Source organism: Oreochromis niloticus, linkage group LG1 (genome assembly GCF_001858045.2).
Source record: "Oreochromis niloticus isolate F11D_XX linkage group LG1, O_niloticus_UMD_NMBU, whole genome shotgun sequence".
Taxonomy (NCBI): domain Eukaryota; kingdom Metazoa; phylum Chordata; class Actinopteri; order Cichliformes; family Cichlidae; genus Oreochromis; species Oreochromis niloticus.
The window spans coordinates 39547641-39619729 of record NC_031965.2 but is presented as its reverse complement, the minus strand read 5'-3'; the positions used below and the strand labels follow the sequence as shown (position 1 = coordinate 39619729).

General features: G+C 45.1%; 1 long non-coding RNA gene across 2 annotated transcripts; it reads left to right on the top strand.

Annotated features, from left to right (window-relative positions):
* Positions 1-16181: 16181 nt before the first annotated feature.
* On the top strand, positions 16182-27155 carry LOC112847304 (uncharacterized). 2 transcript variants are annotated; one of them, XR_003220776.1, is made up of 4 exons: positions 16182-16583; positions 21368-21449; positions 23060-23256; positions 25424-27155. It is a non-coding gene; the product is annotated as an uncharacterized LOC112847304 (long non-coding RNA). The 2 variants fall into 2 exon arrangements; XR_003220777.1 differs by lacking the exon at positions 21368-21449.
* Positions 27156-72089: the final 44934 nt, after the last annotated feature.

Below are 72089 nucleotides of genomic sequence, written 5' to 3'. Positions count from 1 at the left end.
TTCCTGTTGAAATAAAGATGCAGGCGCTGAGATTTTTCTCTCACCTGCAGATTCATATTTTATTTCTACAGCATCCGTGCTCATGTCTGTAACTTTGGTTTTATGGAAACATCATTCCGAGTTCATAGGAAAACCATTTGAGGATTTTGACAAGTCAGAGGACCTTCCTCGCTCTGATGTGACAGTGAGCCGTCTCGCTTTACCCAACATCCAAACAGCTACTAAATACTGAACGACAACTCGTGTAACTGAGAGGAAACCAGTTATTATGCTTATTTCTAATTAGTTTTTATTTTTTGTGTCATTCGGACTTTGGAAAATAAACTGAATTAAAAACTAAGAGTGGAGTTTTGTGTTTCAGTTTAGTTTTAGTCTTTTTAATGATCGTTTTAAGGAGGACTGGAAAATGAGTGTTACACTAAAAACACAGACCCTTTAGAAAGCAGAGTCTCGATAACACATCCATGAAAGCCTCGGCAGGCTAACAGACACTGAGAATATTGTCGCTATTTTTTATTTTAGTTTAGTTCAAAAAATAGTTTCAAACATTTGAAAGGCTCGGTTTTATTTTATTTGAGTTAAATGTTGGCACGAGTACAACTGGGTAAAAAGGCCACGCAGAGTAATCCAATGATTATCTCCCCACATCCTGTCGTCCTCCCCTCTCCCCCAACCGGTCGCGGCAGATGGCCCCGCCCCTCCCACAGCTGCGTTCTCCTGGAGGTTTCTTCCTGTTAAAAGGGAGTTTTTCCTTCGTACTGTCACCAAGTGCTTCCCAAGTTTATTACTCTTAACTAAAATGCTAAAATTACATGAGAAAAATAATTTTAGTTGACTATTATAAAATGACTTTGTGAGCTGAAAGAAAATAAAAGTATAATTTCAGTGTTTGTTGATTTGGTAAAAAATGTTAGCACGACCTGCCCAATGACGCTTTGATGGACGTGTTATCTACAACACTGCGAGTCCCTGCTTTCAAAACATTAAGTGTTTTAACATTTTATTCATTTTCCTGAATGTTGCCTTCGATTATATTGTTCTGTACAGTAATAATTTTAAAACACTAAAACTAAGCCTGAAATTAACCCCTAACAAACTGAAACTGAACACTTTCAAACAATAAAAACTAAATGAAACTTAAAAATAAAAAGTGAAAATGAAATAAAAATAAGACTAATTAGAAAATGACTGCTGCTTGTTCTGTATTACCTTTCAGTATGAAGCACCACGAGGTGACTGTTGCTGTGCGCCTCCTGATCCTCTCCCCAGTTTACTGTGTCCAAAGTGTCTAGTTACTCCCTCTGTAGTTACTTCCTGTTTAGTTACTTCCTGTGTAGTTGTTTTGATAGTGATGTGTCCTCACGCCTGGTTTTTAGATCACTTCCCAGGCCTTGTCAGATTTAGCTCAGCTGTGTGTGGTTCCCAGGTGTCTCCCCTTTCCCTCGTCTCCTCTTGTGTATTTATTCCCTCGGTTTGTCGTAGTTCCTTGTCTCATCCTGTTTTCTGTGCATGCTTGTTTTCACTTTCAGTAAAATCATGTTTCTGTCTGATCCCTGCCTGCCTGCAGTTCTTTGGGGTTCTGGCAAGTCACTAAACCAGACAGACACATTATTCCCAAACTGGAAACGGTTTTTGATCTCACTGGACATCCTGTTATATACTGTTGAATATTGTCTGAGCTTTATCCTACACCTATTCAAACACGTAGATTATGTGATACAAAGAGTTATTACTTTTTTTTCCAGTTTATAATGTATTTGTGTTCTTGTTGTATTTATATGGTTGAAGTAAACCGATCAATAAAGGTTAAATTAAAAACTAGAGACACGCTGACAGCTGTTAACCACTGACGCTATGCTAGCAGATCACTGCTGTTTGTGTATGTGACGTCTTTGTGCAGATCAGTGTGCACGTCTGTATGTGTGGCCTTTACACACTGTAAGGCTACTGTCACACGATGAGACATATAAGATGCAGCTGTTTAGTTGACGCATCAGTTTACGTGCGTCGTCTTGGACATGCGTTTGTACTTGTGTGAGGCATCCTTGTGACAAAAATGTTTTCATGTACACTGGACCACAATGACCTGCTTTTTAACCTGAGAAGATGCAGAAAATGAAAGTTTATGAATGAAACTTTGAACATGAAAGGTTAACAGTCGGCGCTCCACGGGCCTCCGAAGGACGACAGTGCGCCCGGCTGACGTGAGAGCCGCGACGTCACATGTCAAAGGGCGTCTATGGTTAACGCAGTAAAAACGACAAATTGCCTTGCAGAAGTCAAACTCCCCTCTCTGCTCAGCGTTTGTCACCCCTTTTCATCGAGGCATTAACTATTGAAGACAACTGCCAACAAAAGTGATGATGCCAAAAAAAAAGAGGAGGAAAAAAATAAAGACACAGCTAAAAAAGTGCTGCTACTGTAAAACGCAGGTATTGTTTAAAGATAAAGAAAACAAGCAGGAAGAAGTAGTGTGAGCGTGGAGCCGGTGGCAAAGAGAGGAGTGACAATGCTGCCGCTAAACAGCTTTGGCAGGAGATGACAGGAAGCGAGTGAAAGAAATAAACAGCGAACACACTTTGTTTCTGCTTCTTAAAAATATCCTGTCCCGTTTTAAATCCTGACACTCGTGGATAAGAGGGGTAGCTTTTCACCCAGCTCTGAGGCGACTCTGTTCTCCCCCCACAGCTATTACTACCACTACAATGTGAAGCCCGGGGCCCCTATGGATTTGCTTTCTATGTAGTGCCAGCTCTCACTAAAGAAGAAGCCCACATGGAATAACTAATCCCTTTCAAACGGGTCGCGGCCGGCGCGGACATGACTTTGCAATGTGTGAGCAGCGCATGGAGGAGGAGGAGGAGGAGGATGAAGTCATATGTTCAAAGTTTGGTTTCAAAACACTCGGCCCTCTCTCGGCGCGTCTCCCTTTGATCCCCGCTGCCAACTATAATAATCAGCTTCTCCTCCGAGTATTTATCAGATAGAACGCAGACAAGATTACATCGAGGAGAGCAAATATGTGTCCCTATTATCCTGCCAAGGAAGGACTCACAAGACTGACGGCAGCAGAGGTGACGGAGCGAGCGTCGGAGAGGAAGAGAGGGCTGTCGTCAAGCCGAGACGAGCGGCAAAACGACAACTCATTATCCCGAAACCGAAAACATCCCGAGCACGCTCAGAACGGCGCAGAAAGCTCGCGCTCACATTTGTACACCACTTGTGTTTGCGTGCTCCGTCTCCGTCGCTTCGCTTTACTTATTTATGGGACTTTACAAGTTCCTTGGCGGAGATGCAGAGCGCTGCAGTTTATGTCTAATTTAGTAAATATCCTTTCGCCAGTCACGCCTGTCAGCCATTGTTTTTCCCCTCTTTCCTCTGTTCTCCCATCTCCGGCTGACACGCCGAGATCCAGCGCAGATCCGCCGACTCCCTCTGATTCGCGCCCTTTTGTTGTTTGTGGGCGTCGCTGTGAAAGTTTAACTTCTGAACTGTGGGCCAGGTAACTAGTGCACGGTGCCAGGCTAGCTGTGTGAAGAAGTGTCAAGCCCTCATTGTCATTTAATGCAGAAGGGGGATAATAGCCTGCCAAACAGGCAGGCAGGCTGCAGTCTCCTTTGCGGTACCCTTCGTTAGCGATCACAGCGAGGCAACCAGAAAGTATGAACCAGAGCCAGAAAGATGAAATATATTTTGAATGTTTTATGGAAAAACAATCTGACACAAAGTAATATTCATCTCCTATGAATCCAATATTCTTTTAGGAATGATATTAGATGGTATCTATTATATCTTCCATTGTGTTCCCATCTGCCCTTTTCAGGATCTAAATTATGTGCATTAGTACGTAAATGGGCTAATGCCTGTCTGTATTTAGCTGGCTACATGCCGTGAATATATTCTCTGCTTCAAGAAGTAATTGGTAATTACAGTGGTCATTTAGGCAATCACTGTCTCCCTGAGATTCATGTCATTCTTAAAAATAACTAGCTCTTAACCTTTGACAGAATTCTACAGAAACTGTTCATCATCGCCCCCGCTTTGATTAATTTCCACACACACACACACACGCACGCAGACAATGGGCACAAATATGCTCTGAAACAAAGACGGACACACACCTACGGCATGCACCGCACACACACACCAGGCCATCTTCATCTGACGAGAAAAGAGGAGAAAGCAGAATATCCCACCTCCGACACCATTAGTTCCATTTCATAAACACTAAGACTACACATATACACAGGTCATTTAGCTGCTCTGCACACATCCTCCCTCCCCGCATCCATCCATCCATCCACCCGGGCTCTCTCACCGTCCTCGCAGCACAGCAGAATGACAGAGGATGTAAAGGTTAAAGCAGTCATCTGAACATGTATCTATGTATATACGTCTCTCTCTTTAACGTCAATCAGGCCAATCAGGACAAAAGTATACGAGTTAAATATGATTCTTTGGATTTTCCCCTGCAAGTCTGACATTACATTCTCCGATCTCACGTATACGTGATTTAATAATCACCACATTGTGTGAGAGTCGCCACAAAAGGCAGACTTTAAAAAAGCACAACAGGACTTATTTTAAAGCTAATTATGGTCTCTGAATAGCTTTGGACACGGAGCCTCCATGTTTGCGTTTTGCTGATTTTTGGCTGGAGGCTAAGCTGTCAGCTAATGCTAGCCAGCGCGGTCATCAGTGGGAGCATCACACAGCCTCAGCATGGAGGTTATGGTTAGAGTCCATCTAATGACTTTCTGTTCAGAGGGAGTTTTTCCTTCCCGCTGTCGCCAAGCGCTTGCGTCAGATTTCGGGGGGTTTCTCTCTTTTATGCAGGGTAACAATATAAACCGACTGCTGTTGTGATTAAGAGTTTATTTCCACACGACTAACACGAAAACTGTTTGTCTCGGTGCTGTAAGTGGACCTCGGATAATTAAAAAATCAAAAAAAGAAATGCCAAAATAAACTTTTCCTGCCTGTTTATTTGGCACAAAGAGATGAAGTAAATTGTAAAAAGGATGCGTGCAGATCGACGGCGCCGTCACACGCATGAAATGAAGCGCAGCTTTTTGAAGTGGATGGAGCAGCAGATTTTTATCAGTGGAAAGCGTTCCTCCTCTGCTCTGTTTCTCTCTCAGTTTAAACCAGTCATCTCCATGCATAATGACCCTCCACAGACAGTAGCAGTGGGTGGTGTAAAGCTGGTATTGTATGTGAGAGATCATCAGGTTGGAGATATTAGCATGGAAATACTGATGCCCTCCATTACGGCGTTCTCCTCGCAACTCTTTTGCATCTTCACGGGCGTCTGTATGCAGAGAAATGTGCTGTTGTTTACCGTCACCCAGCAGCATATCAGCAATTTTAAAGTAATAAGCAGGCACGGGGTGTGTTTCATAAATCCTCCATATCCAAAGTAGTGCTTTTATGAATCTTTAATGTGAGAGCCAGTGACCTCCGTCTTTACAGAAGGAAAAGCCACGCGGAAATAAAAGCTTTTATCATGTGTACGGGAGACGATTTAGAAGTGCTCTGACGGCTTTTAAGATCAGTTTATTAGTGCACATTTTAGTTCTTAATCAAACGGTGGCTTCGATGCTTGGAGGTGTCACATATTGAACAGATGAAGGCTGAGTTCGTATGGATGAACTGAAAGGTTTTTGCATAGGATGCTTTAGTTTTTCCCCTTACAGCACTTTTAACGTTGCATTGGTCACTCTAACGTCGCATGAATGTAAAGTTTAATGTTGGAAACAGCAGATTAGCTCCGCCCTACCTTCCCCTCCACACGTGTAAGACGAGGATAAAGGCGACTGATGGAAGGTTAAAAGTGCAAACGTGATGCGTAGTTTCAGGTTTGAATGTAAATGTGGGACCTTACGTACGGTGATTTTATCTGCTTCGATATTAATGCTGTTGTTCAAACGCTCGAGGAGAATTTAGATTTCTTTTTTCTAAACGTCGTTAATTCTGAGGTTTCCCTGTGGGTGACGGGTCCACGGCTTTCTTCACGTCACCGAGAGCCTTTAAACCCCACCCATGTCATACATGAACAGATGAAGTTAGCATTTTATATTTCTATGACTTCTTTGCTGTGAATGTTGTCACTGACTTTCTTTTATCTGTGCTTCTTTTCCTCTTTCATCCTCATAATAGCAAAGTGATTCTTAAATATTTCTACTCTACACAACGTGTCTCATTCACCTGTTCACACACACACACAAGCACTTTTCTTTCCCTGTAAGCGCCCTCTAGCTAACATTCACACTCTGGTTGATGCATCAGGGACAACGTGGAGTATCTTGCCCAAAGATACTTTGGCACGCAGAGTGGAGCAGCCAGGGATCGAACCACCAACCTCCTGATTAGCAGATGACCTGCTCTACCTCTTGAGTGGAGCAGTCCGTCTCCCAGATGACCTTCCGTGAGGCCACGCCCCCTGCAGTCACCGCTCCTTCGCTTCCCTGGAAAGACTCGCAGGTAACAGACGCTGCTGAATGAAAACGGGAATGTGGATTATAAAGAAGCTCGGAGGAGGCAGGAGAAGAAGTTCTTTAGTACGCTGAACCCTTAAATGTGATTTGCACACCTCGTAATTCTTCCCTCCTGCAGCCACTCAGACTGAGAAATTAAATGAAGTCAAAGAAGAGTTCCTGTGTTTTTTAATGAGCCTGACTCTGGTGCAGCTGTGAATAATTCCAGGTTCGGGTCTCCTCTGATCTGCTGTCAGGTCTCCACACGTCGCTTATGTTCGCTTTCATAAATGAGTCGCATTTCATTTGTTGTGCAACCTCTGTGGATATTTTGGTGATAAATCTGGCGCTCTAGTCCTACCGCCGTCACCCTCCTCGTGCAGTTACCTGTGTGGTCCCAAAGCTCACCAGCAGCAAACTGCAGGAGCTCCCCAACAGGACCGGCGCCGTGGTGGCCAAAGTTTCCTCCTCATCCAGACTTTAGCTGCACGGAGCTCCAGTAAGCAGCAGACCTCACGTGATTCAGGGAATCTGTTTGTGACAAACGTTTGTGCACGATATGCCTGTTCATCTCCCTCCATACAGCTCATGTTCACTGAACGCAAAACTCAATGCAACAATTTCAGTGTATTTATTTAGACAGCTCAATGACGATTACGTCAGCGTTTTCGCTTGCCGATGGCGTCTGATGTCACCACAAATTCCAGCAGGTTCAGAGGTCGTGTTAGTCCTGTGCAAGCAGCTTGATTGTGTTAGTGTGGATATTTTCACTGGGAGACTGATGATGCTTTCCTGAAAACACTGCATCCAGATCAACAAAATCCACTTCCTGGGACTTGACAGAGGTTACGTTTCACAGGATGCAGTCTCTGGATTAACGGCGGCCTTCCACGCTTCATACGTCGTGTGATTTAAGAACAAACCGCTGTAGGATCTCTACATTCTACAAAGATTTGACGAGAAGATTTTCAGCTGACGGATGAGAGCATGAGGAGAAGGTGAAGATGAAGAAGCTGCTGTTTTTCCACCATCCAGCCTCTCGGCCTTAATGTTGTCTGGGAAGTTTTTCAGGCTCTCAATCAGCACAGTCATAAAAATAATCTCAGAGCACGAGATGTCCGCAGTTAATGTTAATATCATGTAAATAAGGAGTTAATGTGCGTTCGTGTGAGCGCTCATTTTGACTTCGCACTCGGATGTGACTCGAGGCCATTTCGCCGCGGCCATCGGACGCCATACCGCCGATGCAGAGGAAGCAAAGTGGATTTGCAGTGATGGATGTGACAGGAGAGCGCAGCGATCGTGTTTTAGCAGAAAGGGGGGAAAAGTCTGCTCGCCATTGGGCTCGAGTTTAACGATTTAACACATTTTAGAGCCCAGCAGAGTGAAGACTTTAAAGTTTTTGCATCATTTTCTGACGTTGTCGGTCCAAACTTTAACCTGGACCTGCCTCCCTGAGCGCATCCGGTGGCCGAGGAAAGACGAGGGTGGATGCTGCACCGTCGTCCTGTGCGGCGAAGAGCTGATGCTTTGCGGGAGACGTTCAGAGTTAAATCTCCACTCAGCACAAAAGGTGGAGCTGCTCGCTCGCCCAACCCTGAATCCCCTCTAGAGGAAAAAAATCATCACTGATGGATATAATTTTAGAGGAAAAATGAGTCAAAGAGGCAGAGAGAGGATATAAAAGCAGATTATATTTAAGCAGTAATCAGGACAGTGAAGAGCTTGGGAGATTTTAATATGTTTAAATGTTCTTAATTGGGCTCAGAGTGGAGTGGGGCCCCCTGAAAGCATCCACCCAAAACAGTGCTCTAAAGGTAAAAGCAGATTGCCTTTTATTGAATTGTAATGAGAAGTGGGAAATTGGATGTTAATTCTGTCCCCGGAGTGAGAGTGCTCCCTGCGCTCGGCGCGAGGTGAAGCCGGAACGGGGTCGTGCCGTTCCAGTTGTGTTGCATCTCCTTCGGTTATTTAAGGTGAGGTGGAGTTGGGGGGGGATCCGTGCACGTCCGTGCACACGATTTGATCCTGGCAGATAACGTGCGCGTGTGCTGTCTATAGGTGGCGTCACCTCACGGAGGCCTTGTAGGATTTAGACCCCAGAATATCTGCTCCAAGCACACTCCAAACACACTCTAAGCCGTGTTTCGCCGCAACTCCGGATATCATCGAGATTTCACACTGGGAAGGGAAATATTAGTGTGACAAACATATCTGCCAATGCAAACTCGCATCGAAAAAAAGGCATAGCGGCGACGCGGCTCAAAAGCAGCATTTCCATGCACCCTGTCCTTTTGAATTATAAAATCAGCTTGGCAAAAGAAGCGGCACCATAAAAATTCAGCTGTGGTTTTCTTTCAGCCAAAGCGCTTTTCTTTTGTAGGGAGGGGGGGAGAAAAAAAGGAGGGAGAAAAGCCTAGGTCTTAGCTGAGAGAGCAAGAGTGTGGGGAGAAGCATGGGTCCATCTGGCAGGGGGAGAGGCAGCTTTGGGGAGATTGGGCCCGAGACACGCTGCTACAGAAGGGTCCTTCTCCACGACACCTGCAGAATACCTCCGAGCCCGCCTGCTCGCATTGTTCTACACAAAGTACGGGCATATGCTGCCACCACCTCGCCCCAACCTGCGAGCGCGGGTAGGCCGCTCAGATTACGTGCACGGTCTGGCGGCGGCGTCCCGTCGACCGACGCAAGTGTGCGGAAACGTCTGAAGCGACAGAAGGAGCAGAGAGAGAGAGAGACGTCTCTTTTATTTACCCCCATGCCTCAGTGCTCCTCGTTAAGAAGAGGGAGGACACGGGGGCCTTATCGCCCAATTTGCTGCCCGTGTCTCTGCGCTTCTCAATTGATTTCTCTGACAAAGTCCGGAATCATTTTTCAACTCTCCTTCATCCCCTCCTTCTCCCTTCCCTTCCCTGTCTGTCTCTTTCTTTATCTCTTCCTCTCTCTCGTATATCAGGGCGCACTCAGCCTCTCATCGATGTTTGAAAAGGGTGCTCGAGCCCCTCAGCTGTGCCGACGCTTCACAAAGCACGCGAAGATGTCCGTGAGACGAGCACGCAGAGTACATAAAATATCCATCGTATGTGTTAAATATAGACTATTTCGCAGATGTTTTATGAAAATGAGAATTAGGACATGCTTGAAGCACACTGATGATAAATCCTCTCTAAGCTTTAATTAGGAACGTTGTGAAAAAACGGGAGAAAAAAACAGCCGGTCTACCGGCACGTACAACTTTTAAAGTGTATTAAATGCTGCAATCATATTTAAAAACGTTATAATCTCTCTATATAATTAGAATTTTATGCGTAATTGAGAGTGCGAGTCACAGGTCAAGGTGAGTGTTAATTCTCACACAAAACCTCATCTGCAACACAATGACAACACCAGCACAGTGAGATTAATGAAAAGCGCTAAAAAATATAGTATATTATTAGGCTTAAGATGTTCCCTGCAAAACAGGACAGCTCAAACCAAATCTTCTTAGAGCTTGGTTTCCTTTTCAGGCATTTGTTCTCGTGTTCACCCCTCAGCCGATGACCCCGGCAGCCTTTGTTTGAACAGCTCAGACGACGTGACGGAAAAACACCAGAACCAGTAAACCAGCTCTTCAGAGACTGCACGCCGACATGTTAGCCTTCGTATGTGTTCCACAGGAGCAGTTTAAATGTTCTCGGTCAGAGCTCGTCCTTTAATCACGTCAGGATATTTTGCTTTTCTCACATCGTCTCGTTCCATAAATGACCTCTAACCCTGATCTGACCTCTGACCTTTAGCAAAATGAAACTATTTGAATTTTGGTTGTTTCCTGCAGATGAACTCTCCCATCATCAGTGTGCAGGGCATAATTTGGATGTGGTTGCAGGGTCTGAAGAGTAACTTAATTGGAGGAGCGGGACCACGCCTCCAAACACGCCCCTTCAGGGTCTTATCCATATACGACCCCCCTCTGTTGCCCCACCCTCTGTCCCCTTTTCTTTCACTTCTCATCGGTACATGGGGATCTGGGGAGGCGCCACCTGTCCCCCAAACCGCAGCTCAGTTCACGTTTAAGCCATTTGCCTTTATCTACTGAAAAATGCCGTCAAACCTAAAAGGAGGACGTGGGCGTGGCTATCTCTATTTTTGTGATGTCCAGCAGGGGGCGACTGCGCCAGCCTGATTGGATTAAAGTCTATGAGAAAATGAGTCAGCTGAGCTCACTGAACTATGTAATGATGGGTTATTGGTCTCAGTCGTTCAAAATTTACCTGGAGTCACAGAGGAGCATTAAGTGGGTTCTTCTGCTTCCTGTTACCGTACAAGTAAAATGAATTTCCCAAACCAGTGGGTGAAGTGGTGTTGGTTCTGTCCATCTTTTATTTACAGTCTGTGGTTGGACAGTAAGCGAATGAGCTCTAATATTCAGTGACAGAATTCCTCTCTTCACTCCCAGCGGCTTTCACTCAGATGGTGGAGCCTGGCTGTACTAGAGGCTTTTTCCTGGTAAAAGTGAGTTCTTCCTTCCTACTGTCGCCAAGTGCTTGCTCATAGGGGGTCGTCTGATTGTTGGGGGTTTCTCTGTATTATTTTAGCTCTTTACCTGACAGTATAAAGCACCTCGAGATTGTGTCTGCTGCTATATAAATAACGTTGAGCTGAAGTGAACATTTCCCAGGATCGCCCTGCTGAAGCTGCATATATAACAGCGATGTCCACACGAGGATTTCAGCGCTCCACTGGAATGAGGGCATTGTCAGTGTTACATATACCTAGATTCAAGTATATACTTGAGTGTACAGTTGGTGTGGAGAGCTGTCTGAGGGAGCCCATGTTCTTCTGTATGCTTGTGTGCTTCACTGCAGGATAAGATGCAGGTTTGTGTGGCAGCCTGGCTATCAGGTGATCACTTGACAAGGGTCAAGTTGTCGGGCTTACTCCATGAAGAGGCGAGAGGCCGCGGCTAACAAGGCCGCTCGGGGTTACGGTGGCTTTGAGTGCAGCGAGCCATTAGAGGGTCGTCGCTCACGTCGGCTCTAGTGTGAAATGATATGCGCGGAGAGATAGCGAGAGGTAATCTTACCATTATCACAGGGTCATCTGAGGAAGCATTGATCTGGAGGATTCTCGTTAACACAGTAACACTCGTGCTCGTTGGTGCTTCCACTGTGTGACTAAGAGAGGCTTTCACATGTTTAAGACGCAGCAGAAACACGAGTGGAAAGGCCTCGCACGCCTGCTCATCATTAGTCGGAGGGAGAGATGCATCGCCCTGCAGAACCATTTGGTTTAGGTTGGAAACGTGACCGTTTCAAGAGTCAGATTATCGGCAGCGGCCCCTGCGAGCCGCCGCCGCCGCTCTGCCGGCCTCTGCGCTGGGTTTCCACTGATACTGATGGCCCCCATTGATCTGAGGACAGCTCATCCCGCCCGCCCCCTTTCCCCCCTCACATCATGCATGGCGAGATAAAGGCTCGCCAGGCATGAAAAGTTGCAAGCCAAAAGTTTGAGCTGAAGAAAAGAGAAGAAGAAAAGAGGAGAAATTGAGGAAGTTTAAGCTGTGGAGCCCTTCCCCTGAAGGCAAGCTGGCCTGCCATCTGTGCAGGCTCTCTAGCCATAGCCACCACCCCTGGAAGAGAGAGAGGAGAAGGCAGCAGGGTAGAGGCAGCCAGGGAAGGAGGGAGGGAGCGAAGGATGGAGGAAAAGAGGGAAAACAGACTGGGAACATGAGCGAGGAAGGACTGGGTGAGAAACTGAGGATGCAATAAATGGGCAGAGGAAAAAAAAGAGCTTCATAAGCTAAAGTAGCCTCGCTGCTCACTGCCACGTCTGACATCAGCCTCCGAAGCTCCCAGCTAACCCGAGCGCTGCCTCACTCAGACACATGACCTCTCCCTTTAGGGCGAGCAGAGAGGCGCCCCGAGCATGAAAGGCAGCACTCCACTGGAGACTCGAGCTTTGCTTTGCTGCCACTGACACCGAGTCCACTCTTTAACCAGAAAGGATCCAGTTTTGTTGCCTTTTTTTTTCCTTTACTCCCCTTTCCTGGGAAAATCTGCCAGAGCTTATCCATCGAAGCCAACACATGAACTTTCAATCAGGGATTAGCCGGATTTTCCAATGTGGATCTTCTTTTGTGAATTTGGCCAGCGTTGCCTGTGTCGTTGGCAAAGGGAACGTAAATAGAATATGATCCCTGGGCCAAGGGATTGCCTCGCTTATTTCAAAGAAAGACTTCAAAAACAGGGCCCACTTAGCCCGCTCCACGAGTGTGATGTTTCTGTGGTTTGAAGTGCGTCCTCTACAGCAGACCACCAAAAACGTCCAAGAAGCCGCGGACATATGCCGCTCTCGAGCATTTCGTCCTCTGGGACAAAAGACGTGAAAGAAAAGGGACGGCGTGGAGGGGAGGAAGGGGGGCAGATGACATCCTGCTATCTACTCCAACCCTCCCCTTCCACCCGCCCCTGTATCTGCCCCCCCTCTCCCGTGCTGACGTCCGGTCTTCGCAGATCTAGATGCTAATCCTAGCTTACCGTGCTGGCGGCTCCGATAAGAGAGGCCCTGCCGTAGAACAACAGTGTGTGCGACTCCTGTAGACGCCACTGCTCTATCAGACCGCTCCATGTGGCCGCGGGCCACCGCCGAAGTTGGACGGAGGACTCTCCGAACGACACGCAGGAGCGGGCACGAAGAGCCATATAGGAACACGCGCGTGCGTGGCGGCGGCGCTGAGCCGGCAGACATAACGTTCACATACAACAGAAGATTTAAACTTCCGCATGGACAGAAGTTTTATCTTTAAAAAGAACAATAGGCAAATATGCCACCCAGCCGAGCTCTGTGTTTGTGCTTTAAATGTCAGAATGAAAATCCCCCCCCACTTTGAGGAAGATAGGGCTTTAATCAGCCAGCGAACGCCGTTGCATCCGCCGTTCCCTGCTTGGCTCGGCCAGAGCAGCAGACTTAACAAACACGCCGTGTTTACTCAGCAGCAAGTAAAAAGATTATCTATAACTTCACTCCGGCTTCGCCTCGCTCCTCCTCGCTGTCCATCTGCCGGAGACGCTTCATCTCCTCGTCTCGCTCCCGCTGTGAGGTCCTTCCCGTCAGGTACACGGCGTCCCGCTGTGCTCAGGTGTGTGTGTCTCTGTGAGTGTGTGGAACTGATGTGAGGGGCTGTAATCAGACAGGTTTGCATTGATAATGGCAAAAATGTTAACGGTTTTAAATCACAGCACCTTTTTTCATTTTTTTAAAGCCCCGGAGCGAAGGCCGTGACTATGAGGTCACACAAACAGGAAGCAGAAACCAGCTGACTGCCAGGGCGGGGTTAAACACTCGCTCGCAGCGCCTCCCTCACCTCGTCACGTGTGGAGGTGCTTGTCGAACATTAAAATCTCTTCTTTTCTTTTGTTTGTGTGAGAGTCGCTCGTTTCACAGTTTGTCCACGGTGGTGTGTGGCAGAGCTGTGTGTGTGTGTGTGTGTAAAAGGATGAAAATCATTCAATTTCAGCCTTTAAACTTGGTGTAACTTAAGTTTAGGTTGGGATATGTGACTGCAGAGTCCTCTGAGGTGATGGAAGGATACTCTGTGTGCCCACCTACCTCTCCCTACAGGAAAGCCCCTCCCCTGGGAAAAATCTATAACCTCCGGCACACGGTGGCGGGTAGGGAGGGGGGGATTAGGTGCCATGGCTGAAAACCACACTAAATTGAGCCCTCAATGTTTATTTTTACACTTTGCATTGTAAATTAAAAAGATGAAGAAGAAGAAAGGAAGGAACTGGAGGTATTGTCACAGATACATCTTTTTTTTCTTATTTGTTTCCCTGCAAATGAGATTGTTCTCCTTGACTAAGAAAGCAAATGTTCCAGCCCAGGGCGCAGACGAAGACGATGCATAAGAAATCTGCACAATATGTGTAAAACTCCCAGAGTGTGCGTGTGCAGGATGCACGTGCACGCGATCTTTTATTTGGTGCCAGTTATCGCATGTTCTAAGCTTTATTCTAAATGGATTAAGAGCAAACTGTAATCGTGATCATCTCCACACAACAGGAGCTGCTTTACACGCTGAACAAAGCAAACGCAGCGTGGGCTTGAACCCTTCTCAGCTCCCGTTCTCTAACCTTCACATGTGTAGGCTTCTTACAGGATATAACGGTGTCGTGGTCCCACAGTCATCTAACACATCAAATGTGCCCAGTCTGAGACTCACACCTGGGGAACTCCTGCAGTCCCAGCAGGGAGGCCATCCCAGTACAGGAATACGGGCTCGGACAGGCTCTTTGGGGTCGCTCTGCTTAAAGCCCAACTGGGCTGCAAGCAGTAACACAGCAACAGTTACTTTCTTTGAGGGAAATCTGCACTTTCCTGTTATTTCTGAACGTAAACGTGCACAGTGGCCGGGTAACTCAAAAAGCTGCTTTTCCTCCGGGTGTCATTACTTTGGGACCAAATTTTTTATATGCAGGGAAAAAATCCACACGTGGGTTTGGGGACATGTCGTGTGGCTCACACATGTTCACAGTAAAAAATTAATGAATTAATTAAACAATATATATTCATCTCATACGCAAAACAACACCTCATATGTGATTTAGCTACCAGCCATCGTCCAACAGCAAGGACAGCCAATATTCAACAGCGTATAAAATCCACACCCAGGGTCCACGTGCTGAGTGATGTGGTCAGCTCCACTCCCACACCATCGTATCTGCCGCCCCCCCATTCATAACCACACTAGTGCTTTTATTCTGAAGGTCAGGCTTCCTTCATGATGGCATAATGGCCGTTACTGAGAGCGCTTTGATGCAACAGCCAATCAGAGCTTCGTTCTCGTGGTTACCTGCCATCTTCAGGAAACGGTGGAGAACACCACTCCTGCGTGCGTCTGTGGTCCAGCAGCACCTGCAGCCAACCAAGCCAGCCTCTCCTCAGTGAGGCTGATTATTGGTCTAGGGTTCGTAGTGGGCGTGGCTCAGGTTCTGACACCTTGACTGAACAGGTGTTTCACTTTATGGGAGTGCACAGCTCTTCCATGGCTCGCCTCTACCATTCAGAGATGCTCGGATCTACTGGTTCATGTTTGAGGGGAAGATGCAAAGACCCAGATCAGACCCAGCTTTGGCTGTATGCTGCGTGTGCCCCCCCCCGCCGTGTGCCACGGCTGGTGGTCCTGCACACAGAGACGATCTGCTCTCAGAGTTTAGTGCTGTGACCTCACATCGCACGACCCATTTAATAATCAAAACCACAATAATATTATTTATATGGCAGTTTTCAAAAACCAGCATGACAAATCGTTTAAATTAGGCCATGCAAGACTCAAGGTACACTGTGATCATACAGTCATCATATATTCATTTGACATTATTTCATGTTATTGATAGTATGACAGAAATGGTAGGCAGGCTTTACAAATGTAAACATTAGTTTTTTAATGGTTTGCTCTGATGAGAGTCAACAGTCCCACAAACCTCTGTTATAGCCGTCTATTCCACCGCCTGATTATGATTATTACCTATATATTTATTTACGTATTTATGATATATTTTATTGCTCTGTCATTCCAGTGGTGTGACTGATTGTATGCATGTGGTGCAGCAGTGCTTCCACTGTCACTGAACGCTTGTGTTACAGTATCAGCTGTCAGATCAAACGTAATACTGGAGGTTAATTATCTGCCAATGATTGGAGCATAAAGGAAAACACAGGCCCAATCACACACGGCTCTCTCTCTCATAACCTAACACTCGGAACACTGAGGTCAGAGGTCATTAAAGCTTCTGTTCCAACAACACTGACGTAGTAAACAGTTATCATAAATGCTACATTAGCATTACTTGTATTAGAGATTGCCTGATAGCCACATTAGCCACCTGCTATCATTAGCACCTAGCAGACTGTAGTTAGATAAACATGAATAATTGTTGCAGCTGAGTGAGTCATGGATGGAGTATTGATCATGACGGCGCTGATTACGGCCACATGGAGAAGTGGGCGGGGTGCTGCTGGGGAGGTGTAGCTGAACCAAGGACAGAGTCCAGAGTGTGGGGAACCAATCGGAGTACATCAAAGGAGAAGTGAGGGCAGAGCAGCCAATCAGATGGTTTCAGGCTGCAGGTGGGTGGACACCACGATAAACTCAAACTTTTCTGCTTTCACGTCATTCATTAAAATGTGTTTGTATCGTAGCAGCTGTGAGGTGACAGGTTCAGTCTGTTTTTAACTAACACTTTATCCAAAGTCATCATTACTGTTTTAATAATGAACTTACAATAATTCAGTCTTAGATTCTAAAATATTTCTGACCTTCACCATCTGTAATGAATAAAACATCTAAACTTAACCATAAACAATTAAATGTAATTCATAATTGTGAAAACGAGGTATAATTTCTTTGCCACGACTGCCCTGACCAACACACACACACACACACACACACACACACACTTCATTAGTGTGTGTGTGTGTTTCTGATACTGTTGCCCTGAATTAGGACCTTCACTGTATCAGGTTGTTGTGACCAAAGGAAAAATGACAATAACCACATTATTGTGACCTATATGTGAAAATATGAACAGTAGTGTCAGATATATACTAACGAGCGAGTGGGCGGAGTCTGCATTTTTGCTGTGTGGAGGAAAATCGCTGAACGTGAGGATTTCCTGGTGATTTTGGGGACAGAGGTACCCGTGACACGACTGAAGCCATCTCCGTTACATCCCTCTGACTTCGTTTAGTGCATGCCAGCATATTTGCAAATGTGCTGTGATATCAGTGCAGCTCAAGTATCTGATTTTTCCCCCATTTTAAATTACCAACAACCACTTAAATACAGCATCCCCCCCCCCCCCCCCCCCGCAAAAAAAAAAAAAAAAAAGAGTTGATTAAGCAATTCATACATACAAAAGGCCGCCTGTCACCATTTAAGATATGGGCTGAGATGTCTGCACATTTTTTCCCTCCCGACAGAAAGTGTTATGAGGCTTCTCCAAATATTATACTGCTTTTAATGTATTCTGTTATATTACTCTAAATGCTTCCATCAGTCTGTGAATGGAGAGAAAATATGCAGTTTCATTATCTTTCAATCGTGGGTGATGAATCTGCACCAAAGGCCTGTAAACTCCAGCATGTGTGTGTGATACGGGGTCAACATGAAGCTCGGCGCTCTTTAAAGAAATGTGTGTGTGTGTGTGTGAAGGAGGAAGGAAAGGAGGCACAGCCTCCTCTGCTCTGTCTCTCCACAGTTATTTGTATCAGTGCTGCGCATCACTACGTTAAAGTCTCTATTAATCAATCTCCCCTCCTTTTTATTGTATCACCATGCACAGTGGCGAGATTGCTAAATAAAAAGACATTTCTGCACGGGAGGAGGAGGAGGAGGAGGAGGGAGCAGAGAGGGAGAAAAATGCAACTGTATTCATTGGACCTTAAAATGTTTTGATGGCTTCTGGGAGCCACATTATATTTACATAGGAATGTGTCATTAACGTCAATGGTGCAGCAGAAACTATTAAACTAATACAATGCTAAAGCCAACAACCTTGAGAATTTGATTAAAGGCCTTTGTTGAGTTTTAAAAACCTTCCATTCTCCAGTTAAAACAAAAGACTGATGGATTCGGCTGCGGTTATAATTCAGCTGTCAGCTCCCATTGACGCTTCTGACTGTCACAACCAGACGACATTTACATACTTTATATATAGACCCAAACGAGGGGTCTGCACGGCTGCGATCATAATGGGAGGCGCGCACGCGCCCGCGCGCACAGCCGCTGTTTGTCCTTCGTTTCAAATTAGCCCGCTGTAATTTTGAAAGCGGCTGCCGGCGTTGTTTGCTCGGCAAAGTGTTGCTGTTTTAGTGCATCTTTAATTCTGCTTTAATTGTACGACCCCCCCCCCCGCGCTCTGCCAAGTGCTCCTTAGTTCTCTGCTAATCGGGGCCTCGGCTCATCTTTGTGTGGATATTACGCCGCTCGTGACCTTCGAGGCCTGTTTATTAGCTCACATGTACTCGTGTGTGCGCGCGTGAGGCCTCCACCCTACTTCCTGCTGCTCCGTGGTCCACTATGAATAAGGTGAGGGGGGGGGGGGGCTGCTGCGTCCTAGGAACCTAGCTGGTGCTTTTTTTACTCTAATTATTAACTGTGATGCGGAGATGTTTCGACAAATAGGAGCCGTGGCAAAGCGACACCCTATTTGTGTTTCATTATCTGTTGGAACATATTTTACAGTCATCGGGAGATATTTAACGTTGTTTTATCATACCCCCGAGATATCTTACACACCGATCTAATTAAAGTCACCATTCTGCCCGGTATCCTATTTAAAAAATCTATATATTCTATATAATTATGAAATTATGCATTATTTAATATATAAACCCCAAAGCTCCTTGCAAGTGGCAATAATTTTAATCAAAAGAAAATGAATAGATCCCCCCTCTCTTGGTCCTGTTTAGAGGCTTAATTGGAGAACGGAGTTATTCTCGATTGTTCTCAGAGTTTTTCTGCCAAAATGAAAAATACAAGTGAGCGAATTAGTATGAAAGCATGCATGAAATCTAGTTTTAAATCATTTACGAGCCATGTAACAAAGTGAATGTGATTACGCTGACTTGGGCCACCGCTTAACAAACCGCCCGAGTGTGCACGCGCCAGACGCGCACGCGCCTCAGGCGGCCCGGCGGCGAGCGTTACGTGCAAGCGGCCGCGTCATCATTTTACACAGAAACGCATTGTTGTCTGCAGCATTGTTGCCAAAGTAGCCCATTAAAATGCAAGCATGTATATTAAAGAGCAGCGCTGCCTTTTGATGGCTCGCCGTCTGCCCGTGAATACGTGCGCATATTGATTGGCAAAAAAAGGTGAAAAGCAGTTTGACACAATTATTTCTGAAAGGGCCCGGTTATCCGCCGTGATTTAAAAACCATTTTAAACGCCTGTCACTTACATTCCCTTCTATGAGACCCCGGTGACTCCTGAAAATAATAATTATGTAAAATGTCCAGGAGATATTGGATGTGGCGGGCTTGTGCTCACACTGCGATATGTATTGATATGCATCTGTAAGAGAAGACGGAGAGAAGAAGGAACTATGAGCAGAGCTCTGTCTCTGCGGCCTCGGTGGGTAATAACGCTGATCGTGTCTTTAAACAAAGTTTTCGCTTGAAAGCGAAGCAGAAAGACGAGTCTCATTAGGAAGCATTAGATGGACTGATTTACTGGCCTGCAGGAGACTTTGGGATGCAATCATCTGCAGTTTGTGCTGCACGGACCGAAAAACATGACAGGTGGGGATTTAGTGCTCGGAAAGGGCTTTGAATGGAAAGCCATTGTCAACCGTTCGGCGCCTTTCTCTCCAGGCTCTCGTGTTTGCTGGATTAGAGAGAAGAAGTGGAGATTTCCTTTAGGTTTCCAGATTTAATCAGCACAGGTACGGCGAGCAGACGACAGAAGCCGCTGGATTTCAGCTTCTGGATCCAGTGAGACGAGAAACAGAGCAGCCCTCACGCTGACACGTCACCGTTAATACACTTACTCTTGCAGCAGGGACGTAAAAACATCGGGGGCCACGTACGCCCACCCTGATCTCAAGACGGGCAATTTCTGAAATATGAAGGGATGAAGGGCCTTGCGGGGTGGGGGTGTCGATCACCAGGAAAAACTGGACAACTTGTGTGGACTGGATTGGGGCAGATTCTGGGCCCCGGGCCTTATGGTCGACACCCCGGTCTTAAACAATGAAATGATCAGGGATGGTTGTGATCGGTTGTGATGTTTGTCCTGCAAACATGCTGCGGTGGCTACAACATCCACTGATGCAGGCAGACAGGTGGGCGGGACTTCCTCCACCTGTTTGCTCAGGTTGGGTTGGGTTAAAATGCGACCAGGATGAAGAGCTGTCGATCAGCAGGCCCCCGGATCAATAACCAAACTCATCAGGACCAGTTACACACAACACTATGTGATTCATTACATTATTACCTGTTACACACAAACTAACAACATGAATGAGAAGATGATGAAGAGTGAGTAACACTGAGGATGGTGATCAGGCTGCACTGTCTGTTATTAAGTTATCAAAGTGCTTTTGAATCTGTTCTTTTAAGGCAGCACGTTCACACTTACAGACATAAAACAGATGAAGTGATGAAGGTCAGATTTCTGGACTTTTCATTTTCATCTGGTTTTGTTTGTGGTTTGTTTTCTTTAAAGAGAACAGTTTTTTATTCTCAGGGGATTTTGGTTAATTAAAGGTTAAATCAGAATCGGATTTTTTAACATGTTAAGTGACTTTAAACACTCATCAGTCAGCGTTTCTTCAGTAAGTGAATAACAAATGATTTCTGATAAAACATTTCATTTGGTTTCACTATGATGACAAAGAAGATCAAATATAGTGTTTCCTTTTTTTTTAAATTCATTTATTGGTTCCTGGAGGAATCCTGGTGTTGGAGGTCGCTCGGGAACGATGACGCAAAAACAGCAAAAAGCATAAAAAAACCTGCGAACAGTCCGACCACGAGGTTGTAAAGGATGGAGGTCAGACTGGCTTTATATGGAGGCCACACACAGGCCCGTGGACAGTAGTTTAACTCCACGTTTAAGTTCCAACAGTATGTCCCAGATTTTACACGTGATTTAAAAATGCTGCTGTAGTAACTGAAAGAAACCTTTCAGAATTAAACGTGTATATTTACAGAAAACAAAGCGATAGCTCATCGGACAGACTGTCCTGGAAATTTCTGTGAATTCAAGGAAAATGTTGAGAAATATCTATATTTGATAGTAAACAGGAATAGTTATTTAATAGTTTATAACTTCATTTATTGGCAGAAAAAAAACTGTAAAATGTATTAAAATGTCTTTAAAGGTTTATGTCCTCCTTCACATTTTCCAGAGCCGTCCCGTGGACCGGACTGGAGTCTTTGCAGGACCCGTTCTGGCACCTGGACCCTATGTTTGACTCCCCTGTCTTGCAGGTTAACGATGAATATGCCTTAATAAGCAAATGTGCCTGTGAAGCACTGCACACCTGAAACACCGCAGACAGGAAGTGTGTGTGTGAGCTTTGAATGTACTGTAGTTTCCAGCAGCATCAATCATTCCATACAATTAGCCCAATTCCCGCTCAATTTTCTGCTTTGTGAGGAGAGCTGCGTTGCTGACTGCACAGACAGCTGTCTGACCAGCACGTACACACGCACACACACACACACACGCACACACACATGCATGCGCACACACAGTACAAACTGCTGTCTCCTCTCATGCTTTCAGCAGATCACACACGAGGCAGCAAACATGACGGCGCTCAGAGGACGGCAGGTGTCCTGTCAGAGCCTGTCTCTCCGACCGGGCACACCTCTGCCCCCCCCCTCCTCCACTGCCATCAGCCTCAAGTGTCATTTGTTTACCATAGCAACCGGATTAAATTAGGGGATGTGATTACGGCTTATTAACAACCCGACGCTGTCAGTATATTCTTATAATTTCGTATGTAAACACTTTGCCCTCGCAGCGCTCTCGTCCACAAATTGCTTTGTACAGTGTGTTGGGGGGGGGGAGGTTAGTCATTTTAAAAATATAATTATGAATCACACAATAGCCCCTCGCACCACCCCCTACCGCCCTGCTGCCCCTTATTTACCACCCCTCACACTCAGCTATGACCCCCCCCAAAAAGAGAAATCCCAGGTAGCAGCAGAGAGCGGCTCGTAATGAACAATAAAACCGCTAACCTCCTCTCATCCTTCCCTCCTTGATTCTAACTAATAAACCCACTAGAATTAACATTCACACTTCATGTAATGAGGTGGGGGGTGAGGGGGGGCTCTCCATATTGACTGCTCTCGCCCCCCAGCCCCGCTTTGCATTTAATACAGTACTCGGAGCCAAAGTGATTGTCAAATTATTTCCTTGTTGTGTGGAGAGATATTTGTAATTAATATTAAAATTAAGCATCGCGTTGATGCCGGCTGGTGTATTATTAGAAGAAGGCCGCTGTGCAGCACGCCGCCGCCGCACGCAGCTCATTCCTCCTCTCTCACAATATTTCTCTGCTCACCTTTTGCTCCAACTCTGCCTCATTTACAGTAAACCCTCCTCCTCCTCCTCCTCCTCACCCCTTTCTCTTATCCTCCTAATATCTCCCCTCCCCGCCCCGTCCCCCCTCTGCTTTAAGACATCAATTATACACCCACAGATTATGTTTTCATGGGGTGTCCCACCGGTTTTGGCGGAGTGCTTTGGAAACGCAGGATCGTTTTAAATAAGCACCTACTCGGAGAGAAAGAAAAGGGGGGTGGGGTGGGTGTGGTGTGCCGTGAGAGGAGGAGAAGAAGAAGAAGAAAGATGAAGGAGTATGAGAGATGGAGAGAGAAAATAGAAAAAGAGAGAGGGGGCCGCTCTAGGCCAGGAGAATATGAGCAGGTGCAGCAGGGAAAATGAGTGCTATAAACAAGCCGAGGTCCTCGTAATTTATCATTAATCTGGGTGCCTGCGCTCGCAGTGCCGGGCTTATTCTGCATGCTGATAGCCATGTCATATTTCTTATCGCAGATTTGTTTATGCTCTTATCCTTGTTTCTCAGGCTTTACACTCACTGCTATGGCCTCAGCTATTACCACGCCACGTTTGGAGGAGCTGGGGGAGGGGGTGGGGGGCTGCACCACGAGCCGAACCCGGGAGGATCCGCGGACCGCGACGGGAAAAAGCCCAGGATCCCTTTGTAACAACTGCCATCGATAAACAAAGATGGAATTAAGCTTTATTTAAAGGCTTTTTATGGTTAGTGTTTACTGATTGGTTAATAAACTCCACACATCTGCACACACGAGCGGGTCGACTTCACTGCTTTTTCAATCCTTTTAAAACCTTTTCAAATTAAATTTAAGAGCAAATTTGCAAGAAGAAGAAAACAGAAAACTGTTCCAGGCAGCATCTGCATCCTCACATTTCCAAAAACCGACAGCCCGGCTAGCAGGGCCTCCTCCTCCTCCTCCATCATCATCCTCATCACCACCCAGCGCAGATTTCTGTAACCGTGGATCTTCGACAAATATTTAACTGTGGCTGTTCCACCGCATGCCGAGCCCGACAGCTGCACGAAGCACACGAGGACAGGAAGTCTGACACAGGAATGGGTCAAAGCCTTTCAATCTCCAAAATAAAAGCCCCTCGTGACCCGTTTGTGTCACTGTTAGCCTCTTTAAAACCAGAAAAACACCTGAGCTACATTTTAATGATTCAGTTTGATTTATATAGCACCAAGTCACCACAACAGTCGCCTCAACATGCTTCATGTTCTCAGGTAAAGACCCAACAATAATACAGAGAAACAATCAGACGACCCCTTTGACCAAGCACTTGGTGACAGTGGGAAGGAAAAACTCCCTATTAACAGGAAGAAACCTCTGGCAAAACCAGGCTCGGGGAGTGGTGAATGTCTGGGGATGAAGCGGGTGAATTAGTGAACTGAAAATGTCTGAAATGTCAGACATTTTGAGGACTTGCCCCGCCCCCTCGATGGTTATTCTGATATTAGTAACTGTAATAAACACAGTGCAGTGCGAACGGTGTCCTGGATGCTGCCAACTTTCCGGGAAACAAAACTGGAAAGTTTCATCTCCACCACCACCCGGCTTCAGATGACAGGAAGTAAACGTTTGGGCGTCACTCACGCAGGTTCAGGGTGGCTCGTCATTTCATTCAGTGATCAGCAATGAACCCTTTATCACAAAACTTGTGTGCCATTTGTTAATCGATAGTAATAAATATAAAGGATGATAGTCTGTTACAGCACAGACGTGACAAACCCTTTAACGAAGCATCGGTTTAATGTTTATTAAAGGCAGTTATCGAAGCATCAGTGAGGCTCAGCAGTTCTGGATCGAGGTGCAGTTTGCGTTAGCGTGACCTCCCTCCATCCCTTTGTCAGTTACAACAGGAGCTTTTTTACTGACGTATTTATGAAAACGAGCCCGTTTTAATGTCGGAAGCAGAAGCTTTCTGACCTCCGGTCCAGTTTCCACGCGTGGTCCGCGCAGCATGGGCAACAGACACGACTGCAAGTCCGAGCGCACGTCAGCAGTTGTGCCTGAGCTCGAGTGGAAGTCCCTCCTTTTGTATCCGACGTCCTCAAACTAAGAGACAGATTGCCACGAAATCAGTTCAACTTTAAAGAGGCTCAGATGGGCATCAAATCTGTCCAAATGTTCTGTACGTTGACGAGACACACCAGATTTATCATGAATTTCTCATATTGGAACACTTCATTAAAAATGCTCCAACCATGTTTACTTGAATAATCAACCAGCTAACTGTATCTAAAGCAACAACATGATCTACTTTGGAAAATTGTAGCAGGGGCCTCGTCGCTGTTTGAGTGACTGTCTCACTGTTTATTTTTCATCAAAGTTAGGACGATTAGGATGCCCCCCCCCTTCATCCGCATTTGAATTGGTAATACTGCTTCTTTGTTTACTCTGTGCAATTTACTAATGAAAAATATGTGCAGAAGTTATTGATTCATGACCGTAATTGTTTAATTATTAATCAGTTTAGTCTTATATTAGCATTTTAAATGTAGCAGAGAAAACTGAGATGCAGGTTCAAGTTTCTTTTCTTTTTTTTGTTATGTGCCATCAGAGATGACAGAAAACATCAAAGACAGACAGGCGTGTGCTAAAAATGTGCAGAAAGACTCGATCCAAACACTTTTCACTTCCACTTGAAGAAATGATGTCATCTCAAAGAGTTTCCGGAGGGTGGGAGAGGATTGAGGATTGATCATTACTGATCGCTAATTCAGAGCTTCTGGCCAAAACAGGCTGTCATTGTAAATAGGACATAAATAAATCTCATAAAATAACTACAGTCATGTGCCAGAGCTCTTAATGTCATTTATATTTTTAAAAAATGCACAGATTGAGCTGACAACTGATTGTGTTCACAGGGCCGACGTGGACACTCGGAGGTGTGCGCGGGTGAGTCTCTTAAAGGTCCACAGGTGGAGAGTCCAGCGGACTCCTCATCTCCTCATGGCTCTAAGCCACGACAACCCCCACCTACTCCAACTGTTTCTGCGAAGCACCACAGCCCTGAACTTTGCATAAGACAGCACAAGCAGTCTGACCAGTGTTTAATGTGCTACAGATTCTGAGAGAGGCCAGACTGAGCTGGTGTGCAGACAGACCCAATGCCAGGACGCTCCTTCTGAAACCACACCTCCTGCTCTCTGTGAGAGACCGGCAAAAAGATCCCGAACAGCTAAAAGGGAGCTGCTCAGTTTTTCCTTCATCTGTCCAGATGTTCCATGACATCATACATACAGATGCTGCCCACACTCACCTCCTGCACCGATGATGACTGTACATGAAAAAAAGTGACGCTAAAGTGCCTTAAAGCTGCATTCTTTCTGAGGTCCAGCAGGGGGCGACTCCCCTGAAGTCTGATTGGATAGAAGTCTACATAATGATTGACAGGTGGCACTCCGTGCTCGTTAAGGCTTTTTTGAAAAACTAAGAGGCTTCACAAAGCCGTGAGTGACTGCCGTCACTTTTCTCGTTGTAGCTCACACTTATTTCAAATCTGTACAAAGCGTCAAATAACAGCAGCCTTCACCTCACGTAAAGATGTCACTCAGGTCGGTGTTATCAGTAACGACTATCAGTTCCTAACCTGTTCAACAATTATCGTGTATTTGCATAAATACGTGAACTAACGTGAAAACAAATCTTTTTTTGTTGCAGTCAGCATGCATGTTTCATTTTTATTGCTTAAATCTAACCAACCAACAAAGTAACAGTTGAAGTAAACACCAGAAAAATATCAAAGAAAGTCTAAAAATGTTTTCAGGTTTGGGGCCTACAGTGACTTTACTTTGTGTACATGGACATGTGAGCTGACGAAAGCAGGAACACAAACTGATGGGGAAACTTTGGTGCGAGGTGGCTTTCACCGCAGCACGAGCATCTCTTTGTTTTTACCCTGTGAACCAGCCAGTGTGTGAGCAGACCAGAGTCACTGCTTTTAACCATCGGGCCGGTCCTAAACTTACTTCCATATGACGTCAGTGCAACAATGCACTCATTCTTCTTATGAAGTAGAAGCGAGGACAGGACAATGATGTTTTCAGCTTTCAGATGATGTGTGAATGCTATATGTAATGCTCCTTGTTCTCACACTGAGGGAAAAAGGTCAGCACAGGACTGTCACAGCCCAAGGTCACTTCAAGTGAAGTGCATAATTAATGATGCAGCTCGGAGGCACCAAACTCATTCTCAGCCATGAAAACAGGGATCAAGAGCTTTATATCATAAACACAGAGATATTTCCGCATCTGAAAGTCGTATCTGCTGAAAACATACTGGAAGCTACGTGTTTGTGTTTGTATCTGTATCTGTATCTGTATCTTCTTCTCTGTTCCTAAGTCTTCGTGATGGTTGGTTGTGGTTTTATTTGCCTTCCAAATGAGCAATAATGCTGGAATAAAACCCCTCAGAACACAGAACACACGGGCTTTTGGAAAAGTGACATTGGTGGATTTCTATCTAACCGTGGTCCCATCTGACAGAAACCCAGGTGGGGTAGCAGGTGTCTTCATTCTGTGACCAATCCCAGCGATTAACAGATCAATTAGGTTCCAGGTAGAAAAAAACCCAGCTGCACCCGCCACCCACCCGCTACATCAGTGACCTGTCTATGCGGAGCGCGCTTCAAAAACACCAGAGACATGAGAAAGGACGCCACGCCGAGGGGGGCCGAGGTCAGGACGGGGTCATTTACTGTCAGATGTGTTTAGCAACAAGTAAAAACCCAAATATTTCAGTCAGGCACCAATCAGAGTTTGATCTGGATCTGATGTCTTACTGGTGCAGGAACAGAAGAAGTTCAGCCTACTGTACTAACAGAACAGTGCAAATATTCCACTTATGTACGGTATTATGGTACCAGCATCTGTGTGCTTTGCATGTGTGACTTTTTACCAAAAATCCCACAGAGTGTGGCCCCCTGTTGGGCCATTAAGGTACTGCAGATCATTTAAATTACCACTGAAATTAGATAATACGACACCGGATATAACAAAAAAAACATTTTAGAAATCAACATAACAGAGGCCCGAGATTTAAACTATGTAAACAATTTTTGAGCCAGAGCGGCATTAATAACACGATTATTAAAGTAGCGGACCATCTTTTCGCCTGACCAACCACCATGGTCCAACACTTTGGGTCATTTGTATTTTTATGGATAGATGGATGGGTTGTTGGATAATGGATGGATGAATGATGGATGGATGATGGATGGATGGATTGTTGGATAATGGAGGGATGATGGATGGATGGATGATGGATTGTTGAATAATGGATGGATGGATTGTTGAATAATGGATGGATGGATGATGGATAGATTGTTGAATAATGGATGGATGATGAATGGATTGTTGGATTATTGATGGATGGATTGTTGGATTGTTGGATAATGGAAGGATGATGGATGGATAGATGATAGATAATGGATGGATGGATGGATGATGATGGATTGTTGAATAATGGATGGATGGATGATGGATGGATGATGGATGGATGGATTGTTGGATAATGGAGGGATGATGGATGGATGGATGATGGATTGTTGAATAATGGATGGATGGATTTTTGAATAATGGATGGATGGATGATGGATAGATTGTTGAATAATGGATGGATGATGAATGGATTGTTGGATTATTGATGGATGAATTGTTGGATGGTGGATGGATGATGGATGGATGGATGGATTGTTGGATAATGGATGGATGACGGATGGATGATGGATGGATTCTTGGATGGATGGATGGATTGTTGGATAATGGATGGATGTTGAATAATGGATGGATAGATGCTGGATAATGGATGGATGACGGATGGATGATGGATGGATTCTTGGATGGATGGATTGTTGATTGTTTAATGGATGGATAGATGATGGATAATGGATGGATAATGGATGGATGGATTGTTGGATGATGGATGGATGACAGATGGATGACGGATGGATGGATGGATGGATTGTTGGATAATGGCTGGCTGGATGATGCACTGATGTCCACCATGTGCTTCATAAATAGCAAATCTAAGCCGGACACATTGGTCCTCATTATTAGTTTAAAGACGCCACAGGAGGGCGTGATTGGTGGTGCGTGTGAACATGACATCAGAGCTACAAACTGCCATACGAGCACAGAAATCGGGTGTGCTGACAACAAACAGGTAACAACAATCATGCCAAAGAGTTTACTTCCTGTTTTACTTCACTGATGCGGCTGAACAACATCCACTGATTCGCGTCAGCATCGTCTGGAATCATCTGTAGTTTCTGACATTATTTTAGGTCTTTAGGGACACAGCAGGTAACAGATTCAAGACTTCCCGTCAGCAGGTCACCCTTTGCCAGTGCAAATAAATATGTAAGCCGTCGTGAGGCAGTCATTAGTTAAACAGATCTCTTACAAGATCAAATAATTAGACAGAGATTAAAAGAAGAGTCAAAGTGACAGAGCACCTTAAGAAATGTGAAATTTCTTTGAAGTCTGGAAAACAAACATCTCCGATTCTGCCTGTTCCGTGGATATGACTGCGTATACAGATTAAACATTAGTTAAGAGCTGATCTCAGACTGTGGCAGAATCCTGAGAGTATGGATGGATCAGAGATGCTCTTCCGCTCATTCCAACCGTGTTTAATACACTCTGTGTGTTATTACTTACACTGTGAACAGCACAGCGTATTGCAGCTATATTTACTCTGTTTTGAATATTCAACATGCACACATACTTAATTCTAAAGGATTATCTAGGACTGTGTTTGGTAGGCTACTTAATGACCTAGTTAGAGATTGGGTTAAGCTAAGAGCATCAAAATAGACATTAGCGAGACAAGCACATTACTTCAACGTACATATCTCACAGCTGCGGCTTTTTATCTCCGTCTGCATCTTTAATATATCTGTTTATGTTGGAGGTCGGCGGCTCTCATCATCTCTCTCTCTCCCTCTCCCTCTCTCTCTCTGGAGTCACATTCTTATTTTTCCCTCAGTACGAATTCCTCTTTGAACTCTGCATCCAATCAATAACGGCCCCCAAACTGGTACCTACTTAAATGTTACGGCGTGATGAAACGAGGAGCTTTTTTCTGTCCCACTTTCCACACTCGGCCTCTGCTCGCCGCCACATCCGCACTCTCAGACGTTCAAACCACGGCCGCCGCTGATGTGTGCTTACCTGAGCTTCGACGGGTGCACTGCTGTGAATGACAGGATTGATTCTCCAGCTCTGGGTTCATTTACATATTTTTACTTTTCTCACAGCATCGCACACTTTATTTTTTTCTCTGTGCTGAATGCAAGTGTGTGTGTGTGTGTGAGTGTGTTATTACAGGGGAGAGAGGGAGAAGCTTGTCTTTTTCAAGGAACACCCCCAGAACTAATGTTCCACACCTGTGCACAGCGCGGCACTCTTTATCGAGCATCACAGGTGCACTGCATTAATTGTGGGAGAAACCATTTCATTGGGGGGAGGAGGGGGGCAGCAGCAGTGGTAGTGATGGTGGAGCGGGGGTCCTCCTGCACCTCCTCCTCCTCTTCTCTGGCACACATTCAATCACTCAATATTCACATCTAAATTGCTTTTAGCACTGAGGGCTCGAAGGTTTGGAAGCATCTGCAGGGATGACATCAGGAGAAGAAGAAGAGGGCCGCCCTGTTTGAAAGCCAGGACTTTTTTAACGTCAGAGGCAGGAAGGTCCGGCTACACGGACGCCGTGTTTGTCACATTTCACCGGGGCGAGGACGCCGCGGTGGTTTCCCCTAAACCTCCATGGACCTAAAACATGAACACTTGCCCTCAGAGACAGAACTGAGCTATTCCTTTCACACTGAAGTACTTTAAAGTGCTGTTGGAATAAAGCATCATGGTCTCTGTTGTTGTGTGTAATGTTCCCAAGTCATCCGTCTGGTCTCTGAGGATTAGGCAACACTTTATAATACCACCCAAAGCCTGGGGTGTAATTTCACTGTATGTGATTTGAAAGTACAAAATAATTATATGTACCTACAAATATTTAAAGATAGGCCCTCTAGAGTAATGGGTAACAAGTCAGGATTTTTCAAAGAAATAATTACACTGTAAGTTCATGTGTTGTATAACGTCAGATATTCATGTATTTCAGGTTTTTTACAGTCATTTCTCAAAAATAGGTTTGAACAGTGATTGTGAAAGAATTGAAGTTAGACACGGCTCCATTATTATAAGGTGATAATCAATATTAAATTTAAAATAAAAGGCAGAGTTGATCCGCTCCATAACACGGCCCACACCCCAGAAAGTAACCTGATCGACAAGTGGACCAGATTTACGTTTTCATAGGCTGAATTTGTTTTTGTCCCTCCTTCAGTTTACTTCCTGTTTTATTTTGAAGGGTACAGCCTTTACTTCCCTCCTTTGTTCTTTTCCTGCCTCTTTATTGTGATTCTCTTGTTTTTGATTCACTCCATCATGTGATTCATGTCTGAACGATGACTGTGCGTACGTTAGTTAAACGTGTTCATCTGAACACTGACCCCGCTGTGAACTATTCCACTTATTCTGCATTTTTGATCATAATTCACTCGTCCACAGTATTTTGCACATATAAACTGTTCTTTGTGTTGCCTTTGAGTTGACTTCCTGGTTTATTTTGAAGGTTTCTGTATGTGCTCTCTGTGTATTGTACTTCCCTGATTTGCCTGTTCATCTCTGTGTGAATTTGAATTTCTGTGCCAACCTGACGTGGTCCAGTTAAAGTTGGACGATTTGCATTATGAGGACTCGCTTTTTGTCCCTTTAATGCAACTGTGTAAACGGACTGAGGTCCCCACAAGAGCAGTACTACCTGGGCCGTGTGTGTTTCTGTGTGTGTGCGGGGGGGGGGATAAACACCTGCAGGACCCGGAGGTCAAACGTATGAGACTGCCCCCTCCGGTGACGCAATTACCATTCGTAAATACCGTCCCCACACTCGCTCTCCTCTTTTTTCTCTCTTTCCATTTTCTTCTTTTTTTCTTCCAGCTTGGAAAAAAAGAGAAAAACGCTCCTTTGTATCACCTTCACCTGTTTTAATGTTCACCTGCTTTCCTCCTTTCTCCCATCTTTTCCCAGACTACGACTGTCTGTCAATCAGTCCATTTAACATCTGCTCCGAGTAAGGCGATGCAGACAATAACACATCATGGTCACTGAGCTGAATATCCCCAAAGATTTCAGAGGAGGCCTTTTTTTTCCTTCGTTTTTTTCCCTCGACTGTGTTTTTCTCTTCTCTCCCTCCTCTTATCCCCTTTCTTTTTTGGAGGTCCAGTAATGAGTTACAAAAGGTCATTGGAGCATTGCAGCTGCTCATCCACTCGTGCCATAATCCACGGCACTCATGCCTGATTACCCCTCCAATGGTCAAAGGTAGGGGAGGGAGTAAAAACAATGGGTGCAAAGCATAAGGCTCCTCCAAGAAATATGGGGCCAGGGGTGTTATTTTGGACGGTGCCAGTCAGAGAGAAATAACCCGAGCAGATCCATTTATTCTTTTAAATCAAAATGCCTCCGCAGCAGCAGCAGCGGCAGCGCGCAGTGAGGGGGAAAAACATGACACATTTTCTCCCTTCCCCTCCATCAACAGCCATTCTGATCTCCACAATTGACCTTCCATGGCATCATTTACAATGAGTCATATCACAGCCACAAAGTGTTAAAGCCGCAACGCACCGCTCGTGCGTGCGCGCCGACAAACGCTCCGACACATCCATAATCGTTCCCCTTCCCACTCAGAGTCTCGGACGCACGCACGCACCTCGACATTACCACGCACGCACTTGTAGGCATAATGGCTTTAACTAGACCAAATTGTCCGCCCTTCATTTGTATGTCTACGGCGACCCACATTCTCATGACTCGCCCTTTGACAAAGAGGGGTCATTCCCCCAGCACAGAAAATGAAGCCCAGTAGATATTGTTTGATTGGATTTTGCCTTTTCAAGGTTTCAGGATCATTACAGGAATTCATTTGAAGTGTTGCCGAAAATGAAACTGCGACCCTCTTCCCGCGTTTAATTATTCTAATACCACTTTCTTTTTGCTCTCATTCGCTTTTTTTTGTCTGTCTGCAAAGTGTGCCATTTGGAGAAATTAAAACCATCAGGCCAGACCTTAGAATGAGACCAGGGTGGACTAATTTTCAGGCAGGAACTTATTTTGTTTCTTCTCATCTCGCTCTCCTCTGCTTGTACACGGCCGCCTCCCATTTTTCATTTCGTTTTCCTTTTTTCATCCTTCTCTTTCTCCTCGGAATCATCGCTCTTGCACATCCTCTCTCTGTCCTCCTCTGACTTCCTCTGCCTGCTCTTCTTCCTCCTCTCTCACTTTTACAGCGTCTCCATCGTCTCGGCCCCCCTCCCTCCCTCCCGTCTTACCCCCACCCGTCCACATTTTTAAACACAAGCCAGTGCGTTGGTTCCAAACCAAATGTGTTCATTCCAACATTTCAATAAATTGAGTAGGGGAGGCATTAACGTTAATCACAGCGACCACATTGTGCTTTAGACACGTTGGTGGGATTATGGATTACTATTAGCTGGATGGAAACCGATTCTTTCATTTGAATTCCGACTTCCTCGTCTTGCTAAAATTAAAAAGAGAACTAATACTTCTTGGACAATAATACTTCTTCTTGGACAGGACTTTGCTCTCCCTCCTCCCTCTCTTCCTGATCTGCAGGAACACCCAAAGAGCGGCTAATGACAGACAGCAGACAGCTCGCAGCCCATTCACGCTGCAGCTACATGAAGCTTTTTGTTTCTTTTAGTCAGCTGATACCTCTGTAGCCGATCGTGATAATTCCCGCGCCGATCGCTCGTCTGTCTCATTTTGCACTCGGTGCCTCGTCCGTGTTACGGCAGTGCCAGAAGTGCTCTCAAGATAAGTCTCATCCAAAGAGACGTTTAACCTTTAATTCCCCGACTTTTAAATAACCCACACGTGTGAGAGTCACGCCCAGCAGACATTTATCGCTTCTGTTGTCTTCATATTTCTCGCTGTGAGTTTGGATTTTGGAAACTTCCTGTTTTATTTTGAAGGAGGGTTTTGTTTCCAGTTCGTGTACATATAATGTTCGTCACCTTCCTGGTTTCCCGAGCCATTTGCCCCAGTTCTTTTCCTCCTTGTGTTATTCCTGCTCTCCGGGTACTTTCAGTCAAATGTTCTCGTATCTTTAATTAAATCTGACAATTGAGCCAATCTAGTCCTCTCTGACCTCTGATGGCGACCCCTGGTGGACGTGGAGCTCTTGGAGACGTTGGAGAGCTTCACAACCAGAGCCTGAACTGTCCACGATGGCTCAGCTGCCAGCTAGAGAACGATGGACGACGAGGGAAACGCTTCATGTCTGGACGAGGCTTTTTAGTTGGACTGAGACACCGTAAATTTATTCCATGGTAACAGTGGACACATCGTCAAAGAGTACGGTTTGGTGTTAGTCACTAATGCAGAAAGTACTGGAAGTCGGTGTGTTTACTACACAGAGGACTGCAGCACAGCAGGAGCTCAGTGGCATATATGTGGTCATACCACAGACACGTGGGACAGATGGCCGGGTTACGGCATCCATATCGTCCTTTTTATGGAATCTTCTGCAGAACACATTCATAACCTCTGTTTACACATAAAACTTCCATTAAAATATGAGGAATTTGGCTGAAAACCGATCAGCTGTGTCAGGAGGAATCCTTGGACGGTCAAAAATCCACAAAGAGAGGAACTTAATTAGTTAAATTTGCTCTTCCTGGACCAAACAATTAATATTTGGGAGACCTTAACATTTTAAATTAGTCTTTTTAGATCTGCCTTGCCAGCCGTGTTGAAAGAAAAAAAAAATCAAGTGAAAATACCCTTCCAACCCCGTTTTTCATCTCAGATAAGCCTGTTGGGAGTATTTTGAGAGAGCCAAGTTGCTCTGTAATTCACACAGTCGCATATTTAACAGGAATGATCATTTGAAACCAGCGACTCTTTGAAAACGTCTCAATCCAACGGTCGGTCTCAATTAAGGTCTGAGCGTGTGCTTAGAGACGAAGCTTAACACGATCTCACACATTCACAGTGTTTTTCTAACACGTGTACACGCACCACCAGCATTTGGTCACTAAATATGTTTCCACAGAAAAATGTGACACTCCTACATCACACACACGGGAGTCAAGGGAGGATTTCACTCTACAGCCGGTTTACTTAGCTTAGTGCTGATGTCTGTGAGCAGGGCTGAAGTACGGTGGCCCCACAGGACAAAGAGCATGCGACGAGGAAGAACGCACAGATATGAAGGAAACGGCGCTATGATCAGAAGAGAAACTACTGGTTCTAGTTTTATTCTGTTGGACTGTTTTGGTTTTTTCAGATTTTCACTGTTGTTTTAGACACATTTGTTCTGTTTCAGTTTTATCTTTTTAATCTTGTCCAACATTTTTAACAACTGACCCAGTTCAGGGTTGGGGCGGAGCAAACCCCAGCGGTCATAAGGCGAGAGGCGGGTCATCTGAGCAGGAAACCAGTGACACCTGCAGACAGTTTAAGCTCAGCAGTTAATCTAACGAGCAGCAAGGACACGCAAACTATTTATTCCTTATTCGCTTTTATTTTATTTAGTTTATTAAATTTAATTCTGTTTTCTTTCTGCTTTTCATCCTCTTTATCTTTTCTGTTTTATTATGAACAGATGGATCATAATAAGTTTCGGTGAAGAGCTGCGCAGCTTTAACATATAAAACTTAACAATCAAATGGATGTCACAGGTAAGACTCCCCCAAACAGCTTGAGTCGAAAAACTCAACCGTGTTCTTCGTTCGTTAAAGTCTCATTTGTGAAATCATTTCTTGGATATAAATATTTTAATGCAAAAGTGCTTAAATTTAATTAACACGTGTTGTGGAAATAACAAAATGATGCTGAGCCGAATGAGAGATGCTACAGCTGAGCTGGTGTCATTTCATAATGGAAGCTCTGATTCATTTCAAACTTGGTGTGTCAGTGGGCGAGGGCTTCCTCTGCATGGCTGAAAAAGCAGAATATGAATATCTTGATGCGTTGAGAGATTGCAGCCCTACAAACGCAGATGTACAACAGGTGGAAATTTCAAATATAAGACTATATGCAAGAAATGGATTAATACAATTACAGACAGTTTTTGCTGGGATTGTCAGAGAAATACTACCCAGAGTTTGTTGGACAGCTGTGAGTCTGCTGAATCCAATGATGTGTACCGTGTGATGGCATCAGGCAGCGTCAGCGTCCCACATCAAAAAAACGTGAGATGTGGTCCAAGTAAAATCCACAGGGCGAAAGGGGCGCATCTGTGCAGTCAAACACCCCCATTTAACTTTCACACTGATGTCTGAGCTGTCAGCGTCTTTGTTATAATATTAACATATAATCTGTAACAACCTTACATTTAGTCCCTGTCCAGGCTGATTGGTGGAGGATAACCTGATTAACTTTGAAACACGTTCAAGGTGTGATCTGACCCGAGAGCCTCGGCGGTCACGGACGTCTGAAACGTAACTTGTAATTATATGATTCGGACAAAAACCGCACACACACACTAAGATGAGCTGGAACTGCAGGAACTCAGTGACTCTGCTTCTCTGACTTCAGCTAACAGCAAATGAAAAACCTAGATGGTTTTTTTTACAAAACTCAGGTTTGATCCTTTAAATGAAGCCCCGCCCCCACCGGGACATTTTAACACCTTTGGCCTTTACCTCTGATAAATACATCTAAACTTCAGCAGAAGACATATTTTAGTGCTTTGCACAGATAAAGTGTGTGTGTGTGTGTGTGTGTGTGTGTGTGTGCGCGCTGCTGTCACCAGTGGATGGTATATGTCAGCCTTGACTACATGCTGGCTCCACTTCATCACCAGCTGCAGCCCAGCTCAGCTCCAGAAAAACTGGCAAACTGTTTGTCTGCCTGCCTGACGCACAATAAAACTGTGTCTCCATTAGACCGGCCTCTGCAGCCCGCACACACACACACACACACACACTCGGGGATAAATGCGTACAAAGACACACCGCGTCCTTGCAGGAGGATGTGCGTGTGTGTTTTGTACCTTTTCTAGAGACGACCGCAGCCTGTGCCAGATACCATCATAATGTTGGACAGGTGTACAACATGGTAATCAGGGATTTACGAGAGTGAGTGAGTGTGTGCGTGAAAAGAGAGGGTGTGCAAAAAAAGAGAGACCGACGGCTAAACATTCGTTTTCCCAGAACGCGGCGACAGCCCCGTCCCACCTCATCCCCACGTCCCTGTGTTTGCGTCTGAGTGTCTGGACAAGGTCAGCCTCCTCTGTCCACGCTGCCCCCCGCAACAGTCAATCACACGCCTGCTCTCGTGGTGATCCCAGTCCTTTACTGGCAGGCCGCGCGGCGAGCGCTGCGGCCGGGTTAGTTAGAGATGAACCTGCCGGCGAACGATCGTTAGATACCGAATCGATCGATTGGCGAACAAAGCCGTCAAACACAGATGATCCATGCCTTATATTTTCATATTTATTCCTCCATTCTGTGCGTACTGCACTGCCCTTGTAGATGCACACGCATTAGCACATAGCGCTGTCAACCTAAATGATACTTTTCAACATCTTTCCATTTGCACCTCCTCCTCCTCCTCCTCCTCTCGCCTTCCTGTGCCTTAAATTATTCAGATCTCTCTACATTTGATTTAGCATGCCTCCTGTCTGCCATTTCCCCTCTTTTTTATACATTTCATTATGTTGTATGACTTTAGACCCACTGGCTGGAAAATGACAATTATTTTGCTCCAGCAGCCAGCTATTAACAGAGCCGAAGAATACACGGAGCGGCGTGCGGAGCGGGCTCTGCAGTGTGAGGCGAGCGCACGCGTGTACGCAGAGAGCCGCGCACGTATGCAGGTAAACACGTTTGCAGCGCTGCAAACACGACAACGTGCAGACGCCGGTTGTGTGCACGCGCTTCCCGTACAATAGAGCGGCTGAAAGCTTGGCTCGTGGCCGAGTCCGTGTGAGGAATGAGTCCACGCAAGGAGGGGAACAAAGAGGGAGATCTGTCACTGCAGACTAATGCCTTTTAGATGTACCTTTAGCTCGGCTCGCCTACTGAATTCGACCCATATCTAATGGTAGCTTGTTTGGCCTTTTCATCAATTCTGCATAAATATATATGAGCCACGGGGAAACATACAAGGGACCTAATAGAAACGAATGAACTACTCAACCATATATTTGCCGTGAGAGATATGCAGCTTGTGATTGGAAAGGGCATCCACTATCTGCAATATTGATAATACTTTTCAAATTTCATCTGCTTTTGTTTGCGTTCTGCGGCCGCCTGTTTAAACATGGTGAGAATTATAATGAGGCCAAACATTATCTCCACCAGTTGTTGTAGGCTGAACATATAACTTTATCACTGAAATGATTCCCGCACTTTGGCTGCATTGTAGCGTTTCCATTAGAGCTTGGCTATCTGACAGAACTCCAACCAATCGGCGGCAACAGCGGCCCACGTCTGGTGGCCAAGCGGTGCCTGAGTCTGTGACACTGAGAGGAATGTGCCAGGATGTATAATTGTCACCGTCTCTGATCAAATATGCTGGAGGACAGTGTGAACCCTCTCTATTTTACCTCGGGTGCTGTTTATTCGACGGCAAACATGTCGTCTTTGGACCGTCGACCCGCAGTTCGGCGGGCTTTTTTAGCTTCAACCTTTTTCCTGCTCGGGCCGTTTATATCCGCGATGCTGACCCGCAGCACTTAGACGTCATCAGTCATGAACAGCTCGTGTGCACGTCATTCCCCTTCCTTTCAGTAAAGAAGCTCGGAAGTTTCCCCGTGGTTCCTCGGCTCCAAGAAATGTATAAAACTGCAGATAAGGTGCAGGTATTCAATAACTCACAAAACTCAGCGTCAGATGCTCACAGGGTTAATTCATCACATGATAATTCTTCCCAGCGCCCAGTCTGGGACCAGAACCACACATTTCCAGCAAAATTCCAAGTCCAAATTCCAAGTTATCACACGGCAGGACAGATCAGGCCTGATACTCACTATTATTTTTGATTGCTCTTTAAATTTTATTTAATCAAGAAAAAAGATTTTTCAGATTTTATAAGACGTGTGTTCTGGCCAGGAAAGAAAGTTGCACAACTTAGTAGCAGACGTAAACTTGGCTTGTTTTTTTTAGTGAATGTAATTCTGAAGACACAGCAAACCAAAAACAGCCTCACATGTTAGGATATATCAGCGAGTCTGTGACACAAGAACATAGACGCCCCAACCTGAAGCGTACAGCATGCTCAGAGACACAATACACTTTGTAATTCAGCTCAAAACGAAATTACAGCAGATATCCATTCACCCACAAATACTTACAGGAATAAGAGGTCACACGTTCGGTTTTTTACAGGAAACAAAGAAATAATTCCACTCTAGGTAAACGTTAGTTATGCATGATTTATTGGTAATTTTGCAGAAGAACAGACATTATTTCACCATCTTACATCGTAAACACGCTGTGAGCTTCAGGTTGTTCTCGACTTTTTATATCTTTATTTAATGTTCATTATGTTGATGATGACTGATGGATGTTCTATTATTCAACTGTCCTTTAATTTCCAATATGAATATAATAAAGACGGTTACCTGTTATCACCTTACAAGAAAAAATAAATACCATCAATGCTTTTTATCATTTTAGGGTTAGGTAACCCTGGCCCGTGCCCCCGACCAGTACGGCGTATTTATGATGTAAGACGGGGAAATACTCTTTGTTTTTCCAATAAATTATCCCCCAATAATAATCTGTGTCTTCTTTACTGTAAAATACGTTCTGCAATACTTAAAACTACTCGTGCACGACTTTAAATTATTTACAGTACAAATATTTCTTTAATATCTCTTATTCTGCTCTATTGATATTTAAGTAAATAATTAAAATCATTTCAATTACACGCTCAGTGTTGGGCTGTTTTATAAAGTGTTACCAACATGAGTAGCCTGCATGTGGTTTTAGGCTGGTTCCTGTTAGGGATAATATTCCCATTTTACTGACTGACAGGGAACAGGAAGCACAGGATCCAAACTCACTCCTGGATTCTAGGACTGGCTCAGGTCTTTCTCTGACACCGGGCCTTCCAAGCCCGTACATCAGCTCAGCTGTCACAGTAAAACATATAAGAACAGGTATGATTACAGCTTCTCGGACAAAGGTAAATGTAACGGGCCGCTGCTTTAACACCGGGCCCGAGTCGAAGAGAAGCAGCGGACATTGTAGTGAACCTTTCTTCTCTTCTTTCGTTTGCGGAGCTTCTATACGATTTCATTTGCTCTTTTTTCTTCGACATGATCCTCCTCGGTGGCTGTATTGAAGAATCCTTTGAAAAGCTTCTCAGCAGCAGGAGTATGTAGAGGTGAACCGTATTATATATCCTCTTAAGAAAGCACAGGAATCAGTCTTGCATGATCGCCCCTCGCAGCGCCTCGCAGAGCGGCAGAGAGAGCAGGTTATCCATGTAGAAATTGCACAGCAGATATCATAAACCGAGCGCCGTCATGCACAAAGACACTGGAAAAAGTACCAAGATGATCTTTCATCCCGGAGTCGCTGAAATCCCCGACACACACCCTTGGAAGAGCAGCTCGGCGCCCACACGGGGGGACTCGGGGTTATTTGAACTAAAGCTTTGTACGGGGTTACAGGCGGCGTTCAAGCTCTAAGACCGGGGTTGGTCCGATGCCTACCGCGGACTTATGGTGATCTCGGTGACTTGGCCGAACGCTGCAGCCCAGATCGAGCCGCGTCACCGGGGACAGACATATCAGAGGAGCTCAGCGAAGCTGGCAGATCATGATAGTCATCTTAGGGAGACGGGTCCCAGTGATTAAATCCAGGCTGTTGGATCCCACCCTCTGGCACTTGACCACACGCATGCGTGTGCACACGCACGTCGACACAAAGATGCACGCGTGTCCAGAGTCCCAAACCCAGGATCATTAATATTTGCACATTATAACCCTCCTCTTTTCTCACACTGCTGCCACCAGATATACCAGCTGGGCCCGCCTATCCATTACCATAATGCCATCAGTGTGTGTGCTGCCACGGCTATATCTGGCTACATGTACTTTCTTGTTGTGTGTATGTGTGTGTGTGTGCGTGTGTGCGTGTGTTCACACTTGCTGGTTTGTTCTATGTTGGTGTATGTGATATTTATGCATGTGCCTGCCTCCTACAGTGGGCACGCATATTCAAAATGGATTTAAAGGCTAAATTGTATAATGATTTCTGGGAAAACAATAAATTGAGGTTCCAAATAAAGGCCATTATGGAAATGAGATTATGGAGCAATTGAATTAGGCTGTAATCACCGTTTCTATATGTCATTACAATGCAACTTTATACAGCATTACTCTGTGCCTCAGGCTATAAATGACAAACAGTGTTTCTTTGAGAAGTATTTCAGTAAATCCACAAGGGGAGGGTTTAATTCAGATTCACTCAATGCATCTCCACCTCCGCCACTTTATTTCAGAGTTCACATTATTCCCATCGGGTCGGACGCGTTTTTACAAATTTAACAGTTCGGGCCCGCGCTGCACGGCAGAGTGTGCTCGGAGACTAAATAAGCCTTCTCCATCTATTCGCACAATGCACTCACTTACTAACCTGAGATTTTAATCCACGGATGTTCATGCAGACCAACTTAACTGAAGCCCACGTCAGAGGAAGCGCTTTAAAGAACCCAGGTTTTCACTTATAGCTTCGATCATTCGAACTCCTGAGCAGTTTCAGGGAAACTGCAAAAAATGATCTCCCGTCAGTTGAGGAAAGACGTCGAGAAGGTCTCATACAGACCCTGAGAATCCAGCTGCACTCACAGTAAAGACCACCAACATGTCATTGTCAGTTGTGTAATTTAGTTTAATATGTTTCTACACAACGCGGGCACGTATTTATAGAAAGAGGAAGCTCGGATCAATCAGAAAAGTCTTGATGGATGATTGGATGAAAAACACGCATGGTGCTGATCATTAAGGACCGCTCTGTCTCTTAACAGGCCCAGTTATGAGGCAGCCTATTAATACTGAATTTAGTCATTACTTATTATTAATCTCTGGCTCTCTTCCACAGCATGTCTTTATCCTGTCTTCCCCTCACCCCATCCGCTCGCCGCACGTGGCCCCGCCCCTCCCTGAGCCTGGTTCTCCTGGAGGTTTCTTCCTGTTAAACAGGAGTTTTTCCTTCCCACTGTCGCTAAGGTGCTTGCCATTAGGGGGTCGTGCGACTGTTGGGGTTTTCTCTGTATTATTGTAAAGTCTCTACCTTACAGTATGAAGTGCCTTGAGGCGACTGTTGTCGTAAAGTGAACTGAATTAATATCGATGTCGTGCCTGTAGCAGGTGACCAGAGATGTCAGGAAGCAGGTAAAACACAGACTGTGCTAATCCGTGTGTCTCCACCCAGCTAATGTTAGCTTATTAACTGCTGCCTCTATCAGAGAGCGCTAACAAGTTCTTACAATTCGTTTATTTTATATTCCTGGATTGAATAAAGGACTATCTGCATGCGTGGAAGACGGCACCCGCGATGATGTCACCCACTGGTTTATGGCGTTCTGTTAAGAGGTGTTGAGCTGAGCGTTTTCAAAAATAACTACTGAGACCCACCAGGAGAATGTTTTTCACGCCGACTTCTATGGAAACAGACGCGTTTTTGCAGCCAGTTTTCACCTCCTGGTGGCCACTGAAGGGAATGCAGGCACGAGGCTCCATGCCGGCTTCGCCTCACGGCTGTGGACGCTACATCCGTCTTTATCCTGCCGGCGCTACACATATGCTTTAAGCAGACTAACAGCTGAGCCTGCTGCAGTCTGGGGGATGAATTTGATGAAAGTGCTGCTTTTGTGAGGCAATGATGCGTTAACCTGCTGTGACGCATGTCAATGCATCAAGACCCCACCTGTGTGAGGTTACACAGAAAATAACAGACGCCGCTGTTTTGACGTGTCGTTAGCGGTCGCTTTGAGTGAAGGTAGAATCCTGAAACATGTCCCGTACATATCTCCGATTTTATACGTGTGTGAAGGTGATTTAAATTCCCGGAGCAGGGATTATTAATCTTACCATCATTTTGCAAACAATACACACACACACAGTCTATCATCACCAATGAGTCCTGTTTTCTGGGGTCCGTGGGGATTTGTCAGTGCTCGTCAACCAACCGTGTCAACCGTGACAGTCGTCCAGATGTCTCCCGCTGCCACGGAGATGACAGGAAGGACAGGGAGAGAGGAGGAGTGGAGGGATGGAGAGAGAGGAGTATCCCTCATCTGACAAACGCTACGGTGGGACGTCCACGAGCAATCAAAGTCAGAGCGCAAAGCACGAGCCACGCTGACAGGCTCTAATAAAGTGGATTCCCTACCTGTGGTACTTGAGGGAATACGCAAAGTTTGAGTGAGAGTGGCCTTTCGGTCAGCGTAGCCGCTGAAGCATAACTCCAGCTTTTATGATCTTTGCAGTTCGGACCAAATCTTCAGCTGCTGCTTCTTTACTCTTTCCAAGAGAGACACAAACAGGAAGTATTTTTTTTATTTGCTCCCATCTCTGACAGCTCCTCCTGTCTGTCTCTGCACAGTGGGACAGCAGCACTGTGCTGATGAACACCAACACGTAATGGTCTGTGGGTAATAAGAGACCAGGCTGGTGTTATCAACAGTTGGTGGACTCATCCACTGACAGAATGCTGGGTGCACTGTGGCGTAGAAGAATTCAACTTCCTCTTTGTGAAAGCCTAAAGTTCCTGTTCAGTTACAAGTCTTGGATGAGGCGCTGTGGTCGTTCCAAACACTCCCCAGACATGGAAATGCTGCTAGCACGATCCGTGACACTAACTTGCATTTAACAGGACTGACTCCATCCATCAGTAATCGTGCACAAAGTTAGGGTGTGCGGTTAGCCAGCGAGGTGTAACGTAGCCACACGGCACAGCCTCTTCCTCAGGTATATGACTGCCGTACAACACACGGCACATACAAACTGCACGTTTATACGTGTGCGCTGAAAGCAAACCTGTCGTAATCCTCTACAGCTCACACATCTTAGAGAACAAATATCTGCAGCTAAAGATGCGAGAGCCTCACAGCTTCACCATCAAACACTCTCTCCCCTCTTTCTTGTCTGTAATGTGTCACATGAAGCTGATATGGAGGGCATGGCAGGGCAGAGATCCAGCAGGCTGCTGGCCTGTGCCAGGAAGTGCTCCACCAAGCACATGGTGAGAGCCTGCAGCACCAATCAGCCTGTACTGAGGCTGTCAATGGGCTCATTAGCGCTCATTACATCGACCTCTTGGGCACCTGGGTGCCCTTCAGAGCTCTTAGGGCACGGGGGGTGGGTCGGGGGGCAGACTGCGGGTAGCGTAAGGGGCAAAACAGGAGAGTATAAAGAGAACAACAAAAGATGGATCCCATGTTTCTGTCCTGACAAAGACGGATGAATGAGAGAACGAAAACGAGTGAGGACAACGGCGTCGACTGCAGAGATGAAACAGGCGACTGGCAGAGCCGACGCAGTTACCACGGCTGGTGAAAAGTCAGTACTGCTGTGTGTTTTTTCACTGTGCGTTCTTATTACATATAAAGTGAATGTGAATAACTTGGATTTATAAACGTTAATATAACAGCTGCCTGTTTGACAGCACTGTAAGTGCAGCTTAGCTAACAACCGCCGGTGTTTTACAGTCGTCCGGCCTAGAAAGATATTTCTAATTTTAGAGATGTTGCACAAATGGAAGAAAGCAGTCTTACATATTTGTTTAATATGTGCGTTGAAGGACATGTCCTGGTCAAATATGACTCCAAGGTTCCTCACAGTGTTACTGGAGGCCAAGGTAATGCCATCCAGAGTAAGAATCTGCTTAGATACCATATTTCTAAGATTTTCAGGGCCGAGTACAATAACCTCAGTTTGATCTGTACTGTACTGACAACAGTTTCGAACACCACGGAAAAAGTTTTCTGGATCATGTTTGGATTTTCAAAGTATTCATCCATCAAGGCAGGTGAACAGGAGGTGATGTCATACATCAGGAAGGCTTTGAGCTAAATTAATTCTGTGGATTTGCTCTCCCTCTAGGGGGCGCTGCTGTTGATGTTTCTACTTTAAAGAAATATTCTTTATGTGTCTACAGCTACATGTACATGGGTATTTTTTTAAAACGGCCATTTTTTCAAAGTTAATTTTGAAAAATATCTCTGTCCACATAAAAATGGTGACAACCTTCACAAATAGGAGATAAAGGAGTGCAGCTTTGACATAGTCTCAGAACAGAAACACCGCTATCAGAAAGGTTCACACTGAGTTTCCTGTGTTCAGTAAAAATGTGGATGAAAACAGAAAGGTTTTAAAAAGTTCACCAACCATCCTGACCAAGGTCAGCTCAAACTTCAGAAAAAACGAAAAGAAACAAAAAGTCAGAAATCAGTAATTGTTACCAAATTTGGTCGATGGACTCCTTTCGCTCTTATTTCACCAGTAGGGGTTTTTTCTTTTTCATAAGCTGTGTTTGGACCAAATGGAATATTTTGCTTTTGCTTACTCATGTGAATACAGACACTTAGGTATTATCAGAAACGGACGGCCTACGGTTTCCCTGACGTTTCCATTTGTGCATGAAAGCAAAGTTTAATAATTGCAGGTCTTGCAGCCTAAAAATGGCGACTGTAAATTGCTGGTACCGTCCCGAGTGGGTGTGGTCAGGAGAATCTCAGCTGACGGTTAAACATTTACTGGAGTATTTACTGAAGTATTCTAAATTTAGACGCGTGTGAACTCGAGTTAAAATGTTGTTTTTTCTTCGGTGTGACGTCTCGGACATCAAACACGACCAGATCAGGTTTCTCTGCTGCTCTCCCGCCTCTCTCACAGATCAGACCATTTCTATAAGCTTACAAACAAAAATATTTTGTCATTCCACTGGATTTAATTAAATGTTCAGGATCCCAGTCTGGATTCGGGAGACAGACACTATCTCTACTTTCAAGATTAGGCTTCAAACTTTCCTTTTTGCTAAAGCATATAGTTAGGGCTGGACCAGGTGACCCTGAATCCTCCCTTAGTTATGCTGCAACAGGTGTAAGCTGCTGGGGGATTCCCATGATGCACTGGGTGTTTCTTCTTCACTCACTATGTGTTTAGCCACAGCGTGTCTCTGTCCTGTCTTCCTTCCCTCCCCCCCAACCCGTTGCAGCAGGTGGAGGTTTCTTCCTGTTAAAAGGAGTTTTTTCTTCCCACTGTCACCAAGAGTTTGCTGACAGGGGGTCATCTGATTGTTGGGGTTTTCTGTATTATCGTAGCGTCCTAACCTTACAGTATGAAGGAACTTGGGCTGACTGATGTTGTGATTTGGAGCTGAATAAAATTTGATACAACAGTATCAACAGTAACATGCTGAGCAAAGCTCACACAAACATCCTCTCACCTGACTCCCTCAGTGCGATTATACTTAACCCGCGAGCTTTTCTTTGAAACTCGTACATTTACTTCAAGTGTTAGCGTACTTTACTTTGAGCCGCCCACGTGCTGATTTTACACAGCCGATAATGTAACTTTTCTATTTTGCACATGAACAAAAGCAGCCGGTGCAAAGAGAAGCAGCACCTGATAACAAACCATCTAAAGCTGCTCTTTATGAGCAGTTCTGAGGATCCGGCAGAGCCGAGGGACTCGCAGGTACCGTTTGAACAGCTGAGCTCTCATTTTGACACCAATAACAGCAGACGGAGCTGTCAAATCGAGTATTTACATAGATATTATAAAATCAGATTATAAAAGGAAACCCTGTCAAATAATACAAGAAAAATTCAGAGGACTGAATAATGGTGCTCAGCGTGTCAGCCAGGTTTATGTGATCAGTTCTTATGACTACATTGGGTTCAGGTCCACAGTTCCACTTTGATTTCTTTAACATTCAGAGCAAACAGGTCTCTTTTTAAAACATTTGCTTCGTCTCCTCCAAATCCAGATTTTTACTCGCGCTGACATTTACATTTTTTCAAAGCTCTGTTTTTTCTTGTGTTATTTGCACACTCAGGTTCACTTACAGTTGAGTTCACTTTGAGAGGAGTTGGCAGGAAGAGCCTTTGGTTGTGGGTGCACCCGTGGACGGTCGCCTCTGTACCCGGTCCGCTTTTGTTGACCGACGAGTGGCCGTCAGCTCTCCGTCCCGCGGGGCTGTGTCCCTGTGTCCGTCTCTTTTCGTCCCTCGTCTTCCGGTGGATACGGAGGACAAAGGTCGAATCCACTCCCTCCTGTGACCCCCACCACACCTTTAACTCTGGTTGTTCTTTTATTAGAGTTTTAAACTTGAATGACATTTTTAAAAACGTTCATGAATGACCATTACTGTCTGAAGCTTAATGGAGCAGTCTAACGTTACAAACAGCAGAAGCAGCAGCGGTGGATTATTCTGTGAATACTTCCGAGGTTTTCCCAGAATCCCTCTGGTTTCTGCTGAAGATGTAAAACACTTTGTACTGTCAGGCTAAGATATTTACTCACGCTGCAGTGTATATGGAGCAGAACAGTGTGCGGGGAGCTGTACATTCAGCCGGAAATCAGGCGCCTGCACGTATAGGCAAAGCAAATTTAACACATTTCAAACTTGGAAACGCTGAAAAAAGATTACCGAGTCTTAATATTTTAGAAGGTGTACATCTGAAAGCCCTGAGATAGCACAGTGCTGAAACTACATGTCAAGAGAGACTGTTGTAGGTAAATACACCTGTCAGTTACAGGCCTTCCTCATCATCACCATCTTCAGGCTTCTTCCAACTGAAAGCCTGGCATGGTGAAGCTAAAGCTAGCTCACGCAGATGGTTTCAGGTTCTCACGTTAATAAAACATCCTGAGAACTTTCGTCTAGCTGTAAATCAGCAGCGCCATGGCAGCGCTGTGTGCCCGAAGTCACCATCCAACCCGAGTTTACAACTGTTCATCAGTTTTAAGGGTTTTTATTTTAGGTACATTTAAGAACCTTGAATCCAATTCATTTATAAAGCACCAGTCAGGTGTTTTATATTGTAAGGTGAAACCATCAGTTGACCCCCTGTGAGCAAGCACTCACAGGCGAAAGTGGGAGGGAAAAACCATTTTTAACAGGAAGAAACCTCCAGCAGAACCAGGCTCGGGGAGGGGCGGGGCCATCTGCTGTGAATGACCGAGGGGGAGGGGCGGAAACCTTTTTAAAAAGTGTGTTTAAAGAGCTCAATAACTGCTCTGTTTATTTCTTTGGACGACGCTGCTTTATTAGACCAGCCCGCTCTGTCAGCTTCACGCCACAGCTGCACTGAATCATTATACATTTTTCTTTAATACTAAAACATAATTATTGTCGATGTCCATGTTTTCAGATTTATTGTTAAAAAGAAAAAGATATTAAAGCACATTTTTATTATCATTATTTACAAAGAGGCCAAATTTAAGTTATTTACCTGAATTCTGTTCTGCTTGAATAATTTATTAATTTTCAGAATTTTAGGTTTAAACACATTTCTGGCAGAATTTGGTGGTTTCTCTGGTCTGTCATTTCTGACATGGATATAAAGAAAGTGTGAGCTCTGCTGAGGAGAAGAGCTCAGGTCAAAACAGCCATTATGCAGTGCAGTACAGCTGAGCACTACAGACTAAACACCACTTCACACCCAGGTGCCACACTGAGACAAAAGCAGCTCAGGTACATCCAGTGTGTGCGCACCAGGAGACATCAGTGTCGTTACACTGTGCATTAGTGGAAGTGCATTTGAATTTCACATCCTCAGGCAGCCACGGGTTAGTGCGTCTTCCAGGAGCAGAACTCCACCAATCAAAGCTGCACACACGTGTGAACATGTGACTCTCAGACTGCATGTAAAAGCTAGCTTCTGAGTCCGAACACGCCAACGAAACCGGCAAGTTTGTTTAAAGAGTGCGATCGTAACAGGTCGCAGATTCTTTCCGATCTTCGCCAGAACGTTCACCGAAGCTGTCCATGCTTGCATTATGTGACCACTGGGGGGCACTACAACAGGTAAAATAGGTTCTTTTAGCAATATTTCAACATGTTGATGCTCTCATGGAAGCAGTACTTGCAGCTGTATTTGTGACTTACTGTCTCACAATTAGAAGAAAAGATCTTGTAATTATGACAAAAGGTTAAGGTGGTTATCAGTCATCACGTCTTCAGAGAACAGGCGCGGTGACACCACCTGATTCAGCTGTTTGCTCTGCAAAGGCTGCATGTACCAAACAGGAAGTCAAACATTGATGTGTGTGGTTTTTTTTCCAAATGTCACATTTCTCTAAATAGATGTCAACAGGAAGCCTAGCTTTGGTCAATAAAGTCCAGCCTATCCAATTAGATATCAGCGCTTACCCAGAGGAAGCCAGACCATTCTCAGCAGCGAGTTCCTGCAGTGTCTGACGCCATCTTATCGCCTTTACTAGATCCAGATTTCTGCTCCAATCACATCTGAGGCACGCTATGAGATGGAAGGTTTGAGGTCATTCATTGACACCTGGTTCTTTGTAACGCAGCGGTCGGACCAATCAGCATCACTCAAAGGTTCTCCTGAGTATCAGAACTGGAGAACAGAAACAACCTTCAAAGATGAAGTTCTCCGAAGTCTGAGGCTCAGCCTGACATGTTGGTGCTGATCCTACAATTTAATTAATGTCGCTCCAGGAGCAGCACCCGACCAATCATGTGGTCGTGATGTCATAGCAAAACTAAAGCCAACCTTAAAAACAATAAAACTTTAGAATAAAATATTAGAATGTGAAAAGCAGACGCCTCTGAGAGGAACTCATCTCTTCACATCCAAAGGCTTTGTTCCATAAACCAAAGAGAAACTAGAACTTTAATAATGTTGTGAAAAGTGACATTTGGTTTTACTCTGCTCAGAGACAACTGCTGCTGTGACCTGGCACCACAGGCGGTGTAAACACGGTTGTAGCTGGTGTGACAGTACCCTGGCGCAGCGATGGTCCCGTTTTCACCATCGCCATCCATCCTGTTTTCTTCACTCTGACCCGAAGTGATAATGAAATAAAGTTTCCGCTGAGGTCGAGGCTCGTTTTCTCGTACACACAGGCACCGCCCGTCAGTGGCTAGAAACACAGGAACTGCTGTACTGCCTCTGTTGTACTGAGCCGGACCCTTGAAAAAGAAGAGACCTCCTTTGAAAGAACCGTCGTGTCTGACCCGGCGTGGCGTGCTGGGGCTTCACGCGTGCACCTCAGCACCCTTCAGCTGGAGAGGCTGGAGAGGAAGCAGCTCATCACAGAGCAGCACATAACAAACATATCCTCTTCCTCAAACAAACACGTCCCCGTCTCCACATTATCACCTTAACCTGAACAAAACGCCTCTTTCTGCTCGGCTCTGCATCCCGGCTACCTCAGCTTGTTTGTTAACACCAAAGAGAGGCAGCGAGAGAGGGGGGAAAAAAATCAATGTAATACTGCAGAACTATCAGATCATATGAAATTATGGATTCTTGGTCTGAGCATTCAGCCCTTGTCTGCCGAGCTGTGCAAATCAATTCAAACAGACACAAAGAGCAAACACACAGCGTAACACCACAATAGGAAATTGAAGCGAGCAGAGCCTCCCTTTTTAAAATATGCCGCTACATATTTGTTTTGTGGATTACCATTCTGAAATGAAATTTGAACAGTTACTTAAAATAATATGCAAAATATATTTCCTTCTCCTTCTATTTTTATTATGATTCCTCTCCTCTGAACCCCCCCCCCCCCGTTTGTTAGCCGAGGAGGGAGGGGGGAGCGATGGCGGCCGCAGTGTAAACAGACACACGGCGCCGCTATGATGCTGATTATGTTTCCAAAACATATTTCGGGGCCTTATCCCCTTTGCTGGGAGTTGAGTATTTATCCATTTTGGTTCCATATTGTCCTGAAACATCTCGGCGTGTACGTGAGGAGCAGCGGGTTTCAAACTGTGGCTCAGGTCGGGCGTTTAAAGGCCTTCCTGCTCCCAGGCGGGAGCCACAGCTTTCTCCTAACTGTTCTTTCTGTGTGGGATCTTCTCACAGATTGATGAGGGCCATTAATTGCATTTCATCTTTGGTGACACCTGAGCAGAATATGGATTAGAAATGCTGTTTGGAATGAAATCAGATTCACGCACCACTCGATACACTCGCTCAATTCAAGTGCTTTTTTATGAAGCAACAGTATCACATTGCAACGAGAACAAAAGGCCTCGCGGATCATGTTCCACCGAGCTGCCTTTACACTGCTTTAAACCCTCACCCTCCTATATCACCGCCTCCCATCTCCACCGCTCCGTGAAGGCACTAAAAATTTACACCCCGCACCTCGTCCTCATCTTACTGCTTTTTAAAGGGACACTGCCCTACTTACCTACCTTTTCTTCTCCCGCAGTGCCACGTTTTCCCCACGGAGCCAGTCCTTTCTACCTTTAAACCCAGCGGAGAAAGTTTCAGACAGAATCATATCATATAGTTATCATGGGAAACATACTGCAGTAATATCTTTACTGTTGCTTGAACTCTGTGCTGGCAGCTGGGGGAAGATAAAAAACACATCCACGTCTAATGTAAAGGCTGAGCTGACCTCTTCCTCTATACGTGTATCAAAAACTTTAGTAAACGTAAGACCCTGTGATATCAAGGTCACCACTGATGATCAGTCAAATATAGGAAACTAGGAAAATGTTCTCCAGGAATTGGAAATCAGAAAAAAAACCCACAAAAATATTTTTTCCTGCTGGCAACAAAACAACCAAAAACCTGAGACATTATCTTCCACACAGCATGTGCTTAAGCTTCGTATGTCTAATAAAAGCATCAGCTGATTTTATATATATCTGTATCAGTCGAGTTGTAGTATTATACTGCACTAAGTCACACCAATAGTCATTTAAAGGTGGTTATACACATGGTCATATTAGTGAGAACCAACAGTCAGATGATCCTCTACGAGCAGCACTTGGCTGGAGGGGAGGAAGAACTCTCTTCGGAAACACTAGAAACAGGCTTTCTGTCCTGGGATACAGACGAGACCACTGACCCTCTCTGTCCTGAAATGGTTTGGCTTTGGAAAAACTTCACAGAGTGAGGTGCTGAAAGACCAACAGCAGGAATACCAAACAGCAAAATTCCCATTTCTACGAAAGGAGGCCGTTTTCAGGGCTGTCGTCCGTCCGCACTGCTGCTCTCATTAACAATCAGCAACCACAAATCTGCTGCCACTATATGCTGATGATGCCACGCTGTTTATTCCCACCTCATTCCATCATTGGTGACAGCGAGAGACGAAACTCACCTGCTAAAGTTTAAGGCTCGTAATTAGGGACAGAAATGTTCATGTTTCCTGCGACTATATAAATAATGATCATTGTTTTCATTATTTAAAGTCATTCGTCTCAAACTGGCCTAACTGTGAAGATCTCAATATCGCTGCGACATGGAATTACATCCAGTGGTAGCTATGTAAATAACGGTACCTGAGACGCTGCAGTGATGTCGTACTGCTGCAAAATGAAAAAAGGCTGAGATCTCTTACAGCCCAGACAAACAGCGCCTTATCAAGAAAAGTGAACAGCAGGAAAATGCATGTTGCATGATTTATATGAAGCAAAACAAGAATAAAACATATTTGCACTGTGCACTGAAACAAATGAGGTTTCACTCTATATCAGGAAAATCAATACAATAACAGGCTGTGTGCGCCGCGCACCCCGCGTGCATGCTTAATAAGAATGCCTCTCTGCAGCCTGCAAACTTCCACGTCGTGATCTCGGCAACCCTCTTCTCTTTTTTTAAGCTCCATTCTCGAGCCCCTCATTCGGGATTTGGTTTGAAGAGCGCGGTGTTAAGTACTAAAACCACAGTTCAGAAGAGGCTTATGTTAAGAGAGTCATCCTGAGACATCCTGAGACCCACCGCCTTAAAAAGAGTGGGGGGAGGAGACAGAGCACAGTGATGCTATCGCCTCCCTTAACTCCTGTATAGCCCGCAATCCATTTCCACCTGCCGTCAACCTGCACGCACCTGTCACAGACTTATACAAATACTTATCTCCCGCTATCCGGGCAGGCAAACGCCTCGGAGGGAAGGCTGCGGGTGGGCGTGTGCCGGGAGGGGGGTGTTGTAAGAGAGACAATCAAAGACAGCGAGAGAGAAAGTGGGTCCCCGATAAAGAGAGAGATGGGGACAGAAAGGAGCGATTGGGTTGGGAAGCGGTAATATCCTCTGAGCACTCTCCTATCAGTGGGGCGACAAAGCGGAGTGAAGCCCAGGTATTAGCCTTCCCTCTCTCCCTCCACATACCTCTGCTTCCAGGGAGCGCCGTCTATTTTAAGCCATTCCTTCAACACGCCGTGTCAAACAAGCCCGAAATCCCCGCTAATACTAGTTACCCCTGAAACACTGATCTTACTGCTTTCACTCGACAAGCCTGTCTCGCACACACTCGGGAGAAAAGTTGAGGAGGAAAAGAGTGTTTTGACGTTGCCTTTACATTTTGAGCCCATTAAATCCCAGGATCTGTCTCACTTCTACCTGGATTTTTTTTTATTCTCAGAGATAAGCCAAATTAATATGAACTCGCCGGGGCCGCTTTGAAATGCTTTGTGCTATCCAAAGCCCGGCGCTCCATCTCCCTCTCGCTCACACTCTCAAAGTTATCACGAGGCCCGCGATAGCCTTTAAACAAGCGAGGTGAAGTGCTTTAATTAAAACTAGCGGCATTTTCTTGGGAAAAACGAGGGGGAATGCTTCATAATTTATCACAGCGAAGGGCTTCCCCTCTGGTGGCTGAAGGAAAAGGAGCTGGCCGCGTCTTAAAGAGATGCCCTCACCTTGGAGATCTCAGCGGGATCCTTTGGATGCACGCGTCCCGCCGCACACAATACGTTCTCTTAAAAGCAGCGAATCAAGATGGGCTCGGCGTGCTCCTTCTTCTTCTGATGTGTTAAGTGCAGCGCTGCACTTAACATGAGCGACACGCCATGTAAATCAATCCGAGTTATAAACTTTATGCAATATACCCGCAGCTTTCATTGCTTCAATAACGCACATTTACATACAGGCTACACAAACATGCATGTACACACACACACACACACACACACATAAGAAATGGAGTGTATTTTTTTCCAGAGTCAAAGCTAATACAATTCATTTTTTCTTATTTCCTTACAATACATCTTTCAGTTCTGCCTTTTCCGCGCATGAAATTCATTTTCTAATGGAAATATTTGTTTTGTAAATCAAATATGTATTATGCACAGAATGCAAAGCACAAATTAAATTATGTTAATGAAATGAAAGAGATATGAAATGCATATTTCATGGACAAAACATAACCCTGCCGAACAGCCATTTCTTGATAAAATCTTTAAACACAATCTCATTCGGAGAAAGACATATTGCCATGGCAGATAGCACCTCATTAAAATGGTCTCCTTTAATATCAGTGCTTAGTATATATGGGATTGTAAATAACCACTGGGGAAGAGGAACCAATAATGAAATACTGTCTTTAATAGCTTGCCATTGATGTCAGCATAAAAAGTCTACTAGAGGAATATTGGAAATTGGGTGTGCACACACATAGTCAAAAGCTGTAAATGATTGCATATTTAAATAGAGCTGACTAAGGAAAAGATGATATAGATATTAGTAATAGGCAGAAAATTATGCTGACCTTACATAATTCCACAAAAAAGCCCGGACTGTTTTAAATTTTATATTGGTTACACTTAATGAATAATAGATTCTGTAGCTGTTGTTGTGCAGTCCATGATGTTAATAAAAGCCTAAGAATAGGAGCCCTGCTCTGCCCAGCCGACTAGCAAATGAACTAGACTGGCTTTTCAGCAGAAATAAATACGGCAATAAATACAAAGGGAGGCGGGAGGAGGAGGCGGCAGCGGGGGTGAAGGGGGAGAAAAACAAGAAAACAGGAGAGGAAGAGGAAGGTGCGAAAAGACGTTTAGAGAACGAGAAAACGAGCCCGTTTGTTGGAGGTCAGGTGACGCCTGCATCTTTAAACTCTGACTCAAACCACTTTAATCGGCACCAACGTCGTTTAAAACAACAGTCCGAGTTTTAGAAACGCTCTCTGAGGATTAAAGGAAGAATCCACTACACACTCCCAGCCACATCCAGGGCATCGAATACTGTCAGAGACCCGCTCGACAACGGCTCAGACAGCCGCTACATGGGTCTGTCGCACCTGGTAAAATCTACAGAAGATGCTTCAAAGCGTCCTGAACACAAAGGTCGCGCTCCACCAACACCTCTCCGTCCTGGAAATGTCTGCAAGACAAGGTGTGCTCGACTCTGAACCCTTACTGAATACTTTCAGTGCTGCTGCTTGTAAAAGTCTCTAATTATAAAACTCTTGGATATCCAGGTTTTTCTATTAAATAAGCTAAAAAAAATAAGCGAGTGCATCATGTAATCTGTTCCTACCACATGTCAGCTGATCAGCGTGCTTTGAAACTCAAACAGGAATCCTGTGACACCTGAGATCATTTTGAGATGATGTGTTGAGTCGAGAGAAAATGGAAGAAAAATGATCAGCAGTAATGAAATCCAGCGTTTGTTTGGTGTGACGCATCGATCGATCAGGGTAAATGCAACATGCAGAGCTGGAAAGGATCAATACCAGACCAAGAGCGACTTTAAAAACTTTTTGTCCTAAATAAAATGCGTCAGTGTTTTTATGCTGTGACGGGGCGTGCACAGCCATCTTTAAACACTTTTCAATGTCATCCAAGTTCTTTATTATTTCCAGAATGAAATAATCCAATTAAACATTTTACTGTGTTGTTGATTAATAACATTCTGCAGAGGAGAAGAGACGGGGGACATGGGGGGAGAGGAAGTGTAAGGCAAGGAGAACAAACAGGTGACAAGTTTAAACACACCTGAGGTCCGTTTAGGAGCCAATCAGCAGCCAGAGTCTGCTTTGCTGAGGGGAAAGTCAGTTCAGCTTCATTGTGCGCACACACACACCTTTAAAAATGAGGTGCTTCCTAGATGTAATCCACACAGAGAACACGGGTTATCCTCGGATATAAAAGGCCACGGCGAGGCAGCAGGAAGGAAATGACACGTCTCTCGGGCTCCAGGAGGAGTCTATATTTGAAAGGAGGACAAAGAGGAGGAGGAGGTTTGTCTGAGGGTCAGAAAGGACGAAGGTTTGTCCAAGAGTGAGCCCGTTCCTGACAGGAGGTCACCACACTCAGTCACTTTACATCAAGCTCACTTTACACGCCAAATTTACCTCACCGGCCCCTCCCCCTCTCGCCATTTCCACTGAAAATCCCTTTTTTTCTTCTCCTCCTCACCACTCGTTACCACCGCTGTTTGTCTGCCCTTACATCATGAAAGTGGACAGTTCAGGTCCTGCTGTCCTGATGATGTCACGCCTGATCCCAAGTCTCCTGCTCGGTGTGAAACGTGCAGTGTTGGTGTTCCTCCTTCTTCTGCCTGCTACCTGCAGAGGAACAGCTGCGTTTCCTGTCCGAGTGTCCTGCGTAGGTGAGGCGCTCGTCTGTTTAACGTGCAGCAGATCTTGGTCTCTGGTCACGGTGTAACTACAGCCCGTGGGACTTGTCCCGGACTTGCTCCAAATAAGAATCCCTGGACATGAAGCTGAGGATCAGCAGCAGATTAATGGCTGACCTCGTGCTATGGACAGATCATCTCAGATGTTCTCTTAGCTGAAGTTTGGTCAACTTCCTGGAACCTTCAATGTGAGGAGAGTTTAATCCTAAGCGAGCTAGCCTGATTTCACCAACTCTCCAAACGTCGCTGCTGTTTAGTTTTCCATCCTGAGCATGGCTTGTGCTAACTTTAGCTAAACCTCGTAAATCTTCTTCATGGCCACGTGGACATTAAACTTTATTGAAACAGCCACACTCGGTTTAATGAAGTGAAGGAGCGTTTGGACCCAGAGATGGTTCATGACCGAATGAGCAGGACGAGTGGATTGTTGCTTTTCGATTTTAATGACCTTCTTTTACTAAATCTTCAGTTTTCAGTTGAGCTTTGCTTAGCTTAAGGGACAGACTGTGATGATGGTGTCTTGTGGTCTTTACCACCGGTAAAGTGACCACCGCCAGTGGTCTACAACTGAGTCATGAATAATCCTCCACAAGCTTGAAGTCCTCCAACATGAGGCAGCAACTCGTCACCAACCCGGAGCGGACAGTCTGGCCCACTCTGGCTTTGTGTCTTTGTTCCCGCGCCTCTCTTGTACCGTTGTCTTTGCACGCTTGCAGAAGAGCAGCTTAAACTAAAAGCGCAGCAGGTGGAAACGCCGGCCGACCGTGAAGAAAAACCGGCGTCGCCGATCCATGCTCTGTCTTAACACAAACCACTGTCCCTAGCAGCCTGCCTCTTTTCCTGCACAGAGTGTAGAAACTTGGTAAATGTAGACAAAGAGCATATTGTGATGAGTTGACACATTGTTTCTGAGTGGAGCACAAGAGGGAAGAGAACAATGGCACAATGAATCCCCATTTTCTCAAAGCTTAAAAAGACCCAGGGAAGGAAAGACGTTCACATTTTAAAATGGGACACAGCATATAGGCAATTAACACTATTCTTCTGCTTTCCCTTTGAATCCTTGAAGAAAATACTGTTGAAGAAAGGATACCAATGGTAAATTTGGTAGTAGAGAGAGGTGACCTTGTTAGGTAATTAACATCTTATTCTGAGTTTAATTAGACAAACTAAATCAATTCAACCTGGGTATGAAAGGAGGGCGCCTCTGAAAACAGGAAAGGGAGAAGGAAGGTAAATTCTGTTTTAATTGTATGAAAGCATTAAAAATGCACCTGTTCGCCGGCAAATTGCCTCACTCATGGAAATCCACAGGGAGAAGCAGCCCCTATTCAAAATAGCATCAAGTTGTTAAGATAGCTATTTATGTGCTTGGGTACATGGAAAAGGAAAACAGAGGAGGGGGGAGGAAATCCAAATTATGTTCCTTGTTGTTCGCAGTCCCCCTTGTTAGGGATTCTAAACAATGCCTCAGAAACTTTTTAGATTTAGTGCTCTGTGTCTCTGTTGGCTTGTCTTCACCAGCCAAACCCTGTCTTAACCCCCTTTGGTGTGCAGCAAATAGACTCAACCTCCCTGCAATCATTTCCTTGATGTTTTCATCCTCTCTTCTCCATCTTTCTTCTTCCCTCTCCTCTCTTCTCTTGAGTCCCTGAGCTATTGCTTTATTTGCATCTGGTCCAAAAATAAAATAAAATGGGCCTGCTTTCCTGTCAGGATGTGTTGAATGACAGGCCGGTGAAGGCAGACTGTACACCAGTCACAGATTCATCAGGGCTTTAACTGAGGATGGGTCCAGAGGTCATGAAGTTAGCGTAGCGGGGAGCTCTGGCCTCATAATCAAGATTGATAGCGTGACAGAAGCCACCCAACGACACGCCAGCACACGAGCCTTCAGGTATGCTGAAATGTTGTGTGGATGATATGTGCAGATGCCAAGGCTCACAGTTTTTACAGTATTCACATTCACCAAAGTTGAGACAACCCTGATGACCTTCCCTCACAGCAACAAGATGGTGGCTCCTGATGGAGCCCGGTCCTGTCAATGGATTCGCTTTCAGGTAAACTGGGTTCCAGATCCAACTAAAACAGATATCACTTCCAGGTAAACTGGGTTCCAGATTTCCAGCTCCAGTTTTGGTAAACAGTGAAGTTCGAGGGTTTTGATTGGATGTGACTAATTATCAGGTATCTGTGTCGGTGTGATACTCCCATACAGACTAACCACTAAACTAGCTAGTATAAGTCAGCACTGAACCCTCCCTTTGTGGCTCCAAAAAACCAGCATGGCGGTGACCATGACGCTAAGGTTGAGGCTTCAAATGCAGACAGCTTGGTGGCCATGTCTATTTTATACTCTGTCTGCAGATGTTTGTAGCATAGTGCAGCATCCTGTGGAAAACAGCAGGACATTCATGTGGAGCTGAAGCTTCTCAGACTGCACAGTAACTGATTCAAGGACAAAATATTTATTTACAATTGATTTCATTACATTTCAGGAAAAAGCTCAGCTGGAATCGGAGTAGACGACAGGATCTGAACGCAGACGCAGTTTTGTAGGCAGCAACAAGTCACAGCTAAAGCGGCGAGGCCCGCCAGTGGTCGGAACCGGCCGTTGGTCTCCTGCAGCCAAAATGCATGCTGCAGGTACCGAGAACGCTCCTCCTTGACTGTAATTGGTCTAATAACGCGACCCTCACCTCCCGGCCCCGTCGAGCTTTTTCTCTGCTTTTTCAGAAAAGGGACGAGCACAGAGCTGAGAGGAAGAGACAGACGGAGAGAAAGAGGAAAATAAGAGAGGCCAGGCCACCGTGAAAAGACAGGCAGTGAACAAAACCACTCCACCTTGCACGAGACGAGCGCCGATTGGCAGTGCTTCATCTGGCCTCAATTATACAGACTAATTAGAGTTTCACAATTTTCTTGTTTGAAGTATAAAGAAATGACAATGGAGGTCATGTGAAAAGCTCTAATGCAGAGCGTTACGGCGTAAAAAATCCAAGACCTTAATCCAACACTACCATGTGCCCTCTATGATAACACTGCAGACCGGAGACAATAAAGAAAGCGCTAAAATATGTTGTCCTCATCCCTCCCTCCCTCCTTAAGTCCTTTCCTCCCTCCATCCATGCTTTCCTCTCCTTTTTCATTCTGAGCCCTTCTTTTTTTTTAATTTTATGCCATCTGGCCCTCTCATCTTCCACCATAAAAAAAAGAAAACTAATTCATGTTCCGAGTCATCCGCGTGATGAATAGTGCAGGTCCAGGTGCTACTGGTGTAAAAAAAGAAGGAGCGAGAGGCGGGGAGGGATGGAAAGAGAGAGACAGTGACAGATAGAAAAAGGGAAACGGAGTCAGAGAAAAGCAAAATTACATGTGTGCGCTAATTATGTCTGTAAGCTATTAAAAACAAGGCCTGATTTTAAAGGCGAGTCTTGTGTTTTAATATGAACCCCACATGTGCACGCCACAGAAACAAGCCGGCGCGCTGCTCCTGAAGGCGTTTAGATGGCTGCTGTTTACGGGGCCGCATCGTGCGTAAAACACGAGGAAAGGTCAGTTTTAGACCAAATTATCTTTCCTAAAAAATACGATTATTTTATTGCATCCCTGCTTTTTCCAGACGACGTGGTTCTGTTGACCTTCAGCGTGTCCTGGGACGGAAGTGAGAGTCCGATGGTGAAGGGGAGGAGTTCAAGTAAACAAGAGCATCACGGTGAAGAGAGAGCTGAGCATGAATGCAAATGCACAGCAGAAGAAAATGGATGGATGGATGGATGGATAGAACAGGTCTAGTGATTAAATTTAAGCAGATAAATCCCAAAAATGCGGCGATCCACTGCAGTTGCAGAGACCTGCAGTGTAAACATGAAGCAGGTGACAGAGAGCCGAAGCTAACGACCGACCACAACTTTCCCTGCTGAAGCCGAGCAGCAGAGAGAGGCAGCCGGTAATGATTCTTCCACAGGTCCTCCTCTTACGACTCAGTGATGGAGTCTTTCTGCCATCTTCAGCTAAACTGTGAGAGATTTGGGGTGAAAACACTGAAAGTGCACTTGATAATAATGATCATAATTAAAAGTCAAACCTAACGAATTGCAGTGCTACAGACTAAACTTCTCAGGACGAATCCGAGCTGGGTTTGGATAACTTCTGATTTAATCTGAGAAAGAAAATGGCGGCAAGCGGACTGCAGACCCTCACCTGTTACACCTGCCAGGTAAGCCAGGTGAGTGTCTCAGTGTGAGAGAGTCACTGAGCAGAATGAATCAGCACTCTTCCTCACATAAAGACACTGATGTTACGCAGCAGGTAAAAGGCCACGTTTTACTTCAGGTGTTCGTCGGTGTATGTTTGTGTATCTGTGGGTGGGCTTTGTGTTTACCCTGCAGGCTTTCAAGAGCTTCTCACTCCTCAGTTGGACTGTTTTCCTTTCACACATCATCTCTTCCACTTCTGTGGAAATGCTCCCACACTGCTCATCTAATCTGAGGTTCTCACGTTATATCCAGACTAAATTCTTGCTTCTCTTCATCTCTTGACCTCATTTTTATGAAGTAAAATCCACCTCTGGATGAACCGACTCGTGAATCTCATGTGAGTTAAACCCAAAGTGTCCATTACATAAAAGCATCCAGCAGACGGACTGCAGCACGAAGTCAGCCCCGGCGGCCCATCGCGATCTCTCCGAACAGCTGATTCATTCTCTCGACTGAACACGCCTATTTTTGTTGGCGTTTTCAGGGTTTTTAAATTTTTACAGTTTGTAATGCTTTATTTCTTTTATTCATCCTTCTAAATGATTTTAACTGACCGCTTGATTTTGTGTTTAAATTTGATTCATCAGTAAACTAACGCCTTTTATTTGATGCCATGAAATCTGTAATAAATTCCTATAAATCCACATAATGTTTAGATAATACCAAGAATATTAATGTCATTAATGGAACCAGTAGTCAGTTTCAACAAACCCCATTTCCCATGAACCCTCATCCCGAATGGGTATGATGTCACACGGGGACAAAAACCACGAGTCCACTGATTGGCTGAGGTGCAGTGGGTCACGTTTGGGATTTAATGGCGGTGTAGCTCAGGTGTGATCACAGGGCTTCCCGTTCCCGTTAGCTTCAGGATCAGCACTGTGCGACATTCCTGGAGCTCGCCCGCAGGTAGATCCTCACAGACTGTCTGCAGCTATTTGGCCAAGAAAGGAACCTTAACATTTTCACAATATGAAAAATCCAATATCGTTTATAATTCTGCAGCTCGGCGGCGTCACGCTGCCCGCTAACATCACACTGTGTGCCATTATCCGTCCACAATAGCCGGCTCTGCAGCACCTGAAGGCCGTGGTCAATAAACCCGCAGAGGGACCGCCGAGCTGCGACAGAGATGCCACGACTGGCTGTGGCTGTAATGAACTCTTAGGACCAGGACGTCCTGCCTGTGCGCGTGCGTGAGTGCACGTAACAGCACGAGAGCGTGCGTGAGTGCAAGATTACAGACACATATGTGCATTTAGTGGTACGCACAGCGGTGCTGGATAATGAGCATGCACGTGTGTGTGTGAGATCGAGCCCAGCAGCTCATCAGTGTCAGGGCTGAAAAGGTTGTGGGATGAATGAGAGCAGAGAATCAAAGAGAGATTACACGTCTGACCATGTATCATCCTCGATATATTGAACGCAGCCTTTGTGGAGATGGGGGCCGCTTATAAAAAGTGGCATTGTGCGGCGGCTGAAAGAGCGTGTGGGCTCAACTCCATGACTAATCTGTCCCCCCGCATTATTTTATTCAATCTTCCCCCGACTTTATGTCTTCGACATTTTGCTACACTCAGTAACTTTGAGTTGAATGGACAATTTTAAAGATTTTTAAAAGGCATTTGCTCAGGCCCGTATGCTGAGAGAACAAAAAAAGAGACTATCTCTTTGTTTCAGTGCATAATTTATGAGTAAAAACGGCCCTCCGACTAATTCTGGCGGGCAGGGAAAGTCTCGGGCACATTCTTTTTAGACTCAATATTGAAAAGAGTGTTGAATTTCTAAAGGGAAACATTTGATAATACATAAAAGGATTCCCTTTCTCTTTCTAGCTTCTATAACCCACTTCACCCCACGAACTCACTTAGACAAAAATATATATATTTATACTCGGCGGCACACGAACGCAGCAGTGTGCTCGCTCTGCTCGCTGCGATGGATCCCGGCTGGAAAAGGATGTCACGCCCTCGCGGAGCCACGCGAGGTCTTTCCTGAACAGGAAGCTCGCGTGGCCTCTGAGACACGTGAGCTTATGTGACGGTGATGCCACAACAGAAAGCGTGATCATTCAGACGGGCTATTGCGGCCCCGCTTACCCAACAGCATTAACACGCCTAAAAACAGCATTTATCAAATAGAAAATGTTTTTTTTGTTTTTCAGGGTAACTGTGGGAGCGGTGGGGGTCACGAGGTCATCCTGCAGGGGGTATGTTTGTCTAACGGGCAAACGAGGCGCCGAGTTATAACCACAAACTGTAAATAAAAAATGGTCACAGCCACTGTAGCATTAGTGCCAGAAGTGACCACATGTGGATGAAGAGAATGGCGAGGTCTGATGGCGAGGTCTGCTGCCTCAGCCCGGTTACAAGGAAAATCTTAAATATCATAGTGTAAGTACACCCTGTACTGCACAACTGCCACAGTCGTATGTACTTGTACACACTACGTTCTTGGTATTTTAATGTTCGACGCACATTTTTAATCCTCGTGGTTCCGCTGAGCGACTGCTGGAATAAAAACTACAAAACAGAGCAGACGAGAGCAGCAACAACGAGACAAAGTAACATCATTAATGTTACTATAGACTGTTATTTTAATGCGTTCTTCATTTTATCATGATTATCTTCATTTATATGGCTTAGCTGCTAAATTTACCAGTATATTGATCTTCCCACATTAATAACACCCAGTAATATTAATATATCTGGTACCATATATTTAAAGAATTTCACAGTGTGTACGACATAAATATATTTGACATGATCAACACAAAGATGACAGAGGTCAGAGGTCACTGACTCTTCAACTTTATTCAATGAAAAATGTCTAATTTACCAACATAAGTATGATAAGTTGTGACATTTCATAAATAAACGCAGTCTTAGTGTAACTAAGTACAACTAACTCCAAAGCAAATGTGTTAGTTTCTATAAGAATCGCAGCGTTTGTATAAATGTCAGAGACAAACAAACGGAGACGTCACTGCTACGTTTAACTGTTTAAGACCTTCCGTAGAACCACGTCCACCAGAGCTTATCTTTTTTTATTTACACGTAGATTTTCTGTGAAAATGACATCACTTCCGGTTTCAGGCAGGTAATGGCGGACATCAGATAGATCGTGCTGATGTTTATTCCAACATATGAAGTGTTATGAACAGCTGATCAGATCGGCAAAGCGTGTTTCTGGAATATTATGTTTTTGTTTTTGTAAATCCATATGTGGAAGGAAACCGTGACCTAGGACGAGCTGAATGCATTACATGTAAGTACAACGCCTCCGGTTTCATATGCAAAAAAAACTATTGTGCTAGCTTATGTGGTTGCAATTCTACCGGGCTTTAAAAATAATACGCAAAACGGAGCGTGCCTGCTCCGACTGGCCATAAAGGGTTAACTGTTTAACGTTTACGTGTGTTCGGTGCACGAGGTTGTGCAAACTGCTGTCTTATTTCCCATTTTTCTAAAGTTGTGCAGTACTTATTTACCATACGACACGCCAACCGTACACGTGGCCCTTCAGCAGCTTTTTCGTTCTGCAGGCGTGAGCTGTCTCACAAAGCACGATCGCTTTTTTCTTTTTCTGTTTGTGCTCCATGTTTTCATCAGTTTCGCCTTCTCATACTATGAATATGCAGGAAGAAGAAGAAGTGTATGTATTGTACAGTATATACGGTGATACGATGAAGATACAAACAGTAACATGATAACACATGTCTGTGTGTGTTTGTGACTGAAAATATGATCAATAAAGAGGTACATAAAAATTAAATGTTACTGTACAGCGACCGATGTGTGTTTATGTGTAATAAAGACTATTTCCATCCTGCTGTTATTAGCGCTTAAGCTACATGCTGCTGATTAAATGAAAAAACTTAACAGCAGCACTGTCGTCTTAGTCAAAGTCAGCTTCCTCTTTCTCTCCTTTTCTTCTTCACACATACCCATGCAAACACACACACACACACACACACACACACACACACACACAACACTCCTCTTTACCTTCAAAAAGCCAGGGGAAGGCAGTCTGCATGAATAAATAGTCTAAGTGCTTATATTTCTGTTCCTGCTTACCCAACTGCTAACAAGACCCAGTTCACAGTCAATGAGCTACTTCGGCATTCATGAGGATCACTGACAGTCACTTTGCATTCAACGCCAATCACAAACAGCAGAAAAAAGAGCACACACACACTGACACACAAAGAAATGTGATTACAAGAGGTATTCTGCGGTGCTTCAGCATTCCCCAGTGTTTTACCAAAATAAAACCAGCATCCCACACCCAGGCAGGCAGGCAGTCTGACGCTCGCACATACATGAGAGCGGCAAGCAGGAAAACATGATTACCCTCCACGCATTTAGAGGTCACAAGCATTAGGAGATTAGGTAAAGTAAGCAATCATCATTTGGATATTTGACGATGAAACTATCCTGTTAAATTGATTATAGCGGTGCACGGGGCAGGAGAGGCTGAGAGCCACACCTGGCGACATATGGAGTGTGTGTCTGTGTGTGTGTGTGTGTGACAGTGATTTCCTATCACATGGCATAATGTGCCACACCTGTCCTCCTCTGCTCTGCTCCTCTGCACCTCCTCTGTATGCATGAGCTTTGTCAGGAAGATCTCCAAAATAATTGCAGTGCGCCAGTCCAACCAGCAAACTGCTCACTGGATCTTACTGGGATTTAAATGTACGCATGGTGAAGAAGGGCGTCACGAGAACGGCACGTTAGAACTGGACACTTTAGAGGGAACACCTCGGACGAGTGTGGGGGAATAACTTATGACTCAGGGTGGTTTTATAATGTTTTTAAATGATGAACTCTTAGCTTATTATTATTATTGTTAACAGAAATATTTACAGTGACTGAAAACACTTAAGATCACACAAATGGAGCTTTCTCAGGTCTTTCATGAGCAAACATTAAAGATGGACTCCACAGCTGCAGAGGCAAACTCAGGTTTATTTACATAGCACCACATCCCACCGTCAGTTCAGGGTGCTTTACAATAATACAGAGAAACCCAACAATCAGACCCACCGTGAGCTTTCAACAGGAAGAAACCTCCAGCAGAACCAGGCGCGTGGGAGGGGCGGCCAGGGTGGGGTCCGTTATTAAGGTGTCAGGACTCGTCATCAAGGCTACAGGGGAGCTCATCAAATGGCATCTTTATGGGGAAACTGCTCGATATCCACTGACACCAAGCAAACACTTGGGTGCTGAATAATAGCTCAGAAATCAGAAGTTGTGCAGACAACAAGATGCGAGCTCAGCGCCGGCTCAAGGTACTGCCAGAACATCACCTGGATGTCTTTGGATGAACCAAAGATGGCATGGTGGTGCAGAAGGGTTGAATCCACCTGTCGGCTGAGTCGGCGCCTGCATGGGGCTTCTAAGTCTGTCGTAGGTGTGAATGTTAGCCTTGGTTGGTTCGTTTCTAGCTAAAGTCTAGAAGAATTCAAGGTTGATGCTGCCTCCATCAGATACTCACAGCTGACCTCAGAGAGATGCGCTCTCTGGTTAAATAACGGGGTGACTGCTCAAACACTGGCCGTCCTACAAATGGCTGTACTCTTATCTCCTCGTGTCCAAGTTTTCTACTCTTCCTCCGATTGGCTGTGACCTTTATGGGAGACCAGGAAAATAAAAGAAGAAGCAGTGGAGCGCTTGAAATCAGGCCCCATCTTATCTTAATGACCTTGTAGTACCATATCACCCTATTAGAGCACTTTGCTCTCACACTGCAGGCCTACTTGTTGTTCCTAGAGTATTTAAAAGTAGAATGGGAGGCAGAGCCTTCAGCTTCCAGCTTGGATTCACTATCTGTACTTTCAAGATTCAAACTTTCCTTTTTATAAAGCATGTTATTCATATTTTGGTTGGTAAAAAAATATGATGGATTTTTGTCATGTATCAGTTCCCCCAAGATTAAAAAAAACTTTTCTTTGCTTGATAAAAACTAAACAGTCTCTAAACAATCTACCTGTGCAGGTATATTTGGACTTTTCCCTACACAGCCTGAGACTAATGAGACAAAGATGTATTTTCATGCCCTCATCTTTCCCCCGATAAGGTTTCATAATAACCTTGAACCTAAAAACAAGTCATAATCAAATATTAATGCTTAAATATGAATAGGAAGGGGTCAACGTGCACGCTTTCCTGCAGAAAGCACTGAAATATTCTCACCTACGTGTAGCGCCGCACGCTCACAGAAGCATTGCTGCTATATCCGTCAGCAGCTCGAGATCTCGGTGAAACCCCGAAGGAGGCCGGGAGAAAACGTGCTGGAAATACCCGGAGTTTAAAGTGCTAAAGTGAAGACTAAAACACAGATTTATTCAGCAGAAGCCAAAGACCAGGGGAGAGTTTTAACACATTTACACCAGAGAGCCCTCTGAGGAGAGACGCACCAGTGGGTGGTTGTGCGAGAGCTTATTTGAGTATGTGGTGTATTTCTGCCTGAGCCTGCGTGCGTGCGCGTGTGCGTGCGTACTCCCATCGGTGCGTTCATCGCTCTTATCCGTACACCCACCTTTTTCTTGGTTTTGAGACAATCTCCCAGGATGCCTATTCTACATTAAACAGTGCTTTGAAGACAATTGAGCTGAGACCCAGGCTGATCAAGGCTCCCTTATCCCTCCCAGCACATCTATTATCAAAGCCTTCGTACCATTACCGTCATTATACACTATGTATTATTATTATTATTTTCAAATGCAGCGCTGAGAGCAGGCGAGAGACGGGGGCCGCCGTAAACAAATCTATTATTGGTGATGAATTGCATAATAACACAGGCATAATGCCGTTCTCTCACAAAACTGGTGAAGGTGCTGAACTGGAAAAAGTACCCCGTCTGTAAAATTTGAATAAACAATGGGCGAGAGAGGGGGAGAGACAAAGACGGAGCGGTCGTTAGATGCTGTGTCTTTACTTGAACGTTAAAGACTGTTTGCTTAGCTCGCCGCCTCGCGCCATCATCTCTGTTATCAGATGTGCGGGGCGTTAAAGATTTAAGAGGACGCGGCGTTTAAGAAGAGAGACCTCCGAACTCTGGCTTCTTTCATGGAATCTGCGTCTGTCAGAGTTTTCCAGCAATAAACAAACTGAGAGGCTGCCTTTTGATAGATCGCACATGAAAACAACGCGCCTCTGAGCCTGCCCACTGAGCACTTTATTAGGAACGTCAGGCTGAGCAGTGCTTTACTCTGTAAATTTAAAAGGAAGCACAAATTTTTCCATCTGTGGGCCTGAAACTGCACAAGTCACACGGTAAACACACAGAACGCGCTCACTGTTTTTCCAAGGTTTAAACTGTGTTCTCGTGTGCAGTGCGTTCTGGGTCATGACCTGCTGGCTCTCCGGAGCTGATGTTACAATGAAAAGACGCCAAACTGAGCTGCGTTTTGTAGTCGTTTCCTGGACCGTGGACGTGACAACGGTCTTCACGCCGTTCCCGACGATCCAGCCGAGTCATCATCAGGAGTCACGAAACATCGAGTTTTCTCACGTTCTTGGACACCGACGTCTTTTCGTCTCCGCCAACGCGGGAAGTCGTCACCATGGCAACCAAGACACGAAAACATTAAGCCAATGTCTTTATCCAAAACCATAAAACACATTATTCATACTAATAATGTTAATAACAGTAACTATCTGTGATGGGTTTGACTCAAACTTGGCGAAACGTTCTGCTCCAGATCGAGTCTGCCAGCTGATGAGGACAGAGACGTCTTCTAAAAAAGCTTCAGCTGTGTCCTCGTTTGTTTAAATACGAGTCAAAAACGCCACCGCCGCCGCTCACGGGCGACGGCTAAAATACTAAATCCTGAGTTTTTCTCCCATGAGAAAAGAAAGAAAGCTGCTTTAGGTGACAATCAAACCAAAAGTCACGACTCCGAAGTCACGGAGGAAGAAACAACCTGCCTGTGCAGCCAGCTCGCCGTCTCGTGCAGCCGGATGGAGACACAGTATGGACCATATCTACTTGGAGAAAAATTAGAGGAGCGAACGTACGATGGCTGCTAATCGGTGAGGTTCCTGTTCGTGAAAGACGCTGTGTCGTAACGCTGGCGAGCTTTCAGACGCTTCTCGTCTGTCTTCATGTTCATGCACGGTTTAACGTCCGCCATGTTTTTTCTGTTACCTTCAGCCTTAAATTGAAAACGGACAAAGAAGAAGATCTGCAGCGACCTGATGTCACTACCCAGAATGCACTGGAATATGGTTTCCCACAAGAGACAGGACTTTGTCCGATTCTGCAAAAACTGAGACGGTCAGATTTAAACTGCTGCGTCTTCATATTCACATTATTCCTGCAGGTTCTTCAGCTGCACGTTCATGTCATCATATTTATTACTATAAATACAGAACGTCTCTCACATCCACCAAACACTCTTCCATATGTTGGTCTGTCATATAGGCCATATTAAGCTGTGCTGTGGAAATAAGCCCCTCCCTGTTTCCTGATTGTAGCTGTGGTCAGTTAAAACACCGATGATGTTGTGTGATGCATTTATTTCACTGTTTTTAAAAGTAGAAATAAGACCTTTGCAGAACCGTGTACGTGTTTTCAAACTGTGTAAACGTGTCATCACATTTACTTTTGTAAACTAGTTGATGGAGGTTTTGTGTGTCGTCTGCTTGGGTTTTATTGACAGGTGTGAAACACTTTGTCCACACCTGCATCAGGTGTGCCACGGGCAGGTGAACACCTGTGAAGCTTTTGGTATTTTCGCTCGTGTTCACAGTCTCCATCAAACTCAGCTGACTTTGCCCAAAAACAAGGTTTAAAGAGCTTCGTCCCCTGGATGTGACACGTCTCCCCCACCTCCGCTGCCCTGACCTGGACCTCTGATATTTCGGGTACTGAGTGATGTCGTACGTCAAGGCTGCGAGGTTATCGCGGTCCGGGTGCTGCTGGTTCCTCGCATAGAGTAGTGACGGCTTTCGAACTGCACGTTCGTCCTTTCTTCTTCTTCCTATCTTCTCCTCCTTCGCCCCGCCGGCCTGCGAGGGTCACAGAAGAACAAGGGCGTGAACCAACGCGTCCGTGTTTGTCTGCACGCGCTCAGACGCTGCTCAGCTTTGCTAATTTGAATATATTTTTGGGTCAATTGTGCTCTCACCACAGACGGCTTTGCAGAACAATTAAAATTTTTAATATTCCATTCAATTTATATGGGCCACCGCTGAGGCGGGCTGACAATGCCAACTGCCGTCCGGGTATATATATATATATCTATATATATATATATATATATATTTATTTTTTTTATTTCTGTAGATTAAAAATGAGACGTTGCATCCATAGAAATTCCTTTGGCCTGATTTCTGGCCTTCTCTCACCCGACTCCTTGCTCTTATCTATCTTAAAACCATTTCACCTAAAGAAATAATCAATAAAAACAATTACGAGATCCGTGGCGCTCGCCTCTTCCTCGTCTTTTGGTTTTTCTCTCCTCGCTCCCTGCTTTTATCCTCTTGTCTTTTCTCCTACCGTCCTCTCTCCTTGGTGATTCACCGGGTATAATATTTAATTATACTCTATAATTTATGCAGGTTATCAAACTCTGAGCGCATCATTTTATGTACATTGTGTAAATTGCTTTTTTCTCTCGCTCTGCCTCTCTCTCCCTCTCTGTCTCTTTCTGTCTTTTCTTTTCCAGGCTTTTTTACTCTTGGATGGGAGGAGGGTAAATTCTTTGCAGGCATAGAGATATTGAAGCCCGGGTGCAAATGTGAAATGAATAAACAGGCTGGATCTCTTCTTCAAGGGCCTAAATGAGATCTGCACAAAATAATTTAAACTAGGCCCATTCATCAAGCCCACCCTGGGAATGTGTGTGGCAGCGGCCTGTGTATGTTGTCCATACTGTATGTGTGTGTTTCGCGTCCCTGGCAGCGATGGCGGCGGTGTGCTTGTGTAGGGAGACGGAATGACAGCGATTAAGAGTGATAGACAACCACATAAACGGTAAAATGAAGGTTTTATAGAAAAGTTTACCAACATCTGGGAAGTGAGTCACTAAATGCTTTAAACACTTTTCTCTCTCCACTCTCCGAAAAAATGTTCTGCCACACTAAATCGCCCAAAAGCCCACACGGGCTGTGTTTATGGATACCCCATCTTTATGTCTGCACGGGTGTTCCCAACGTTCCTGGTCCCTGTGTACGACGAGTCAGAGGTGACGGACGAGGTGAAAGGGCGTTTTCCCGTGGACGGATCGATCTTGGACTCGTTGATGACGCTCTTCGATCGTCACGTGTGCCTCACGTCGCTACCGCACCTGTGCTGAACGTGGTTTTTATACATTGTCAACATCAGCACATGCTGGCTACATCGTATCCGTCAGCTGCGTGCCGATTGGCTGATGATTTACGAAAACGAGCGAGAGAGGCAAAGAGGTGGACACTTCGCAGTTCGGTCATCCCTGCTTTCCCACGTAGTGTGCTTCTGCTCGCCCTCAGCGCCTCGGCTCCCTGCGGCGAAACGTCGGACTGCTGGGTTCGGGAAAAGGAGTTTAAGTGACTCAGTGTGCCGTCGTCCTACTGAAATATGAAGGTCTTCTCTGAAAGAGGCGCCCCTCCTCTCTGGTCTCGGCGTCCATGCTTGCATCTGGCCTCATGTCAGTTTCCACATGGCCAGAGGAGACGGCGCCGTTTCTGGATCATGGTCACATGGGTCACGAATGGATGGCGCTCTGATTTCTGTTTCTGGCCCTTTTTGAATGATTTTGTCAGCTTTGTCCCTGCGCACAGAGATTCCTCCAGATTCTCAGACTACTGAAGATGATGAGACATTCAAAGACTTAAGATTACATTTTATGTTGAGCAACATTATTTTCAAATTTATAGATTTATAGGTTTTTTGCAGACTTACACTCGGCGTCTCTAAGATGCTCTTTTTTTACCCGGTCATGTTACTGACCTGCTGCCAATTAATCTGCCTCTCACTGTTTTTTAGAACCACTTGCACTTCCAGCCTTTGTTCGTTCTGTGCCAACATGTTTGAGATGCCATCAAATTCAAAATGAGTGCATGTTTTTCACAAAATGTAAAATTTGGAGATTTATAAACCATTGCATTTTATTAACATTTTCCACAGTGTTGTGGTACAACGTTCCTACAGGTGACGACTCCTTTCATTGTCTGTGCATCATTAGGCGCCCGTGCTCGGGGGCTACAGATATGTCCGGTTCAGCATGCTCTGCTACAGTGAAATCATTTTTTTAATAATCTGTAGTCTGTTTTTCAGCCCCCGTTTTAATCACTGATAAGAGTTTGCCTGAGCACTGCAGTGTCTGCGTTCGTTCAGAATACCCCTCCACTGATGTCAGATTTCTCTCTGAACAAGTGTCAGTGTGAAAATGGGCAGAATTAGTCAGATCTCTGTACCAATTATGGAGACAATAATACTCGAGCCAACAGCCACTTAAATCGAGTTATTTACATTCGAAGAGAAAAATACAAAATAAATGTTCACGCTGTGAAGGAGACCGAAGTCATCCAGTTCTTGGCAAACTAACAAGAGATAATCAGATGACTAAAAAAAGCATCAAATATTCATTTAAAACTTTCAAACATTTAAGCACATGATGCTCTTATAACAGCACAGTTTGTGTCTGTAATTAGTGCTTCTGATTTCTC